Source organism: Mustelus asterias, chromosome 13 (assembly GCF_964213995.1).
Source record: "Mustelus asterias chromosome 13, sMusAst1.hap1.1, whole genome shotgun sequence".
Lineage (NCBI taxonomy): Eukaryota > Metazoa > Chordata > Chondrichthyes > Carcharhiniformes > Triakidae > Mustelus > Mustelus asterias.
In genome coordinates, this window is record NC_135813.1 from 67,690,392 (window position 1) to 67,762,480 (window position 72,089).

The following is a 72,089-nucleotide window of genomic DNA, read 5'->3' on the forward strand; positions in this document are numbered from 1 at the left end:
GGGTTAGATTATTATAGAGACACAGCGGATTACCACCATAAAAAGATAGAGCTATAAGATCATAGGACTTAAAAACTAAGGAGAGGCCATGACACCATAGGGCTAAAATGCTGTTGGAAGTTACGGCTATAACACCATTAAGGGATGAGATAAAACACTGCAGGCGAAAAGGTTCTGAATGAAACACACGAGTGAAATAGGCTTAATATTATAGGGCTTGACCACTAGAGGGAGATTGGACTGTCACACGACAGGGACCGGAGCTGTAAAACTATAACCTTGATTCTACTGGAGCGTCCTCTTGCAAGACTGCCCCTTTAAGGAATATTTTCCATCTGATCTTGTTGGAGGAACGGGAGGGGAATATGTATTGTGCGATGGGAAAATCCAGCTTCTATCTGCTCCACTTTCGTGTCAAACATAAACTGAGCTTTCAGACAGGCCTCAAGTCATCTCAACCTTACCTTTGTTTAAATATTCCAATGTATTTAAATCAAACCCAGAGTTATGTTCTACCCATTTGAGCTCATAGAATCTCTACAGCACAGAAGGAGGCCATTCAGCCCATCGAGCCTGCACTGACAACAATCCCACCCAGGCCCTATCCCCATAACCCCATGTATTTACACTGCTAATTTCCCTGACACCAAGGGGCAATTTAGCATGGCCAATCAACCTAACCTGCACTTCTTGGGACACTAAGGAGCAAATTACCATGGCCAATCCACCTAACATACACATCTTTGGAGTGTGGGAGGAAACTGGTGCACCCGGAGGAAATCCACACAGACACGGGGAGAATGTGCAAACTCCACACAATCATCCAAGGTCAGAATTGAACCTGGGTCCATGGTGCTGTGAGGCAGCAGTGCTAACCATCATGCCACCATGCCATTGTACTGAAGGCTCCCCCCACACCTCTGCAATGATGTAGCTCATAAAAGGATGAGGGGTTTTGCAGTGATCATTTTCCGTTATACTTTTAGCAATAAATTTATTTACAAATTTTTGTTGGAGATTTTCATCCAAAAAAAATTGCTTTTGCTTGTTTCCTGTTGACTGCTTTTCTTCCTCTCCTAACTAGAATTTTTAAGAAAGCTAAAACTGCCAACTTTTCTGTTGGTTTGTCAGAGAAATGCTTGTAATTGCAGTATTTACAAGATTACAGCAGAAAGGAAAAGCTGGGAAAATGCAAGACATGAGAAAAGCATCCTTATATTGCTAACGTTCACAGGAGCTCAGTGACAAGGCTTTTATGTGACATTTGGCAACCAATTCGGAATGACTGAGTTGAGCTCAGTCTTGAAGCATTGGAAATATTAATATTTTAAGCCTTTAAGTCATGCAGGATGAAAGAAGGCATGCCAAGGAAATGAACAAGAACCATAGGCAAATACTCACAGCCTCCATCAATATCTGTGGTTTTGGGCACACCTGGCAATGGATATGGGAAACTGGGCCCTCAGACTCCACACAGCACAGAACTAACCAAAGACCTATATCCCCAGGAGCAAGGATGCTTGCTGCTGTCCTACCCTGTAGGAGACAGTTCTGGGAGTAACAATCCAACCCCACCTTTGATTTTCACCTCCTGCCATCCTACGATCATCTGCAGTCAGAGGCAACATGCTGCCTGCAGATGATCGTAGGATGGCAGGAGGTGAAAATCAAAGGTGGGGTTGGATTATTACTGGATAAATGATTGCAACGTTGGTCAGCATGTGTTGGGTCCATTCATTTGTTTGAACAGATGAGGAGTCAGCACTGATATGAGTTTTAAAATGGTTTTCTTTTCTTAAACATAACTTTAAAAGATTAACATGACAGAAGCAGTAAGAAGCAAATTTGGAAACTGGCTTCTCAGCCAGACCCTGTACTGAACCTGAGCACACTGAAAACTGAAAACACACACTAAAATCCAAACTATATTTCAACCCTTATCTCGCTGTTGGAAATATTTTTCGCAGTCTGTCTCCGTCTTAGATAAACAATCCTTGCAGCTGCTGTAATGAAAAACGTGTTTGCCTGCATTGTGTTCTCTTCAGGAATTAATTTCAATTAATTTCTAGCTAACCTTTAGCCTTCTGATTCTACATGTAGTCAAGTTAGCAGTTAATTGTTAAGTTTAGCAGAATTAGTTGCATAGGCAGAAATATCTCAAAATGAAGTCTTTGCATAGATTGAAGCAAACAGGGCTAAGTATACACAGGGTCTCTCAGCATGCAAAGTACTCTGCTTTCCACGTGAAAGCTGCAGTAACACATGATTGTCCAATGTGGCTGCACTGCCACATTTTTTCCAAGTACACTTACAGTAGTTATGTAACAGATTTGTGTGGTAATAAATGGCAAGTGGGTAGGTTACAATGAGTTTATGTATGACGCATTTACAAGATGTTAATGTACCAAAAGTGCCAGTTACTTGTGCACCCCGGTGGAGTATGGCCCAGATAAAGTTACTTAAAGTTTTGCATGTGTCACAAGCCTATTTGAAGCAAAGTTGACTGACAGTAAGGTGCAGCATCTACCTGGTTAATGTGTTGTTGGGTAGCTTTACTGTGGAGGTTTTTTTGTATGGTGCACCATTCCCTCCCATATCAGTACCCTGCTGATTATTCGCAAGTGTTAACTTTGGCCACTGTCACCTGTTCAAGTTCTGTTCTTTTAGAAGAGTCTCAAACAACTCTAAAGCTACTCCCAGGAAGCTACTTATCTTTAAATGGGCACATCCCTTTAAGCTTTGACTATAGCCACTTAGGGGAAACTTATGATTCCTGTTTATTACCTTTGGACGGTGGGAGGAAACTGGGGCAATTTAGCATGGCCAATCCACCTAACCTACACATCTTGGAACACTAAGGGGCAAATTACTATGGCTAATCCATCTAACCTACACATCTTTGGAGTGTGGGAGGAGACCAGAAGAAACCCATGTAGACACGGGGAAAACGTGCAGACTCCACACAGACAGTGACCCAAGGTTGTAATTGAACCCAGGTCCCTGACACTGCGAGGCAGCAGCGCTCAACTGTGCCACCGTGCCGCCTACATGAGCCACAAGCACGCTGTGAATTAAACCAATCCAATTTGGGAAATTCCACATACCGATGTAGTACCACTTATTTTATTATCTCCCCAAAGGATTAATGAAATTCTGACTTCAAATCCATTAAAGACATACTGAGGCGTTAGCTTCATGATTTTAAACAGGTTAAAACCACTGCTATAATAGCAGAGAGAGAGTGAGGGATGTACGACAAACACATAATGCCATAGTGCAGTATTAGGGTCATACCTAGAAACATGCATGGAAAATAGAAGCAGGATTAGGCCATTCAGCCCTTCAAGCCTGTTCCGCTATTCATTTTGATCATGGCTGATCATCAAATTCAATATCCTGATCCCCCCCTTCCCCCCCCCTATCCCTTGATCCCTTTAGCCCCAAGAGTTGTATCTAATCCTGATGCTTAAAGTTAGTGGGACACAAAATAAGAAATATTCCATCTGTGTTTACTTCCCTTCTATGAGATCACCCTGTAATGTGGTCTGTGTCATGTTATTGAGAAAAACATGATTGCAGCACCCACCCAGTTGAGAGAGAGAGAAAGAGAGAGATGGGTTTAGAGTATCATTTACTTTGTATCACTGCAGATGTTATTGGGAGGGGTTTCCACCCAAGGGGTCTTGAGACAGGAAAAAATGGGAGCTGTACTTACATGCTCAATAAAGAGAGAAAACATTCTTTTTTCAATATATAAAATAAGGTTCATGGAGCACAGTTCATGAAAATTGGGCGGCACGGTGGCACAGTGGTTAACACTGCTGCCTCACAGTGCCAGGGACCCGGGTTCAATTCCCGGTTTGAGTCACTGTCTGTGTGGAGTTTGTACGTTCTCCCTGTGTCCTCTGTGTGCTCTGGTTTCCTCCCACAGTCCAACGATATGCAAGTTAGGTTGATTGGCCATGCTAAATTGTTCCTTAATGTCCCGGAATGAATAGTTTAGAGGGATTAGCAGGGTAAATATGTGGGGTTCTGGGGATAAGGCCTGGGTGGGATTGTTGTCGGTGCAGATTTGATGGGCCGAATGACCTCGTTCTGCACTGTAGAAATTCTATGATTCTAAAACATACAGTTACGCCTATGCTGTAACAAAATGTACATTTAAACTGACTAAAATATCAATAACAAAAAGAATCTTTAATGAGCCAGGGAGCTGGAGTACTTGTGCTAAGCACAAACCTTTAGGGAGATTCTATGAGTGAAAGCCCCAGTTCCAAGTGCTCTGAAGTTGGCTTCTGGTACTCGACCACGACGAAGGCTTGTTCCCATCATGCCTAATTTCACTTCTAGCAAAACATTGACCGAGGGACACTTGTCACAGGGTTAAGAAAAAGTGATCAAAGGCTTGCATTATAACGTGCAATAAAAACATCAATAATGTTTGTCTGAAGTGAAAGTTCCTTTTATCGAACTGACATTACAATGGAAGACAAATCCCAGGGAGCAAAAATAAAAATGGGATTTATGTTTTGGACCAAATCCAGAATGGATCACATTTGTACACAGAGTCACAGATTGTAAATTAATAGGTCTTTGTTAACAGTTTTTCATGTCTTGCTCTGACTTTGTTGAAGATTGGCAGGTATTCACTGAAGCGTGCAAAGGGAATTTGTTCCCTGAGGGAAAGCCTTTGTTGGAGTTTGACTGGAAACCTGTTGCCAAGCACAAACAATGGACCGAAAGGTGCTTCCCATTAATGCTGTGCACTATAATTTCAGCCACAGTGGGGAACACTCAGAGCAATAATGGAATATCATTAATGTTAAGAAAAGGTTCAAAATAAACAATAGCTTCATCTGCTGCACAATGACAGTTCTAGCCATTTTAATGAGCTTAATAACCATTTCAGATTTCATATGCTCAGATGTCTAGGATAAAGCTTTGATGGGAAAGCGGCATTCTGAATGTTTTTGCCTTATTCCCACGTTTCACAGATTGCATGGTGCACATTCTTTCATCTTCTACCATCCTCACAGTGTTGAAATAAAATTTTAACTCAGGGTACGAGTTGTGCAGCCCTCAGCTGGGGCGAGTTATCTTTACCACGCCACCATGAGGCCTGGAAGTATGAAAATCCCACACTTTTTCTGCGTAGATCCTGTCAGCCTCCTGCCAGAAACTGGCAGTAGGTAAGGGGCACTTGGCCAGCAAGTGTGTGGGACCACAATGTGGCTACCACTGAGGGTCAAAACATTACTCCCTCAGCACCCAGGTAAGCCAGTGAGCAATGATGAACCCATCAAAATTCCCCTTCTGTGGCCTGGATATGCACTCTTACCTGGCCCAAGGTTGATGATTTCTATTTGTACAATGCACTCTAAATTCAGTCATAGTACAGCAGGTTCGAGGTAAAAGTGGAAAATCATTAATGATAAAATCCTGCTTTGGCCCCACCACTCTGCTATCTTACCTTCATGCCACTACCAGTAGCTTCTTTAGTCCTCAATGTTACCATCAACACCCCCCTTTGGCTTGTGCCCATGACATCTTTGTCGAATCTATCCTGAGTTCCCACGTACCCTGGCCTTCTATTCTGTCCCACCTTCTCCAACCCCTCTCTAAGAATAGAATAGAATCCCTATCATTCAGAAGGATGCCATTCAACAAATCAAACCTGCACCGACAACAATCCCACCCAGGCCTGATCGCTGTAACCCCACATATTGTCCCTGCTAATCGCCTCATACTAAGGGGCACGTTAGCATGATCGAACACAACACACACACACGAACACACACACACGTGCACACAAGCACGTGCGCACACACACGCGCACACACGCCTGCTGCTGTGAGGCTGCCATGCTAACCACTGTGCTACCATATAATCCATCACATTTCTACCCGTCTTCAGTTCTGAAGAAGAGTTGTGTGGACTCGAGACAGTAACTCTGTTTCTCCCTGTACAGATACTGCCAGACTTGCTGAGTGTGTCCTGCACATTCTGTTTCTATGCCCAAAGGTATGCGGGTTAGGTGGATCGGCCATGCTAAATTGTCCCTTAGCGTCAGGGGGATTAGCAGGGGTTACGGGGATAGGGCCGAGGCGGGATTGTTGTTGGTACAGGCTTAATGGGCTGAATGGCTTCCTTCTGCACTGCAGGGATTCTATGATTCTATGACACTGATATATTAGTTACGTTTTGTATCAATGCCACAGGTTTTCAATTGGACATTATTAGATGGGGTCTGATGTTATCAAATCCCTGATTTTATTTTCCCCTGTATTTATTCACTTCCTGACACATTACCTCTGGCTGGTGCTGATGCAAAGCATTTTCTCAATAATAATTCCTTTGACACTGATGCCATCTTTTTGAAGTAGAACAGGGATTCTGTATCTCTACCAATGTTTGCAGTGGGTTGCCCCGTGAGTAGGTGTGAAAACTATTGCTGCATAACGAGCATGATAACTTTCCGAGTCTTAATGTGATTCACCCACAATTTCACAACCCTGTTTTCTTCCTGTCTCTTTTTATCTCGCTTTAATTACTAATGCAATGAGAATTCAAAGATTGCAGCATGGAATGCTAATTAACTGGATTTCAGACAAGGTTTGAATTAAAAGCAACCTCAACTATATAAAACTGGCAATTAAAGCAAACCAAAAGACTAAGACAATCTCAATTACTGAACCCTATGCCCAGTTTCAACTTCCACTGCAATGATACCGCCGTAAAATTCAATGCTTCACTCATCCTGAATTTTATCTTATTCTCCCCTTTCTCAGCTGAGGAGTCTTTAAGATATTACAGCCAAACAATTGAAATCTCACAGGACTGATTTACTACACAAAAACATCAAAGAGCTCACTGTATATTTTATGGGTACAGAATTTCAAATTATGTAAGTCAGGGGGATGAGAACCTGCATGGAATCTTGGCAAAGGAGCCTTATCTGCCTGTGAACCATATTTCTGCATTTGCTAAAACAGAGGGAAATTAAAAATAATTCCTTAATTTCCTACAGTGCAGAAGGAGGCCATTCAGCCTGTTGAGCCTGCACCGACAACAATCCCACCCAGGCCCTATTCCCGTAACCTCACATATTTACCCTGCTAGTCCCCCTGACACTAAGGGTCAATTTAGCATTGCCAATCCACCTAACCCACACATCTTTGGAGTTTGGGAGGAAATCTGAGCATAGAATCACTACAATGCAGAAGGAGGCCATTTGGCCTGCACCGGCAACAATCCTACTCAGGCTCTATCCCCATAACCCCATGTACTTACCCTGCTAATCCCCCTGACACGAAGGAACAATTTAACATTGCCAATCCACCTAACCAGCACATCTTTGGAGTTTGGGAGGAAATCTGAGCAGAGAATCACTACAGTGCAGAAGGAGGCCAGTTGGCCTGCACCGGCAACAATCCTACACAGGCTCTTTCCCCATAACCCCATGTACTTACCCTGCTAATCCCCCTGACACGAAGGAACAATTTAACATTGCCAATCCACCTAACCCGCACATCTTTGGACTGTGGGAGGAAACTGGAGCACCCAGAGTGGGAGAACGTGCAAACTCCACACAGACAGTGACCCGAGGCCAGAATTGAACCTGGGTCCTGGCACTGTGAAACAGCAGTGCTAACCACTGTTTCAATACTGACACGTGTAAAATGTGGACTTCCTTGAGGACGCAACATTTTCGACTTTGTACTTGAATTCAGTGTCAGGCACTTCCAGTTTAAAGTTTATTTATTAGAGTCACAAGTAGGCTTATAGTAACACTGCAATAAAGTTACTGTGAAAATCCCCTAGTTGCTACATTCCGGCGCCTGTTCGGGTACACTGAGGGAGAATTTAGCGTGGTCGATGCACCTAACCAGCACAGCTTTCCAGGCCAAATAACCCACTGGTTTCCCAGGAAGCAGCTAAGCTATTGGCAGAAAGGGGAGATTTTTCACTTGACGCTTGTTGGAAATACGTTTAGTCAAAGTGTGGCCTTGCTCGATGGTTTTTGATTCCTGAAGTTTAATGGCCAGGAAATCACATCAAAGCAGAAAATCTCCAGGGTGTTTCTCTTTCAAATCTAAATTGGAATGATGTCCTTGTTGGATTACCTGCAAACTGCTGTCTTTGCTCAGAGAAAGAACTACTCGCATTGACCTAGCACTTTTAATCAAAACAGACGCATCCCAGGGTTCTCTGGATTAAAACAGAGAGAGGAATGGACGCTGAGCTGTCGATGGAGAGATTAGGATCGCTGGTTAAACAAAATGCATTTGGAGGAGAAAGCTGAGGGAGATGGCGGAGGAGAGAAGCAAAGCATCTTAGGGTGGGAATCTGGAGAATTTGGCTGGGGCAATTAAAGGCCTTGCCATTGACGATGAGGGACAAGGAGAGCCTGACGTATAACATAGTCTTGTTTCACAAAATGTAAAAAGAAATATAAGGTTGGGGAAGGATTTTAAATCAACTATGAGGGCAAAAAAGTTTAAGTTTATTTATTAGTGTCACAAACAGACTTACATTAACATTGCAATGAAGTTACTGTGAAGATCCCCTAGTCACAACACTGCTGCCTCACAGCGCCAGGGACCGGGTTCGATTCTTGGCTTGGGTCACTGTCTGTGCAAAGTCTGCACATTCTCCTCATGTCTGCGTGGGTTTCCTCTGGTTGCTCAAGTTTCCTCCCAAAGTCCAAAAGACGTGTTGGTTAGGTGCATTGGCCATAGTAAATTCTCCCTCAGTGTATCCGAACAGACGCTGGAGTGTGGCAACGAGGGGATTTTCACAGGAACTTCATTGCAGCGTTAATGGGAAACTACTTGTGACACAAATAAATAAACATTAAACTTAAACTTTAAGCAGTGTGAATATACCTACAGCACATGAACTGCAATGGTTCAAGAAGATAGCTCACCATCACTTTCTCAAGGGCAATTAGGAATGAGCAGTAACTGCTGGCCTAGCCCACATCCCATGAATGAATAAAAAAAGTACAATGTGCTCACTGTCGTGTTTTACTAGTTTGTTGTATATTTTATATATTTTTTTTTCCCGCAAAGAAACACAGAGTTGACTCTATTTTCTAAGTGCGCAACAGCTTTTATTTAAGAGTGTTTTAAAGTATAGCTGCAATCGCAAAATACCTGCATTGTGCTTATCCCAGCTCTAGCTTCCAGCAGCTTCTGTGCTGTCTGTTTACTTTGCTCTGGGTCAGCGCCCAGGCATAACCAATCAAGCACAGTGAGCGGAAGTCAGTTACCAGGCTCACATAATCAAACACCCAACAACCGAACAATTGCATGCTACGCTGAAGATGCATCTGCAGGGAGAACAATTTTCAAAGGGAATACTTAAGACTGCATTTGTCATGGGGTCATCCAGTAAATCGCATTCACTGCGCAGATGGAGAGAAAACTCATCCACAGTGTCAGCGAGCATGACCTTAATTGTGGAGTTTATGTTTTTTGCTTTTCAAAATGTTCCCACTTATCTCTGTCTGCAGATGGTGAAGGAGACAGGCATTGGTAGTGGCATTCGCAACCTGGGTACCAGCCCAAAACAAATACCACCTTAAAGCAAAGATAATTCCATTTAGAGAACCTGCATATGACTGATCCATTTAAGTACGCCATGAAGCATTAACTTTAATTATGAAAAGCTGAATTTTAGGTATATTTAAGAATTGATTTCATTTCTCGCTCTCAAACTGCAGGGAACTTTCTGAGTTGTCAGGGTATGAATTTATCTACTAATAAATACAATATTTCTAATCTATTAATTTCACCTTGTCAAAGCACCTCATTCTTCAGGCATTGCTTGTCACCAAAAGGCAAATTCTTTCGGAGATGTAACACTGAGCTCTAAGCATACAGGCGCCATTACCATAACATGCTAATCTTCAAACATAACCCATACAGCCTGTCACAGCAAGCAAAGAATGGACATAGAAAAGAGTGGTTTAACTTTATATTGCTTCAGTAATCTGGAAAAGGAATGAGCCATTAATAACTAAGCTATACATTTTATGGCAATAGAAATATGGACATTTTTCTCAGCACACTGCTGCTGTAGTTTTACTAATAGTTCATTCTTTACAATTAACAAGTTATGTTTCAGCGTTTTACAATGTAAAATAAGTAACCTGTATTTGTAGAATGCCATTCAGATCCTCAAGACATCCCAAAAGGTTTAAAGTTTATTTATTAGTCACAGGTAGGCTTACATTAACACTTCAATGAAGTTACTGTGAAAATCCCCTAGTCGCCACACTCCAGCACCTGTTCGGGTACACTGAGGGAGAATTTAGCATGGCCAATGCACCTAACCAGCACGTCTTTCAGACTGTGGGAGGAAACCGGAGCACCCCGAGGAAACCCACGCAGACACGGGGAGAACGTTCAGACTCTGCTTAGATAGTGACCCAACCCTAGGTCCCTGGCGCTGTGAGGCAGCAGTGCTAATCACTGTGCCATGGTGATGCCCTGCTTTGGTCCAAAAGGATTTGCAGTTAACAAATAACTTTGATGCACAGTCTCAATTGTTCTGTAGTGAAGGTGAGGTAAAGTCATCATAGTCCCAGATGACCATAGGCTGCTCTCCCCTTTGAGGGGCAGAGGTGACTGGTGGTGATTTAACCTGAGGATCAGCACACCTCAGGCGAGGGGTCAGGTTGAGAAGGCAGGGCCTTCATGAAAACCTCTGCCGATACAGGAATTAAACCCACACTGTTGGCATCGCTCTGCATCACAAACCAGCTGTCCAACCAACTGAGCTAAACCAACACCCAGTGCTCAGTACGCAGCAGTACAAATTTTAACAGTTACATTGACTGCAGGTTGTGTTCACAAGTCAGGTAAAGTCAGTGAAATTTCAGATTATGTCCATATGAGAAAGTTAAAAACAGTCCGAGAGATCGTTGGGGTTCATTTAACTTTTAATATCATTGCAGGTGTGCTGTGTGAATATATCCACATCAAGTGATCTTCACAGCCAGTGCCATAAAGTTAACTTTCTATCATATTGGAGCTTGATTGGAGCTAAACCTACAATTCTGATGTGGGAAGTCTCTCTATCTATTCCTGTAGAGTATCCAGTAAAATTGATTTATATCAATGAGTATTGCAAATTAAAAAAATAAAATTCTATTCCTCGGATCTCATAGAATTACAACAGTACAGACAGAGGCCATTTGGCCCATCACGTCTGTACCAACCACAATCCCACCCAGGCCCTATTTCCGTAACCCACGCATTTGCCCTGCTAATCCCCTGGACACAATGGTCAAGTTAGCATGGACAATCAATTTAACCCACCCATCTTTGGACTGTGGGAGGAAATTGGAACACCCGGAGAAAACCCATGCAGACACGGGGAGAATGCACAGTCTCCACACAGAGAGTGACCCAAGGCCGTAACTGAAGCTGGGACCCTGGTGCTGCGAAACAGCAGTGCTAACCACTGTGCCACATGCCACCCACAGTGTCGCTGGCCAGGCCAACATCCTTCCTTGCCCTTGAGAAGGTGGTGGTGAGCCGCCTTCTTGAACCGTCGCAGTCCATGTGGTGTAGGTACACCCACAGCGCCGATAGGGAGGGAGTTCCAGGATTTTGATCCAAATATGTCGTGAGAATGTCAGTTAACCTTTGGAATGAAAGCAAAATACTGCAAGATGTTGGAAATCTGAAATAAAAACCAGGAAATGCTGGAAAAGCTCAGCAGAGAGAAACAGAGGCCGGCATTCGCCAGCTGTTCACACCGGCAGGATCCTCTGGCCTTGCCAACAGCGCACCCCCATGCAGGGTTCCCGGCAGCATGGCGTAAAGTTAGTGGGAAATCCCATTGACAGCGGCGGAACCAGAAGATCCCATCACAGGTGAACAATATGCCACCTTCTGCTGTGAGAAACATGTTGCAGGGAGGCCAGAATCCTCCCCCATAGATAATGGACTGAATATTCCAGTCGCACCCACCCCGAGACCTGCAATCCCCATCCGAGGTCAACGGACATTTAAATGGCACGTCAAATTGTCCGCCCCGCCCATGATGATGCCCTTGGCAGGCGGGACTGGAAAATTTACCCCAATGTTTCCAGTCCAATTAGACTCGTCTTTGGATTTCGGAATGGCTTTTCCAGTTGTAGCATATTTAACAATCATGCCAAATTATTTTCTGAATCTAAATGTTCCCAACGGTGGGGGAGTCCAAAACGAGAGGTCATAGTTTGAGGATAAGGGATAAAACCTTTTAGAACCGAGGTGAGGAGAAATTTCTTCACCCACTGGATGATGAATGTGTGGAATCACTACCACAGAAAGTAGTTGAGGCCAAAACGTTGTGTGATTTCAAGAAGAAATTAGATATAGCTCTTGGGGCTAAAGAGCTCAAGGGATATGGGGGGCGGGGGGAGGGGGAGGGGGAGGAGGAAGAAGAAGGGGGGGATCAGGATATTGAATTTGATGATCAGCCATGATCAAAATGAATGGTGGAGGAGGCTCGAAGGGCCGAATGGCCTATCCTGCTTCTAGTTTCTATATATTTTTAGAGAAAATCCCTAAGTGATTCTATTTTATTTTGCTTTGTATTTCAATTGTTTTAATAAATTGTACATGAAAGCCCAGTCTAGGCTCTCCTCAGATCTTTGTTATATTATAATTGCAATTCCACTAGAGCCATTTAAAAATGGGAGAAACCAGCTGGTAATGAGAGGGTGCTTTGCAAATTGCTTCCTTTGCCAAATCTCTTCTCAGTTCTGTTCATCTCTCAAAAGAGCATTCATTTTGTTCCTGCTGCATCTGAGAATGGCAGCTGTCACAAGGAAACCTCTGTTAATCAGGCTGCATTTGATTTTCCCCAACACTGCAGTAGAACACAAATGAGAGAGTTAGAAAAGAAAGGCCCAGCTGTTCCTTCAAGACTGACACAGCTGGAAATTGGCAGTCATGAATTTGCCAGTTGACAAAGGTCAAAAACTATATTTCAATGCACCAGTTACAAGTACAACTGTATTGGCTACGTATGTACAGCATTTATGTAAATAAATGTTTTACTAACTCTTCCATATGGTTGTAAATTTTAATTTTTAGGCAGTGTAATTACAACATGTATTATAAATTATAGTTTTAACAGGGATTGCATTAAAATTCTACCTGCAAACTCACTGGGTTGGATTTTATTGCTGCAAATTATGAAGGCTCCAGTTTTGTTTGAGCTTTACTCAGTCTTCAGTAAAAAAAATAAAAACAAACTTAGGAAGTGGGGGGCCTTTAAATTTGTAGACGTGACAACTTCCTGTTCACAGCATAAGGCCCCTCTTGATTGGGCACAGAGCCCTCCTTTGCTCCTCTAATTGGTTGCCTTCCTTATCAGATGGCCACTAATTGACCAATCAATGCTTTATTCGATGAGCTGAAATTGAGGGAGCGAATGGCCCACTCAGTTTCCATCCTACCTCCCTTGCCTCACTGAAACATGTAAAATCCGTCCGTCCGTCTGGCGTCTGTCCGTCCCATCCCATCCTGGTCCATTCCATCCTGTCCCATCCCACCCTGGTCCATTCCATCCTGTCCCATCCCATCCTGGTCCATTCCATCCTGTCCCATCCCATCCTGGTCCATTCCATCCCATCCCATCCCATCCTGGTCCATTCCATCCTGTCCCATCCCATCCCGTTCCGTCCCTTTCCATGCCATTCCATTCCATTCAATTCATGTTAAACCATCTGTTCCAAACTTTGATTGTTGTCGGTCTCTGGGCTGGCTTACAGTCATCACACAATAAGACTCAAGAAAAACAAACCTCTCTGAAAGATGTTGAATCTATCTCAGAGTATTTATCATTTCATTGAGGTATTAAACTAACTCCCCCAAAAGAGAAATGGGGAACTCAGTTCTAAGTACAGTAATTCTGCATTTCTTTTAATGCAATCTGTAATTTATTCTGCTCTGCTTATTCTCACCAGGAACAAAATCCGAGCCTATGCGATGAAATGAAGCCCTAACATTTCAATGTGTGCACGCCTTCAGTTTCATTGTTTGGGGGTGGGGAGGGGGTCAGGGAGGGTGAGCTTGTTCGAATGAATGACTTTCGAACACTCCATGAATGCAATCCGTAAGATGGGCTGGCTGTGACAGGTGCATTATTCCTTATGATCCATGTGATAGGATTTTGTAATACTTTGAGATGATCATACAATCCCAGCACTCCATGTCACGTTATTAAAAACCAAATCTGCGAAATGCATGCTGAACATTACTTGCAGCACTTTATTGTGTAGCTGATGTGAGCAAAGGATCTTTGTTTCCGATGGGAAAGTCACTTGGGCGGGATTCTCCGTGCGTCCCCGCGACATCTTTCACGGCGATGGAAGTGGTCCGCCGTTGACCAGCGGTGGAATCTTCTGATTCCACCACTGTTGACGGGGTTTCCCGTTCTGAGCATCTCCCGCCACCGGGAAACCCATGGCGGGGGTTCGCCACCAGCAGGACAGGAGAATCTAGCTAGCGAGGGCGACTGGAAAATTCTGGCCACTATATTTCATAAGAGTTTATTTATTAGTGCCACACGTAGACTGACATTAACACTACACTGAAGTTACTGTGAAAATTCCCGAGTTGCCACACTCCGATGCCTGTTCGGGTACACGGAGGGGGAATTTAGCATGGTCGATGCACCTAACCAGCACGTCTTTTGGACTGTGGGAGGAAACTGGAGCCCCCGGAGGAAACCCACGCGGACACAGACAGTGACCCAAGCTGGGAATTGAACCCAGGTCCCTGGCACTGTAAGGCAACAGTGCTAACCACTGTGCCACCGTGCCATTATCCAATCAAAGCGGTATAACTTAATTTGATGAAGCATTTGGAAGAAAAAATCCTCAGGGTGCAACTTCTTATATTTGAAAATCCTGCAGTGGAGAAAGAGGTGGAAAATACTTGAATTGATAAAGCACCTTCCATGACCTCAAGATGTCACCAAGCACTTTACAATGAAGTACTTCTGAATGGATTTTAGTAAAGCATTTGACAAGGTCCCTCATGGCAGGCTGGTGCAAAAGGTTAAATCTCACAGGATGAAAGGTGAACTAGCTAGATGGGTACAGAACTGGCTTGGCCATAGAAGACAGAGGGTAGCAGTGGAGGGGTCTTTTTCTGATTGGAGGTCTGTGACTGGTGGTGTTCCGCAGGGCTCTGTACTGGGACCTCTGCTGTTTGTGATATATATAAATGATTTGGAAGAAGATGTAGCTGGTCTGATTAGTAAGTTTGCAGACGACACAAAGATTGCTGGAGTTGCGGATAGTGATGAACATTGTCAGAGAATACAGCAGGATATAGATAGGCTGGAAAATTGGGTGGAGAAATGGCAGATGGAATTTAATCCAGATAAATGTGAAGTGATGCATTTTGGTAGAACTAATGCAGGGGGGAGCTATACAATAAATGGCAGAACCATCAGGAGTGTAGACACACAGAGGGATCTGGGTGTGCAAGTCCACAGATCCTTAAAGGTGGCAGCACAGGTGGAAAAGGTGGTGAAGAAGGCATATGGCATGCTTGCCTTTACTGGACAGGGCATAGAGTATAAAAGTTGGCATATGATGTTGCAGTTATATAGAACGTTGGTTAGGCCACATTTGGAGTACTGCGTCCAGTTCTGGTCGCCACACTACTAGAAGGACGTGGAGGCTTTGGAGAGAGTACAGAAAAGGTTTACCAGGATGTTGCCTGGTATGGAGGGTATTAGCTATGAGGTGAGATTGAGTAAACTAGGGTTGTTCTCCCTGGAAAGACGGAGATTGAGGGGCGACCTAATAGAAGTTTATAAAATTATGAAGGGCATAGATAGGGTGAACAGTTGGAAGCTTTTTCCCAGGTCAGAAATGACAAACACAAGGGGTCACAAGTTCAAGGTAAGGGGGGCAAGGTTCAATACAGATATGCGGGGGACGTATTTTACACAGAGGGTGGTGGGGGCCTGGAATGCACTGCCAAGCAAGGTGGTTGAGGCAGACACGCTCGGATCATTTAAGACTTATCTAGATAGCCACATGAACAGACTGGGAATAGAGGGATACAAACGGATGGTCGAGTTAGAAACACATTATCGGTGCAGGCTTGGAGGGCCGAAGGGCCTGTTCCTGTGCTGTATTGTTCTTTGCTCTTTGTTCTTTGAAGTGCAGTCACTGTTGTAGTATAAGGATCACAGCAACCAATTTGTGCACAGCAAGTTCCCACAGTAGTAAGGAGCTAATGATTAAGCAACCTATTTTAAGCCATTGGCAAGGATTGGTATTTGTGTGTATGAGAGATAAGGATCAACCAACAGAGACAGATTTGAGAAGCTGGAGACCAACAGAGATCTTTCAAAAAACCAACCCACAAAGTTATGGAGGTGTAGGTGCGAGTTTTAACAGTGGAAGAGGTGAGGACGAGATGCGGGCGCATTTTACACTTGGAAATAGAGAGTACTCCCCACTCCACGCTTCTGTCAAATCCGGCGTGATAATGTCAGGTCATCAACCCAGTGTCATCACATCAGTCTTTGATAATATAAAACTTGGCCTCTCGCTCGCCATTTTTACAGAACTAATTAAAAAGCTAGTTATTAAGCTCGTTAACAACCCAATAATTCACTATTTTATATCGTCTGCTGGATTTCTTTTTTTGGTTGCTGGATCTCAAAAGGTCTGGGAGTTTTCTATGCGAGTTAAAACAAGGTAGCCCAGGAGCAGCAGGCAGGGCCTGGCACCTGGGCCAGAGTCCTGCTGGAGAAGGTGTCAGTGTCTGCGTGAACTTTACTGCCATTTTCAAAAAATCAGTTCTAAGTCTTCAAAATAATTAAGAAAGACTGATTCTGAGAGCAGGAGGACTTTAGAATTCTCTGTGACCACGTCATTACCCCTCTGCTGCATGGTGTACTGGTCTGTGATACTGACACTCAGAACCCTCAAATTAAGTTGTTATTGTTATGATTCAGGTCAGAAATTCCAAAGTGTTTTATGGAGTCCACCTGGATCATAAGTTTTGCATCTTGAATTTGGCTAGGATAAGCATGATATGTTTCACTTCAGGTATTGAAGTGACCCACTAGGGAACTTTTATCAAACAAAGTTTATTGAAGAATATAGTTAACATGTATAGTAAGAAAATTAGCAAGAACTTTTATCAATTACAAATAAGAAACAAAACAACCACTATAATGTATAGCACTTCACAAAGATATCTAAAATGTTCCAATCAAACCAATCCCATAGACAAAAGGCCCTTTTCACAGGTCTAGCACAGCAAAGACTAATGCTCACGTGATACTGGATTGAGTCCTTTGGTTGAATGTTGTGGGTCTCTTGACACTCAGAGCAGTTTGAAGTCAGAACAGCAGGGAGAGACTCAGGTCAAACCACCAACAGCAGATTCTCCCCTTAAGAAAGGCAAGGCCTTGCTTTCAGCGAACCACCAGGGAGAGAGACAGAGTGACACTACTTTCCAGCTTGATGTCCCTTCTAAAACTAAAACCTGCAGCTCCAAACCGAAAATGAAAGAACTCCGGTCACCTGACCTGCCAACTGGTATTTCTCCTAACAATGCAGCTCCATAAAATAATCCCAAAGTAAAAATGAACAAACCCCTATTCAAGTAGCAATAAAAGGATCTCTCGACAAGCCAGTGCCATAATGAAAAAGCAACTGAAGAAAACATGATTTCAAAAAACAATCTCTGAAAGGCACAGTAATGTCACATTATTCATATCGCAATGTGGAAAAATCAGCACAATAATCCAAGTCATTAGCAAATGTTGTTGGCTTGCCGCTCCGTTCGAACTTTTCCATGCCCCAATGCTGCCCCGCAATTCTTCCCAGAATTGTGCAGCACTGTGTCTATCGAAAAGCTCCACTGGAGGAGAGACAGGACGGGCCTCTTTTTATGGTATGAGCTGCAGTTTTATGTTTAAGGATCAAGTATGAACCTTCGTGAATGGATGATTGAGTGAATGGGTATGGTGAATCAATGGGTGAGTTAAGGTGGTAGTTGGATGGGGTGGCTGGTGGGTAGGGGTAGGCAGGCACTTGGGTGAGGTGAGAGGTGGGGAGGGTGGCAAAATGGTCAGCTGGTAGGAGGATAGGGTGGTCTCCAGCTAGGGTGGTAGGGTGTCGGTGGTAGGTGGGAGAATTGCTGAGTGGGTAGGAAGGCTGTTGGTAGAGTGGCAGGTGTGTAACTGGGTGAATGGGTGTGTGGGTCGGGGGAGTCAGGTGATGGGGGTCGTAAGATCTGGTCGGGGGTCGATAGGTCAGAGCGTTAGTCAGAGGGTTTGGGGGTATTTAAGACAGATCAGGGGGTATTGGGTGGGGTCAAGGATGAAGTTGGGGGAGGTGGTTCAGTGTGAGTGATTGGGGGTGGTCAGTTGGGTAGCTACCCAACATTTAGACTAGAGCTTTCTTGTCAACATATCCTGGGTAATCAGGTGAATTGCCCATCAGAATTTCACATTTCCCAGTCAATTCTCACAAAAGCCAACATTTCGGACATCTGTTCCCAACACACGTGTCCCAACATAGATCTTGGCTTATACATCCAGTCTCTGACAACCAGGGGACCTGGGCCTATACTATTTATTATATTAACTCAAGTCACAGGGTGGCACAGTGGTTTGCACTGCTGCTTCACAGCGCCAGGGGCCTGGGTTCGATTCCCAGCTTGGGTCTCTGTCTATGTGGAGTTTGCACGTTCTCCCTGTGTCTGCGTGAGTTTCCTCCGGGTGCTCCGGTTTCCTCCCACAGTCCGAAAGACATGCTAGTTTGGTGCATTGATGACACTAAATTCTCCTTCAGTATAGCCGAACAGGCATTGGAATGTGGCGACTAGGGGATTTTCACAGTAACTTCATTGCAGTGTTAATGTTAACCTACTTGTGGCACTAATAAATAAACTTTAAACTTTAAAACACAAGATATTACTGTGGGATGGTATTTAAAAGGAGGCATGAGATTCTGGCCACAATACTTATGGCAAGATTGGTGGGTCGAAAGGGACAAGGTTTGTGGTCAGGAAGCCAGCTTCCTTTGCAGCTTCCCAGGCACTAATTGGCATGTATAAAGGACAGGGGTGGGAGCTGGTGGAGTGCATACTTCTGGGTTAGCCTCCCGCAACCCACCAACAAATGTAAAATTCATCCAGTGATGTTACTTTGATTTGATTTGATTTATTATTGTCACATGTATTAACATACAATGAAAAGTATTGTTTCTTGCGTGCTTTACAGACAAAGCATACCGTTCATAGAGAAGGAAATGAAAGAGTGCAGAAGGTAGTGTTACAGTCATAGCTAGGGTGTAGAGAAAGATCAACTTAATGCGAGGTAGGTCCATTCAAAAATCAGATGGCAGCAGGGAAGAAGCTTTTCTTGAGTCGGTTGGTATGTGACCTCAGACTTTTGTATCTTTTTCCCGATGGAAGAAGGTGGAAGAGGGAATGTCCAGGGTGCCTGGGGTCCTTAATTATGCTGGTTGCTTTGCTGAGGCTGCGGGAAGTGTAGACAGAGTCAATGGATGGGAGGCTGATGGATTGGGCTACATTCACGAGCTTTTGTAGTTCTTTGCCATTTTGGGCAGAGCAGGAGCCATACCAAGCTGTGATACAACCAGAAAGAATGCTTTCTATGGTGCATCTGTAAAAGTTGGTGAGAGTCATAGCTGACATGCCAAATTTCCTACGGATGTGGATGAATAACCCTTCTGGAACGTGCAGATGGATAGATACGAACAGAATCAGCTGCCATGACTGCTGCAGTCGAACGGCATATCAAGATTGATTAATAATCGCACTTAAGAGAGTGGGTCACTTCACAAGAGAGGATTGGGCAACAATTAGAGAAAAATGTAAATCAGTCCTTATTTGTTACTCAGCCCATGATCCAATTTCCTTCTCAATTTCTTGCAGACAGGACGCTAATGTACGGCATTGTGCAGTCTTTGTTCAGTTATACAAGCAAGCCTCATGCAATCAGTTTTGACATTTGTACATATTTCAGAAGGGTAGAAATAAATTGTACCATAGAACATAAACTAATTTATTTGGAAACTGCTGCATTATGCATTTGTGCAATAAGATTGGTTTTGAAGCACTTGCACAGAGTCGTAATGACACATTGGTTGGATTCTAATAGTTAGGCAGTAATTATCACATTACCTATTGTATTGGGAAGATAGGACAGCTATAGCTGTCAACTGTATCTCAATAGAAAATGACCCTCATTATAAGTGTATGATAGAAGCAATCTTTCCCGGAAAGAATAGGATAAAATCCTGCATTTAAATATTATTTATTTTGCAAGGCTTTTTTAAAAATTCATTCGTGAATCATGGGCATCGCTGGCTGGCCAGCATTTATTGCCCATCCCTAGTTCCCCGAGGGCAGTTGAGAGTCAACCACATTGCTGTGGCTCTGAAGTCACATGTCGGCCAGATTTCCTTCCCTAAAGGACATTAGTGAACAAGATGGCTTTTTCCAACAATTGGCAATGGTTTCCTGGTCATCATTAGATTCTTAATTCCAGATATTTTTTATTGAATTCAAATTCTACCATCTGCCGTGACGGGATTCGAACCCGGGTCCCCACAACATTAGTTGAGTTTCTGGATTAATAGTCTGACGATAATACCATTGGCCCGCCTACTCGAATCTTAGCTGGGCTAGCTTAGAAACTAGATACATGAGCGCAAACAAAAAAATAAAACTACCACTTGCTTGGACAAGCCAAGAAAATCGCCATGTGTTAACTTGACATTAATAACTTTTTTCTTTTTTATTTAATTTTGTACATTGTGTAAGCAAGTCAAAGTTTCACTAATTTATGACTGCTCATCTCTGGCCCGTCTGAACATCATCCCATCGTCACAGCTTGAAGGCTAAATAATTGATTCATTAGAATATAAAAACAAAAGAAGATTGGTACAGCATGCATCATCATCCAAGGCTCGCTGTGCTCAGTTTTAGTCTTTCCCTGATCTAATCTCACAATACTCTACACCTTGATGTACCAGGATTTGATCTGAATCAGGTCTTAATGTATGGAAATGTGCTAGATTTTTGTCCACTTCATAACGCAACCCTTACAAGGATGCTTTACTGCCTCTGAGCATCTAAAGCATCTTAACAATCCAGCAACCCAGCTCTACTAATGACACAATGAGTAATTACATTGCTTGTTGCGAAACAGCACCATAAACTCTCGGCACATACCCAGTTCAGGTGCTGTTTTCTGCTGAGTGTTCACCTCTGGTGTATTGATGTTGCAGTGCAGTTGGCCTCAATGCCTTTGAGTTAGCGAGAGAAGAAATCAATCATGATTTCTACTCCTGATTATACTTGCTGTTCTGTGCACATGGGTATTAGCTGAGGGCAACAACAACTTGCATATATATAGCACCTTTAACACAAGAAACATTTCAAAGCACCTTCCCTGCATTATCAATTAAAAATAGTCACTGGGCCACATAAGATATTAGCCTATTCCCCAAATCTCTAGATTCCCCTAGAGTCCAAACATCCATTGATTTTGTCCATTGTCTCTTGAATTATTCAAAGGGTGGGATTTTCCAGCACCTCCCAACAATTGGATCTTCTGGTCCTGTTGCATCCCAGTGGGTTTCCCCGGCAGTAGGGCAGGCAAGCTACGCAAAAGCTCAAAGCCTTTGGTGGGTTTGAAGAATCCTGTCACCAGCCAATGGCCCTCTGTGCGCCCTCGGCCTACCTGTCCCTGCTCCTTCTACAGCCCTCCTTCCACATTGCACCCCTTGTCTCCATCAGGCCACCATCCCTCATTGCGCACTTCAGTCCCCTGTCAAATGTTGGACCTTTGTTGTGGTTGCATCAGTCTAACAGCCATGATCTACAGGCATTCAGAGACGCAAGTACTGATTAGGGACAGTCAGCTTTGTGAGTGGAAAATCATGTCTCACAAATTTGATTGAGTTTTTTGAAGGGGTAACCAAGAAGGTAGATGAGGGCAGTGCAGTTGATGTTGTGGACTTTAGCAAGGCCTTTGACAAGGTACCGCATGATAGGTTGCTGCATAAGGTTAAATCTCACGGGATCCAGGGTGAGGTATCTAAATGGATACAAAATTAGCTTCTTGACAGAAGCCAGAGGGTGGTTGTAGAGAATTGTTTTTCAAACTGGAGGCCTGTGACCAGCGGGGTGCCTCAGGGATCAGTGTTAGGTCCACTGTTATTTGTCACTTATATTAATGATTTGGATGAGAATATAGGAGGCATGGTTAGTAAGTTTGCAGATGACACTAAGATTGGTGGTATAGTGGACAGTGAAGAAACTTATCTCCAATTGCAACGGAATCTTGATCAATTTGGCCAGTGGGCTGACGAATGGCAGATAGAGTTTAATTTAGACAAAAGTGAGGTGATGCATTTTGGTAGATTGAACCAGGGCAGGACTTACTCAGTTAATGGTAGGGCATTGGGGAGAGTTACAGAACAAAGAGATCTAGGGGTACATGTTCATAGCTCCTTGAAAGTGGAGTCACAGGTGGACAGAGTGGTAAAGAAGGCATTCGGCATGCTTGGTTTCATCGGTCAGAACATTGAATACAGAAGTTAGAATGTCTTGTTGAAGTTGTACAAGACATTGGTAAGGCCACACTTGGAATACTGTGTGCAATTCTGGTCACCCTATTAAAGAAAGGATATTATTAAATTAGAAAGAGTGCAGAAAAAATTTATTAGGATGCTACCGGGACTTGATGGATTGAGTTATAAGGAGAGGTTGAATAGACTGGGACTTTTTTCTCTGGAGCGTAGGAGGTTGAGGGGTGATCTTATAGAGGTCTATAAAATAATGAGGGCACAGATCAGCTAGATAGTCAATATCTTTTCCCAAAGGTAGGGGAGTCTAAAACTAGAGGGCATAGGTTTAAGGTGAGAGGGGAGAGATACAAAAGTGTCCAGAGGGGCAATTTTTTCACACAGAGGGTGGTGAGTGTCTGGAACGAGCTGCCAGAGGTAGTAGTAGAGGCGGGTACAATTTTCTCTTTTAAAAAGCATTTAGATAGTTCCATGGGTATAATGGGTATAGAGGGGTATGGGCCAAATGCGGGCAATTGGGATTAGCTTAGGGGTTTTAAAAAAAAGGGCGGCATGGACAAGTTGGGCTGAAGGGCCTGTTTCCATGCCGTAAACGTCTATGACTCTATGTGGAGATGCCGGCGTTGGACTGGGGTAAGCACAGTAAGAAGGACTTCTTACTCAGTCTAACAGCACAGTGCTATCCAGAAAGACACTAGTGTGTGGCACCAGGGGGAAGGAGATCCCTGTACTCCCCAAACACAGGCACAGTACAGAACCGACTCACTGACACTAGAGGGTCCATGGGTCCAGCAGCATGGCGCTGTCCATATAGAACAGCTCAGATGGAGATGGAGGGCAGGAACTGGTCTGCTCTGGCACAGTGGCACAGTGGTTAGCACTGCTGCCTCACAGCAACAGGGGCATGGGTTCGATTCCCGGCTTGGGTCACTGTCTGTGCAGAGTCTGCACGTTCTCCCCGTGTCTGCTTGGGTTTCCTCCGGTTGCTCCAATTGCCTCTCACAGTCTGAAAGGCGATGAAGGAGCAGCGCTCTGAAAGCTCATGATTCCAAAAAACCTGTTGGACTTTAACCTGGTGTTGTGAGACTTCTTACTGTGCCCACCCCAGTCCAACGCTGGCATCTCCACATCATGCTTTCATTTGGCACTGAAATAGGCCACACGGCCCAAGTAGTCCAACCCAGCATTTGTGCTCCGCTTAACCTCCCCGTGTCCTCTCCCAGCTCATTCGATCAGCATCACTCTCTCTCTCATTTCTCCTCTCTCACGTGTCTTATCTAACCTTCCTCTCTGTTCCATTCGGCTCAGCTACTCCGAGTAGCCAGTTCTGTTAATTAGATTTGATCTATGCTGATCACAACAGAGAGAATCCCTCGAAAAGATGGGAGTCCATTTTACTTGAGAATCAATTGCATGTTGTAGCTGCAAACAGACACGGGCGCATTTACTGAGCTGCGCTCTGTGAAATGGGCAACAATTGATTTTATTTCAGATGCTGATTCGACACAAGTTCCCAGAGCAGTGATTGTATCTGCTGGTTTAAAGGGCAATCACTGCACTAAAATTCCAGGGCTATGTTTTTGTTCGAGTAAATAACTTTTGTTCTCCCGAAATAATGATTTTTTTTTTCCGCTCAGCCCAAGGCGGACTTCATTTTTCTACTTAAAGGCACGCAAGCAGCACCTGACATTTAACTTAATTGGAGATCACCCTAAACGTGTTTTCCCAAGACCAGCGAAAGTTAGAGGGAGACTTAATCAAGCTGTACAGAAAAGGAGCAGGAGGAAGAAGTGTTTTGACTCAGCGAGTCGTTATGATTAGAAAGCATTGCCTCAAGTGTTAGTGGACGCAACTTCAATAGTAACTTTCAGAAATGAATTGGTTATACGCTTGGAAAGGAAAAACAAAATGTTTTTGAGTTTATTGATTAGTGTCACAAGTAGGCTTACATTAACACTGCAATGAAGTTACTGTGAAAATTGCCGAGTCGCCACACTCCGGCGCCTGTTTGGGTACACTGAGGGAGAATTTAGCATGGCCAATCCACCTAACCACCACGTCTTTTGGACTGTGGGAGGAAACCATAGCACCCAGAGGAAACCCACGCAGACATGGGGAAAACGTGCAGACTCCACACAGACAGTGATCCAAGCCAAGAATCAGACCCAGATCCCTGGCGCTTTGTGGCAGCAGGGCTAACCATTGTGCCATCATGCTGCCCTGTTTCAAGACTGAATAAACTATCAGATCATGGTGGTAGGGACTCGCACCCAGAAGTGGGTGGCATTCCGACTCTCTCTCCCACCATTGAAGAACACCGTATAAAATAGCAATTCGCCCGCCAAGTCGATGGTCTTTCCCATATCCACCCAATTGGATGGCGGGACGTCCGGCATCCACGGTAGTTGGCTGTGATCCAGAAGGAGGTCATGGCCACTCATTTCTCAAAGAGAAAAGAACAAAGAAAAGTACAGCACAAGACAGGCCTTCGGCCCTCCAAGCCTGCGCCAATCATGATGCCTGCCTAAACTAAAACCGTATGCACTTACGGATCCGTATCCTTCCATTCCCATCCTATTCATGTATTTGTCTGGTTGCCCCTTAAATACTGCTATCGTACCTGCTCCTACCCCCTCCTCAGGCAGTTCAAGGGCCAACCTGGCACCTGGCTATGTCAGGCCACCCAGCAACTGTGTGAGACTTCAACCCAAAATCAGTGTTTAATTGTCAGAGATAGCATCAGGCATTGAGCTGTGCAGTTCCAGCATGTTTTCCTCTTTAGGTGGCTGAGTCAAGGGAGCAAAGGGAGAGGCAGGGAAGAAGGACAGGGCAAGGACAGCCTGGTGTTTTGATGATAAATCCCTCCGCACCCTCCTCCAGGCTGTGCCCATCAGACGTGAGGTCCTGATGCCAGCAGATGGGAAGTAGAGGCCTTCTTCCATGGCACGTTCAGCCTAGGAGGAGATGGCCATGGAGGTCAGCAACATGGCCGCCCATACCTTGCACTTGATCTGATTGATTGGCAGAGCAGGCTCGAAGGGCTGAATGTGCCTACTTCTGCTCCTAATTCCTATATTCCTATGTTTGTTTCAAGCTAAGGACTCAGCCAGAGATTTTAAACCCACCCTTACAGTTAAAAACAAACAAGACCCTTGCCTGGCATGAATCACAACATCCACATGTTTAATGCTTTCAACACTTATTCTTTGTGTCAAGTGACGCATTAACAAAACTAACAAGCAATTGAATTGCATTTGAATAAGGCACTCCCAATTTCTTTGCCTGCCCACTCGCCGTATTACCCTGATTGGGAGTGGTGTCATCCGGAATGTGACCCAATGCCATCGCGCACGATAATATGTCGGCACGGGCGCACGAGTGACCCGTTTTCATTCCGTTTTATTCTGCCCTATGAAGGGCAGATCGACTGCGAGCAATTGGGTTAGCTCCTTCAAAGAGCTGGCATAGGTATGATGGGCTGAATGGCCTCCTTCTGTGCTGTAAGACTCTATGATACCCTATCCAGTACATCAGCACATTGATTATTGATCTGCACTCCCACTGTGAGTTTCAGTTTCTTTGCTTCTGACCCCAGTGTGGAATATGGATCTGTTGGGCTCAGGCGAGACACCGAGCCACAGGCAGCTTTATCAAGCAGTTTAGTAACAATTTACTAGCTGATTCACTGGCTTATTTTTCCACCCCCAAACTTCTCAGTTGACTGTTACCCTGCTGCAAGGAATGGATAAAACTCAACACCTTTCCACATTGTAAAGATGAGTCCAGGCAATTAAATCAGGGTAAAAACATTGCCTTAAATATGAAGTCAGTGTGCTTTCAGATAGAATTTACAGCCAGACTCACCACTTTTTATTAAGCAAATCCAGATCATCATTCTGGAGGCACGTACAAGACCTGAACTCTAATTCCACAGACCTCTAATTCCACAAACAAAGCCAGTGAAGTAACGTCATACTGTACTGGGTCTTGATGGAAGGTTATTGACCTGAAACACTGGGCAGAATGATGTAGTGGGGATGGATGGAGGCCGGGGGCTGGGAGTTTGGGGGGGGGGGGGGGGGGGGGGAGTGGTGAGTGGGGGTAGGGGAGGAGGAGGGATGGGGGATGGGGAGGGTAGAAGGATGCACTTTGTCATGCCTTCCCTAGAATTCATGTCAACGTGGAATTGACAATCTCCACGCCAACCAGCTTCACAGCAATAAAGCACCACGGGGCTCATTAACAAGGGCCGAATGGAAGTTCCGCCCCCCATTGGGGTAGATTCCCGCCCTCTGCATCTGCTAGCCCATCCACCTGGTAGGCACCAGTGGCCGTGAACGCAGGTGAAAAGTGGAGTCCAAGGCCCGAGACCCCTGGAGCTGGTAAGACTGGGGTCTCAGCTCGGGAGGGTAAGCGGAGGTTAGGGAGAGGGAGCAGTGTGGGGAAGGGTGTGGGAATAAGGAAGGGAACATTCATTTTCAGGGCAGTCACCCTACAATTGGTAACCTGTTTCCTTCCTGTCCTTTAACCATTTAGGTTAAAAGTCAGGCTTCCAGCTCCTGCCCTGCTGCCCATACCAAGCATTTTGTGACATGGGCAGTTATTATCAAGGTGGCACAGTGGTTAGCACTGCTGCCTCACAACACTAGGGACCTGGGTTCAATTGTGGCCTCGGGTCACTGTCTGTGAGGAGTTTGCACGTCCTCCCCGTGTCTGCGTGGGTTTCCTCCGGGTGCTCCAGTTTCCTCCCACACTCCAAAGATGTGCAGTTTAGCTTGATGGGCCATGCTAAATGCCCTTTAGTGTCCCAAGATATGTAGGTTAGGGGGATTAGCCATGATAAGTGCATGGGGTTACGGGAATAGGGCTGGTGGTTGGGATGCTCTTTCGGAGAGTCGGTGCATACTCGCTGGGCCGAATGGCCTCCTTCTGTTTTGTAGGGGTTGTATGGTTAATTGACCTTAAATCAATGATTTAAATATGGTGAGTGGGCTGCCATTTCGGCACCTGGGGTGAGCTTGTGATGGGCAGAAGGGTCGTGCGATGGGTGTCCACTCCATTTACATGCATCTCCCACCCTTACGGGAAACATGTCTGGTGGTGGGGCACCTAAAATTCAGCCCATTAACTCTGCTGTCTCCACATGGATGCCGCCTGACAGTTTTTCCAACCTTTTAAATTTTTATTGTGTATTTCCAGCATCCACGGTATTATTCAAGAATACTAACCCATCCAAAGATATGCTCAGATCAGGTTAAAGTTGCTTCTGTATGTCAAGGCTTTCCTCCCTTCCATGTCTCAGGTACTATCAGCATAAGGCTCTCATCCAAGATGTGTACAACAAATATTACACAAGAATGTAGAATTATAGAATCCCTACAGTGCAGAAGAGGCCATTCGGCCCAATGAGTCTGTACCAACTCTCTGACAGAGTATTTATCAGAGTACCAAGGCCCTCTCCCCTATCCCATAACCCCACACATTTGCCATGCCTAATTCATCTGATCGAGACATTTTGGGACAGTAAGGGGCAATTTAGCATGGCCAACCCACCTAACCTGCACATCTTTGGACTGTGGGAGGAAGCCCATGCAGACACGAGGAGAATGTGCAAACTCCACACAAGCACCCAAAGCCGGAATTGAACCTGTGTCCCTGCCTCTGTGAGGCAGCAGTGCTAACCACTGTGCCACCGTGCTGCCCATGAATATTCACAGATGATTGCAATATTAGATGCTGCTGTATATTCAATAGTGTCAGAAAGTGCACATATAATCCATTGTACAGTTATGGAAAGAATGAAGGCAGAAAATAATTAGTTTGAAGTCATTAAGGTTTTTCTTTCAGTCTGACACACTGAAGCATGTATTCATGCTCATTACTGTCAGCTTGCCATCAAATTAATCAAACTTCACATATGATTAGCATTCTGTGAATAAACACCCATCAAACAAGTCAAATTCAATTGAATGTTCCAGAATTCTAATGCTGGGGGTACAGTAAAAGACAAAAGCAGTCTTCAGTTGAACAGCAATATGTGTGACCAGTGCAGTTTTAAACTGCAGCCTCAATTTATTCTGGCACAAAGCAAGTCAACATTGAGATCCCCTCATACCTTTTTGGCTAATTCTGTCATTTCGGAATATTACAATAATGGTTAATTAGCCCGTAATAATCTGACGGCACATGTATTGGAATCTACTGACCACGTTGGAATTGGCTTCAACTTCACAATGATACCATCATGAACCTGTATGGGTCTCTGACTGATTCTGATGACAAACCTGATGCTTTTTGTCAGGGAAACCATTACTAGATGAGGCCAGGGAGTTAAAATGGCTCAGGCCTCACACTGAGATTGCAGTGATGTGGTTCCTTCCAGCCCACAGTCCCTCCTGTACCCACCTTGAGAATGCATCAGCAAAGGCGAGATCTTTATTGCTGGAGTGTCTGGTGCAGACTGGAGTTAGGCCAGCCAACTCAGTAAAGAGGAACATAGGAATTAGGAGGCTGAAGGAAGCCGCATTGATCCAAGATACACTGTGTAGAACCAATAAAGTGTCCACAGAATCCATAGAATCCCTACAGTGCAGAAGAAGATCATTCGGCCCATCAATTCTGCATCAACTTTCTGAAAGAGCATCGTACTCAGGCCCACCCACCGCCCCATCACCCAATCTCACCCCACCCACTCCAGGTACTTGAACCTCTTAACTTTGTGTAAGTAAACATTGTGCAATTGATAGCAGAATGTGTAGCAACAGAGCAGTCAATCAAGCAAAGTTTTCAGAGCAATGGATACACTGATACTTTAAAAGATGTTGATGATTAACACTTAGCCCAGGGGCATGAAGTTCCATGAAAATGTATGGGGGTATAGCTTGGCACAGGGGGCATGAAGGACCATGGGGATTGGTTGGGGGTACTTTGGCATGGGTACATGACGGGTGATAGTGGGATGGGCAGGGGGCATAACTTGCACAAGGGTTATGAGAAGGACCTTTTGGACTGATATTTTAAAAGGTTCCCTCATACAGACTAGGGTTTGCGAAGCCTCTGAGATGATGTGAACCATGACTCTTTAACATCTGAAGCCTACTCCATGAAAATTGCAGAGGAGTAAGATATGCCAATTCCCACCGTTGAGCCAGCGAGGTCGGGTGTGTCCAGTTCATGCTGGCCAACCCGAACCAGCCCCAAAGCCCTAACAGGCACTCCTGAAAATTGCACAGCCCAGGAATGAGGTTGGGAATCGTGGAATTGGGAACCGCCTGCTATTTCCGTAGGATTCCAAAGCTATCCCAACTCAGCAAAAATGCAAGACCGCCTGGAACCCATTGCATTGGATAGGAACGAATATATTCAAAGTTAGCTAGGCTTTTACTTGCCTTTTCATGACCTTAAGTGGTTCCCCTCCAGACCCAAGTGTTAAATTCCTTAGTACCAAGAGATCCCCTCAAGAACTCCTCCACAGCCAGGCATCAACTGCCCTCTCATGGCAATTCCCAGCCTGCTCACCCTACACCCCAACATGCATACATGACACCAAGGGTGTTCCCTGCCAACCTCACAGCCCACCGCAAGGAACGCTGGAAGAGGACGGGATGATGTCGGGATCCTGATACAGCATAAATTTCAGAGAATTTAACTCCCCACATGCACCAAAACCTACCCCCACTTAACCATGGAAATTCCTCCCAATGTCTAACATCTACTGTAGCAGAAAGGAGAGCTCAATTCAGAGGACACAGTTCCAGAAGTAGAAGAAACGATTTATGAGAACTTGTCACCTGATATGGGGGTTGGTTAGTTCAGTTGGCTGGATGAATCATAGAATCATAGAATCTCTACAGTGCAGAAGAAGGCCATTCAGCCCATTGATTCTGCACCGAACACCATCCCACCTGGGCCCTATCGTCATAACTCCACGTATTTACCCTTGCTAATCCCCCTGACACTAAGGGGCAATTTAACACAGCCGATCCACCAAACCATCACATCTTTGGACTGTGGGAGGAAACCGGAGCACCCGGAGGAAATCCACACAGACACAGGGAGAATGTGCAAACTCCACACAGACAGTCACCCGAGGCTAGAACTGAACCCGGGTCTCTGGTGCTGTGAAGCAGCAGTGCTAACCACTGTGCCACCGTGCCACCCCATACTAACATATGGGGAGAATGATGTCAATGCTACAGGTTCAATCCCAACGCTACCTGCAGTAATACTTTCCCCATCCTTGTCGAGTGGAGTCCCTCAAGCTATGTGTAACTAATTTGTCTTTTGAATGGAGGTAGCTGCCTATCCTTCTGGGACTATAGCTGTCTGAATGAAGTACCCTGACACTGATGGTTCTTGAAATAAATTTAAAATTCAGTCTCGCAAATTGAAAGATTTAATCAGAATCCAGTCCGTTGGCAGTTTGATTTGGAATTTTGAAAAATGAGAAAAAAAAATTGTTTTAATATTATAATCATGCTGCCACAGATTACAGATAATCCACTTTAACAATCAGAGGAAGTGTTCCCATCAATAATATTGTATGTAATTGTGCAGTTTTTAATAATGGTTCTGGAACGCAGTGAGTCTGAAGCATGTTGGCCTGAGCACTTGTCAAGTTGAACTTGAGGTGTTCAGTTGAGCTGAACTCTGGCCGTGCAGCTCACTTCCTTTCCCCACGCCACTCCCCACACTCCCTCACAAAGGTACTTGTTGCTGGGTTCGATAGAAGTTTGCTGTCCCTTTCATGTTCCCTCAAGCAGTACCGTTTTTGCGTGTGTGAGTGGTGTTGCTGATGGTTGTTCTATCACAGGGGCATGTTTGAGCAACTTTGAAAAGTTGAAAGTTTATTTATTAGTCACAAGTAGGCTTACATTAACACTGCAATGAAGTTACTGTGAAAATCCCCTAGTTGCCACACTCCAGTGCCTGTTCGGGTACACTGAGGGAAACTTTAGCACGGCTAATCCAGCTAACCTGAACATCTTTTGGATTGTGGAAGGAAACTGGAGTACCCGGAGGAAACCCACGCAGACAGGAGGAGAACATGCAAACTCCACATGGACAGTGATCCAAGCCGGGAATCGAACCTGGGTCCCTGGTGTTGTGAGGCAGCAGTGCTAACCATTGTGCTCCATGCCGCCCATAGTGATGGGTGAAGTGGGAGGAGCAGAGGGATTCAGGAGAGGGTTCATTGAGTCAAAGCGTATAAGGGGCCCTTCTAGGGAGTAAACATTAACCAGTTTCACCAAGTGTAGCCTTTATCCCGAAGGCACATTGGGTTTAGATGTGCGATGCTACACAGTGGCCTCGACATTTAACATGAGCTGATCTGTTGAATATGCCGGGCCATTCACAGGTACTGAGCAGCTTTCCACAAAAGTGCTGCTGTAGGGACTGATAGCAGTAAAGAAAACCAGTCACTTATCATTCCGGATGGGTGATGTCTTTATCAGGGGTCAGCACTGTCTCCAGGTGATAACAGCTGCATCCTGATCCTTTCCTATCAGGAGTGTGAAAGGGTGTTAGAGAGAACCCTACTTTATGTTTTCAATCTCGCTTATCTTTTTTTTTTACCCTGGCAATTCATTCCATGGTAACCTTGCCTTTGCTGTGGTTTGATCACTGAGGTAACTTACTCTGGCAGATGGTCGCAGTTTTAAAATGCTTTTCCTTATCTGCACCACTTGGAAATCTTCACTGCTTTGTGGACAATGCTGCCTACTTAAGAGACCAGTCCTTCATCCATCCTCATTGAAGTCTCAGAAATTGAACCGTCTCTTATTTTAAATTTCTGCACCCTAATCATTTTTTCTTTGGACAGGATATTGACATAATCTATACACTGATAATCTATCCTGGGAATGGAGAAATCAGTGGTCGGGTAGTTCCGAGTTTATGAAGCTGACTATCCAATAATTGGAAGAATGTGGTCCTGATATTCCAACATCGTTCTTGGATCTGAGAAAAGTGTTCGTTTGAAGAAAGTAAAGAAAAAATCAAGAGAGAAAGGACTTGCATTCATTTAGCACCTTCATGGCCTTAGGATTCCCAAAGAGCTTCACAAAGAAATAGTGTAGCCAGTATCGTAATGGAAGGAGACGTAAAAGCCAATGCTCCCCCAAAAGGAAATGAAACCAAGAAATGTTCTTCTAGCGAGGTTGGTTGAAACCATCAAAGTGTTTTTGAAGAGTAATCACTGTTGTAATGGAGGAAACATGACAGCTAATTTGCTCATTTAGCAAATGTTTAATTATGTTAGTCTAATACAGAAGGAAATCCTGAAAGTGGCCACACAAGTAGATAGGGTGGTAAAGAAGACATATGGCATGCTTGCCTTTGTTGGTCAGGGCATTGAGTACGAGAGTCAGGATGTCATGTTGCAGCTTTCTAAAACTTTGGTTGGGCCGCATTACGTTCAATTCTGGTCACCATGTTACGGGAAGGATGTGGAGGCTTTGCAGAGGGTGCAGAAGTGGTTTACCAGGATGCTGCCTTAGATACATAGAATAGATACATAGAAACCCTACAGTGCAGAAGGAGGCCATTCGGCCCATCGAGTCTGCACCGACCACAATCCCACCCAGGCCCTCCCCCCACATATTTTACCCGCTAATCCCTCTAACCTACGCATCCCAGGACTCTAAGGGGCAATTTTTAACCTGGCCAATCAACCTAACCCGCACATCTTTGGACTGTGGGAGGAAACCGGAGCACCCGGAGGAAACCCACGCAGACACGAGGAGAATGTGCAAACTCCACACAGACAGTGACCCGAGCCGGGAATCGAACCCGGGACCCTGGAGCTGTGAAGCAGCAGTGCTAACCACTGTGCTACCGTGCCTTCATTGGAGGGCATGAGCTATAAGGAGAGGCTGGACAAACTTAGGTTGGTTTCTCTGGAGTGGCGGAGGCTGAGGGGAGACCTGATCGAAGTCTATAAAATAATGAGAAGCATAGATGAGGTTGACAATCAAAATCTTTTTCCCCCGAGTTGAAGCGTTTAATACTGGAGGATATGCACTTAAGGTGAAAGGGGGAAAGTTCAAAGGAGATGTAAGAGACAGATTTTTTATACAGAGAGTGTTAAGTATCTGGAACGCGCTGCCAGGGGTGGAGGCAGATATGATAAGGGCATTTAAGGGGCTTTTAGATAAGCACATTAATATGCATGGAATAGAGGGATGTGGACCAAGGGAAAGCAGAAGGGATTAGTTTAATTTGGCGTCTGGGGAAGCTGAAAGGTCTAAAGGTGGATAAATCACCTGGACCAGATGGATTACACCCCAGGGTTCTAAAAGAGGTAACTGAGGAAATTGTGGAGGCATTGGTGGTGATCTTTCAGGAATCACTGGAGGCAAGGAGGGTACCAGAGGACTGGAAAGTAACTAATGTAACACTGCTGTTTAAGAAAGGAGGGAGGCAGCAGACGGGAAATTATAGGCCGGTTAGCCTGACTTCGGTCATTGGCAAGGTTTTAGAGTCCATTATTAAAGATGAGATTGCAGAGTAGTTGGGAGTGCATGATAAAATAGGACTGAGTCAGCACGGCTTTGTCAAGGGAAGGTCATGTCTGACAATTCTGTTAGAGTTCTTTGAGGAGGTAACAAGGAAGTTAGATAAAGGAGAACCAGTGGACATGATTTATTTAGATTTCCAAAAGGCCTTTGACAAGGTGCCGCATAGGAGACTGTTAAATAAGTTAAGATCCCATGGTGTTAATGGTAAGATCCTGGCATAGATAGAGGATTGGCTGACTGGCAGAAGGCAGAGAGTGGGGATAAAGGGGTCTTTTTCAGGATGGCAGTCGGTGACTAGTGGTGTACCTCGGGTCGGTGTTGGGACCACAACTTTTCACAATATACATTAACGCTTTGGAAGAAGGAACTGAAGACACTGTTGCTAAGTTTGCAGATGATACAAAGATATGTAGAGGGAAAGGTAGTATTGAGGAAGCAGGGGGGCTGCAGAAAGACTTGGACAGGTTAGGAGAGTGGGCAAAGAAATGGCAGATGGAATACAATGTGGAAAAGTATGAGATTATGCACTTTGGAAGGAGAAATGGAGACATGGATTATTTTCTAAATGGGAAAATGCTTAGGAAATCAGCAACACAAAGGGACTTGGAGTCATTGTTCAAGATTCTCTTAAGGTTAACTTGCAGGTTCAGTCGGCAGTTAGGAAGGCCAATGCAATGTTAGTGTTCATGTCGAGAGGGCTAGAATACAAGAGCAGTGATGTACTTCTGAGGCTGCATAAGGCTCTGGTCAGACCTCATTTGGAGTACTGTGAGCAGTTTTGGGCCCCATATCTAAGAAGGATGTGCTGGCCTTGGACAGGGTCCAGAGGAGGTTCACAAGAATGATCCCTGGAATGAAGAGCTTGTCGTATGAGGAACGGTTGAGGACTCTTTACTTGTTGGAGTTTAGAAGGATGAGGGGAGATCTTATTGAAACTTACAGGATACTGCGAGGCCTGGATAGAGTGGACATGGAGAGGATGTTTCCACTAGTAGGAAAAACTAGGTTGGGCCAGAGGGCACAACCTCAGGCTAAAGGGATGATCCTTTAAAACAGAGATGAGGAGGAATTTGTTCAGCCAGAGAGTGGTGAATCTGTGGAACTCTTTGCCGCAGAAAGCTGTGGAGGCCAGGTCATTGAGTGTCTTTAAGACAGAGATAAATAGGTTCTTGATTAATAAGGGGATCAGGGGTTATGGGGAAAAGACAGGAGAATGGGGATGAGAAAAATATCAGCCATGATTGAATGGCGGAGCAGACTCGATGGGCCGAGTGGCCTAATTCTGCTCCTATGTCTTATGGTCTTATGGTCTTATGATTATGTTCGGCACAACATCATGAGCTGAAGAGCTTGTTCCTGTGCTGTACTGTTCTATGTTCTAGATGTGCGAGGTGTTGAAATACAGTGTAATTTCAAGGTTAGAATGTTAAAACTGCATTGAACTACATATTCTTCTTTGACTCTCCAGTCTGTATGGACCACGTACAGATATAAGCACATCTGGAAATCCTCACAACTCTTTTTAGTTTGAAACAGTAACAGTCAGCAAAAACTGCGAGGTCACCCCTCACCTCACATGTTATATTAACTTCAGGAAAAGGCAATTTCACCCCGTTCCTTCCATCATGCCATTTTAGAAAATTGATTCTGGCTTGTTATTTACATATTTCTATTCTCTCTTTGCATGTGGATTTTGTTGATTTAATTCAGGTTTTTTTTCAGTTCAACTAATGTTTAGCAAGCAACTACAATTCTTCCCTCGGCAAGCCATCACAAACTTAGCATCCTGATTGGAAAAGACAAATTAATCTTACTGCTACACAAAATTACTGCTCATGCGATGTGTAAACTGTGCCACAAGCTTTTAGCTGGTAATGCAAGAACACACATTTTAGCGCAATTATATTTGATTTAATACTTTGGTCTAACTTTGGTCCATCATGAATGCAGAAGGAGTATCATAGAATCCCTACAGTGGAGAAGAGACCATCTGGCCCATTGAGCCTGCACTGACAACAATCCCACCCACGCCCTAACCCCTTAGCCCCTAATTGCCAAAGCCTATCCACCATCTACAAGGCACAAGTCAGGAGTGTGATAGAATACTCCCCACCTGCCTGGATGGGTGCAGCTCCAACATCACCCAAGAAACTTGATAGCATCCAGGATAAAGCAGCCCACTTGATTGGCACCACATCTACAAACATTCAATTCCTCCACCACCGACGCTCAGTAGCAGCAGTGTGTATTATCGATAAGATGCACTGCAGCAATTCACCAAAGATCCTGAGACAGCACCTTCCAAACCCACAGCCACTTCCATCTAGAAAGACAAGGGCAACAGATACATGGGAACACCACCACCTGCAAATTCCCCTCCAAGCCACTCACTATCCTGACTTGGAAATACATTGCCGTTCCTTCGCAGTCACTGGTTCAAAATCCTAGAATTCCCTCCCTAACGGCATTGTGGGTCAACCCACAGAACTGCAGCAATTCAAGAAGGCAGCTCACCACCACCTTCTCAAGGGCAACCAAGGGCAAATAAATGCTGGCCAGCCAGTGACACCCATGTCCCATGAATGAATGAGAAAAAATCTGGCAATTATCATATCGCTGTTTGTGGAGTTTGCTGTGAGTCGATTGGTCATCACAATTCCTACATCACGAGAGTAATGACACTTCAAAAGTACTTAATTGGATGCAAAACACTTTGGGATTTAAAAAAAAAGTTTATTTATTAGTCACTAGTAGTCTTACATTAACACTATAATGAAGTTACTGTGAAAATCCCCTAGTCGCCACACTCCGGTGCCTGTTCGGGTACACTGAGGGCAAATTTAGCATGGCCAATGTACCTAACCAGCACATCTTTCGGACTGTGAGAGGAAACCAGAGCACCCGAAGGAAACCCACGCAAACACAGGGAGAACGTGCAGACCAGACAGTGACCCAAGTTGGGAATCAGTCCCTGGCGCAGTGAGGCAACAGTGCTAACCACTGTGCCACCATGCCACTTGACCTGAGGTAGAATCATACAGTATAAAAAGAGGCCATTCGGCCCCACAAGTCTGCACTGACCACAATACCACCCAGACTCTAACCCCGTAACCCCATGCATTTACCCTAGCTAGTCCCCATTTCGCGAAGGGGCAATTTAGCATGGCTAATGTATCTAACCTGCGCATCTTTGGACGGTGGGAGGAAACCAGAGCACCCGGAGGAAATCCACACAGACACGAGGAGAACATGCAAACTCCACACAGACAGTGACCCAAGCCAGAAATCGAATCCGGGTCTCTGGCACTGTGAGGCAGCAGTGCTAACTACTGTGCCACCACGCTGCATAAATCAAAATCAATCTTTTTCTTCCTTATTTTAAAATAAGCTTTGGAAGAGTGGAGTTCTGTGCATGCATTGAGGCGACCTATATTCGAGCTTGCAATGGTTGCACTGATGTGGTTGTTAGATTGCCGTCTAGTGACTGCACATCACAAGCAGCAGTGTCCGTTCTTGTTTTATATTGTTACATGGCTTCAGCCAGTCCTATTCAGCCCAACATCGTACAGTTGAATTAGATATTTAGAACAAAGCAGATTAAAGGATGATTTGATCAAAACAATAAAGGGATGAGATAGAGTAGCTGTAGATATTTACAGTGATTAGAGTCCAGAACAAGGCGACATAGATAAAAGATTAAGCGGAATTTGAGTGGCGTATAATTGAAAACCAGTAAGCTGTGTTAAATTTATATAGGATATAGCATAGGCACATACTTCAAATGCAGTGCACATAGCACGTTGGAGAAGTCAAAGTTTAATAGGCGTCTTTCAAACTGCTTTTAAATAGTCAACTGTTGTTACAATCAATGTGGAAAACACAGTGATGTAAGAAAGTGAACCTAAAATGAACCGAGATGTCAGTTATAGGTTTTACCATTTGCTCCAGTGCAATGCAAGATACCAAAGCAAAGCTGTTGAAAGGCCATACATTCTGGAGAGTAAGCCTGAGCCCCTCTGAAGCACGTCGACTTTGTTTCATTATCTCCTGGCTGTGTCCTGAACTAGTGATGCAAAGTAAGTTTTGGGTGGATTTTGCAGGTCTTAGAAATCTCAATCTACTGACTGAAAATGAGGATCCTCTGAGGGGTGGGGGTCTATTTTGACCACAGTTTTGAATCGGGAAGCGCAGTGCACTGGAACACTTTCCAATCTCGGACTGAAAGGAAGCTTCATATTACTTTAGGCTTTCTCCTGCATCCAAAATTTTCTCCTCAAGGGTGAAATATCTGCAAATGCTGTTCTTTTATTTAACTCTTAAACTTTGTTTTTTTTGGTGCTTCGTTTTGTGTTTGGTTTTATTTTTAAATTTTCATAAAATCCCTATAGTGCAGAAGGAGACCATTCGGTTCATCGAGTCTGCACCGACCACAATCCCACCCAGGCCCTATTCTCCTAACCCCACATATTTACCCTGCTAATCCCCTGACACTCGGGTCAATTTAGCATGGCCAATCAACCTAAACCGCACATCTTTGCAATGTGGGAGGAAACCGGAGCAACAGGAGGAAACCCACGCAGACACGGGGAGAATGTGCAAACTCCCAAGGTCAGAATTGAACCTGAGTCCCTGGTGCTGTGAGGCAGCAGTGCTAACCACCATGTCACCATGCTGCCAAGTTTAAACTTTAATTTAAAGTTTATTTATTAGTGTCACAAGTAGGCTTACATTAACACTTCAATGAAGTTACTGTGGAAATCACCTAGTTGCCACACTCCGGAGCCTGTTCGGGTACACTGAGGGAGAATTTAGCACGGCCAATGCACCTAACCAGCACGTCTTTCAGTAAGGAAATGAAGCAATCGGCAGCCAGGGTCACCATTCAGAACTTCTCTGTTGGGCATAACAAATGTTTTCCATGATGCTGGCTTTGTTGACACAAGTTCGAATGCAGTTTCGCATTCTCAGTGGGCACAAAGACCCTTTGAACACAGCACAACTCCAGTTTTCCTCAAGCAACCAGCCTAAAGGTTAAAACTGGAACTTTGCTGTCCTTAAAGAGTCTTTAAAATTTGTGTCCAACTGGATGTTAAGCTTCCCTGGTGACTCCTTTTGCAAAAGAACTACCAAGTAGAGGTATGGAGCTATAAAGATTAGGAAGATCCTGGGTTGAGTCAGGATTAGCTGAACTGATCCAAGGCAGCACTAGGGACACAACGATTGTTCTCAGCATGCCTGAGTCAGGAAGAAGAAAATAAATTGTTAGCTTGCTAGAATGTGATTGATAAAGGATTGGAGTGTTCAAAAATTACAGGGTGATTTTGATCTCCGTCATAACAGCAACACATGCATTTGGGATATTGTTTTAATTTCAGTTCTGTATGCAACTGAGACAAGACTACACCATACAAATATCTCTTGGGTGACATCTCAAATAGTGTAAGACTCTATGGGTGGGATTTTCTGGCCACACTTGCCCCAAGACTGGAAAATCCCGCCAGAGATCAATGGACCTTTCCATGGTTCGCCTGCTACAATTCCCATGGTGGGCGGGATGGGAAAATTCCTCCCTAGTGCTCTACATTCCAATTTTCGCAGTGAGTTCATGCTGTAAAAGACATCGATCGGAATTTTACCACCCCGCCCGCCACAGGAATCGGAATGGGCGAGGAGTGGTCAATGGGAAGGCCTGTTGACCTCGGGCAAGACTTTACAGTTTCGGGATGAGTCAGGCCGAAAAATCCCACCCATTATCTTAACACAAAAATAACATTAAAAAGGCATCAAATGTACAGTAAAACTTTCAATTATAGTAAAATCTGCTGTGTTCCATTCTAAGAAGATACCCTACCTCCAGTATTAGACAATGTGCAACCAACAGGGCGGCACGGTGGCACAGTGGGGAGGGGGAGGCGGCACAGTGGCACAGTGATTAGCACTGCTGCCTCACAGCGCCAGAGACCTGCGTTCAATTCCGGCTTCGGGTGACTCTCTATGTGGAATTTGCATGTTCTCCCATGTCTGCGTGGATTTCCTCCAGGTGCTCCGGTTTCCTCCCACAGTCCAAAGATGTGCAGGTTAGATGTATTGACCATGCTAAATTGCCCCTTAGTGTCAGGGGATTAGCAGGATAGATACGTGGGGTTACAGGGATAGGACCTAGGTGGGATTGATGTCAGTGCAGACTCAATGGGCCAAATGGCCTCTTTCTGCACTGTAGGGACTCTATGATTCCATGAACTGTAGTGATATGTGACATTCCATTCCTTACCTATCCTTTTGGCCATTTGTATGAAATTGTTAATTAGCACCAAGTCCCATGGAGTTTTATGCTCGGAACTCACATCGACTTGGAACTGGATGGAGGCTGAACAAATTATTTTCAATTAGAACCATTACAGCCAGCCGTGAGAGGACATTGATCTGGTCCAATCTGTCAAGGTGGGATCTAAACATATGGTGAAAGACAGCTGCATCCTGCCCAGGGTGTACATTCAAAATTGTATGCCAGTAATTAACAAACATGTTGTGTTTCAAAAGAGCAAGTCCATCCTGGGATACAAGTGAATTTGTGAATCGCTTACTAACTGTTTCTAACGCCAGGCAGTTACTCAGCTGATTTGATTTGATTTGATTTATTATTGTCACATATATTAGTATACAGTGAAAAGTATTGTTTCTTCTGTGGTATGGAGAAAAAGCATACTGTACATAGAGAAGGAAAGGAGAGAATGCAGAATGTAGTGTTACAGTCATAGCTAGGTTGTAGAGAAAGATCAACTTAATGCGAAGTAGGTCCATTCAAAAGTCTGATGGCAGCAGAGAAGAAGCTGTTCTTGAGTCGGTTGGTACGTGATCTCAGACTTTTGTATCTTTTTCCAGATGGAAGAAGGTGGAAGAGAGCATGTCCACGGTACGTGGAGTCCTTGATTATGCTGACTGCTTTCCCGGGGCAGCGGGAAGTGAAAACAAAATCAATGGATGGGAGGTTGAGTATGGATTCCTGTAATCAAATGTTGTATTCCTCCCACATCTTCCACCCTCTACTGATGGCAATACAACAACTCACAACGGGGTACAGTACCATGAGTGCTGCCTGGCCTGTGGTATCTTATTCATTTCTCGTGATGGTGAGTTTGGCAGGTTGTTTTAAAGTTGAGACACTACAGTTGGGCCCGATCATGAGTCCAACTGTTGTCCATTCATGTTACAATAACTCCAGGAGCTGGCTGTAAAGGGACAGTACTTCATTGCACAAAATAAAGTAAAGCAAAAACCACAAGCCTGTGGTGAACACAACAGGTTACAACCGGGGCAAAGGAATAATGGACCCACTCAGCGGCCTGCTTTATACAGGGTTCGGTACACGAGCTCCACCTGGTTAGTTAATTACCAATCCCCAGGGAGCTCGTGTTCAAGGACTCCTACCGGGAGGTCAATCAGTGATTCCCCCATGCAAGTCATGGAAACTGGGAAAGGGTCCCCAACACCATTCCCCCTCCCACCCCCATCCCACATCCTAACTCAGGAATTCTGAAACCAGTGTCTCTGGTGTTGTCCTAGCTGCGATCAGTTAATTCTGATTGAACCTTCCACACAAGAATGGCTCAATATCTGCACTGAGTTAATCATCATTGCCGAACATTCAAATGCATATTTTGAACTAACCAAAATATTTGGGGGGGGTGGGGGGTGGGGAGGTGGTGCATTAGAGGTTGGTACGACTCACACCAACTTTTACAGATGCACTATAGAAAGCATTCCTTCTGGTTGTATCACAGCTTGGTATGTCTCCTGCTCTGCCCAAGACCGCAAAAAATTACAGAAGGTCATGAATGTAGCCCAATCCATCACCCAAACCAGCCTCCCATCCATTGACACTGTCTACACTTCCCGCTGCCTCAGCAAAGCACCCCGGACATTCTCTCTTCCACCTATTTCCATCGGGAAAAAGATACAAAAGCCTGAGGTCACATATCAACCGATTCAAGAACAGCTTCTTCCCTGCTGCTGTCAGACTTTTGAATGGACCTACCTTGCATTAAGTTGATCTTTCACTGCACCCTAGCTCTGACTGTAACACTACATTCTGTACTCTCTCCTTTCCTTCTCTATGAACTGTATGCTTTGGCTGTATAGTGTGCAAGAAACAATACTTTTCACTGTATGTTAATACATGTGACAATAATAAATCAAATCAAATCAAATCAAATCTCACTGCTGTATACACAAAGCTGATTCTTTCCCCCTTTCCTATTCTAAGTACACTATTTAGCCATAGTGCTAACCTTGTCGCCTGACCTTATTATTCTGCTGACTCTGCTAATCAAAGCTTGATTCCTTGAACATATTCCGCTCCCACCTCTTGTCGTTCCAATGCCTCGAGGTCAAAGCCCAAAACGTCAACTAAAATGTTCCACTGAAATATTAATAAGCAGACTCTCCGAACCGGATGATGCTGATGGCACTTGGCAGCTGCAGCAGACACTGCTCTTAGTGCGCACAGTGGCATAGGATGAGGGGACGTGGGCTGATGGAACAAGACAGCAGCGATCAGCCTATGGTCTGCCTCCCTCGCACTACACGAAAGTCGAGGCTTCTCCATCCCCATACTTTGCCGTTTGATTTTCCTCTTTGCTGAGCCCCAAGGGCAGGTTTCAGAAAAAAAATGGAGATAGCCATTCAATTGAGCAGGTTAAATTGGAAAGATGGATCTGGGACAGTGCGGTCTACATTTTGCATTAGATGAATTCTAGTTGGGGAACATTGTATTTTTTTTTGGTCTGCGCATATAGCTCCCAAATTAGAAACCTTAACATGCTTTATAAAAGAGCATTCGATACCTGAAAAAATAGCATAAAAATTCACAGTCTGGTTTAGTCATGCGAGTTGCCATATAGAATACAAATCCATTAGCAAAAGCACTGCTCTTGGTCCTAAATGTCTCAACATTGCGAGCTGATCTCAGATGAGTGCCTGCAATATAAATATAGTTTGTAATGTAATAAATCTAAGTAGGTTTTTGATGTTCTGGTTGACCTTTTTGATGCCATTTGAATGTATATCTGTTTTTACGATCAGTTGCAGCGCATATTATTCTCTCTAAGAAAGTCTGGACTCCTGTGCCTTGTTCAGGGCTGCCGTGTAAAGAGTTGCAGCAGTAGAGACCAACAAGGCAGGGAAAGGTATTTGTAAAAAGGGTTTGAGACTCTGCAATTGAACCGTTATGTATGTCAAATACTAAACAAAATGTGTTGCAGATCAGTCGAAAAATGCACACACTGGTTTGAGATTTAATTGGCAGAGGGAGAAAGTAATCTAGGAGTGATGGTTTAAGGCTAGGCAGGGAATAAAAATGGGCAACCAGCTTTCCCTCAATTCTCCAACAGTAGATCCAAGCTGATAAAGGCAGTGGTAAAAAGAATGCTCTTTCCTATGCATAGCCATCCTGTGTTCTGCTAAGAGATAATTGTCCTCTTTACTCTACCGGTTGAGTTCCGAGCTCTCAACTGGACGGACCTAGGCCATGTGATGTTCAGTTGCACCTGTCTCTGTCGGGCGGCCTTCGGTAAGGCTCCATGATGGAGCAAGGCCACGTGGGGTTAGGTGACAAAGAAACTCAATTTACCTTATATTGGGCGGCACAGTGGCACAGTGGTTACACTGCAGGGACCCGGATTCCATTCCCGACTTGGGTGGCTGCCTGTGTGGAGTTTGCACATTCTCCCCGTGCCTGCGTGGGTTTCCTCCAGGTGCTCCGGTTTCCTCTCATAGTCCAAAGATGTGCGGGTTGAGTGGATTGGCCATGCTAAATTACCCCTTCGTGTCAGGGGACTTGCTAGTGTAAATGTATGGGGTTACAGGGATAGGGCCTGACTGGGATTGTGGTCGGTGCAGACTCGATAGGCCGAATGGCCTCCTTCTGCATTGTAGAATCCTATGATTAACTGCTCACTGTCCAGAGGAACAGTGCCCATCACACAAGAAAAGACCCCAGTTTCAATCCCACGTCTGTTCTGGGTTTGTTGATTGAATCCGAGGTGATGTTCAGGAAGTTAAAATGGCGTCAATAGTGGGGTCATAGGAAGTGGGGAGAGGATGGGGGCGGGGGGGTGTGGTTTGTGATGAGGAGACTTTTTATAAAGCTCATGCAGGGCAGCAGGAATGGCACCTCAGCAGATTGAGGAGCGCCAAATAACAAAATCAATTTCCTCAAAGCAATTTAAAAAGTCACTTTTTAAACTTGACAGCACACCCTACTTTCACCGATCGTATCACCTCATCAACTGGGCTGGTGCGTGGCTGGTTTGGGAGAAGCAAACAGATACCTTGCTGCTAAAGTCTGAACAGAGGTAAACAACCTCAAATTTAAGCAAACCACCACGAGAAGTCTCACCATTCAGCCTGACAATAGGGAGGATAGCCGAGGCTGGATCCCTGACCATTCTGTTCAGTAGTTCATGCTGGACTGCCCGGGAGAAGGTCGGCCAGTTAAATTAAATTACTGCTGTTTCATGAGAGAATGCCATTGTATAATGGTTTGATTTATCTCCTTATTATGTAATCCCCAAACTGTAATTACAACAAAGTACATGGATCCTAAGTAGCCCATCAATCAAATTACAGCAAACTGCACAATGAAATCAATCCGCGGCAAACAAAATAAATTGTATGTTTCACGGGCATCGTGCGATCACAGCATGTGGAGGACCTGTGGTGATGGAAAAACAAAATGTACCTTTGGCTATGTGATACTGAGTGCATTCTAAACTCCAGAGTGCCTTAGCCTAAAGACTGATTTGGAGATGGGGGAGGGGGAAGAAATGGAGGTATCTCTGCTCTTGGCTGGGAATTGAGTCAGCCTGTGCATAAATTGACTTGTTCTCTCTCATTTACACACAGATCCTGCATCAAAAGCAAGTCAATTGTCACCTCTTGAAATTATACTCAACGATACATTATCTTATAATAGTCTGCTGGCTCTCCGAGCTAATTATGTACTTTGAAAGATTCTCTCCAAGGTATGGAACCGCAAAACATCAATACCGTTGAATATTATAAATGTCCTCATAAATCACCCCCTGGAATATGATGAACCATTGCTCTTAGTTACAGACTATATTCTAGGCACCTCTCCATTCATTGAAAAGGCTATCAACTGGCTCAAAGGTATTGATTAGAAGAACCACTGTGTGTATTATAACACATCAGCACAGTTCATTTCAATCTTGCACATCCAAGGCCCCAGTCATTTTTCAGCTTGGAACAATGTCACCATTCTTTCACTGTTGCTGGGTCAAAATCCTGGGATTTTTTTCAGGAGAAAGCGCTGAACTATCCACAGGGAAAGCAGCAGGACTGCAGTTACAAGCTTCCAGATGTGGCCTCTTTTGTGGCTGCTGCTGGGAGCCAAAGATGGTGGACAGGTTAGCACTCATAGAATCATAGAATCCCTACAGTGCAGAAGGAGGCCATTCGGACCATTGAATCTGCACCGACCACAATCCACCTAGCTCTATCCCCGTAGCCCCATGTATTTACCCTGCTAGTCCCCCTGACACTAAGGGGCAATTTAGCATGGCCAATCCACCTAACCCGCACATCTTTGGACTGTGGGAGGAAACCGGAGCACCCGGAGGAAACCCACGCAGACATGGGGAGAAAGTGCAAATTCCACACAGACAGCGAACCAAGCCGGGAATCAAACCCGGGTCCCTGGCTCTGTGAGGCAGCAATGCTAACCACTGTGTCATCATGCCGCCCCATGCAGCTCGACCCTGCTGACTCAATCGAAGGACAGAATCTTATGCCGTTCCCCCACGTGGCGAGTTTGGCAGTGGGGGTGGGTGGGGACATTTATCAGACGGGAGGGCAGCAGGTGGAGACCACCCCACTTTCTTGTCTCCACCCCGATTAAGTCTGTGGAACGAAGATGATTAATGCTCACTTACGGGTCTCATCCCACCGTTGCCACCATTAACCCAATGGTGGGCTGGGGGCTCAGCATACAGGGTGCAAGAGCAATCTGGTGACCCCCCTCCAGCCGTCACCTCACCTCTTCAATCCTAGGCCTCAGGTGGGTTTTGTACCGCCTCTCCAGTGACGCTGATGCACAGAAGAGATGCTGGCCTCTGATTGGCTGGCAGTCCAGAGTGGATGGAACTTGTACTCTCAGGGTGGAATTTTCCCATCTTGCCCGCCACGGGCATCGTAGCAGGTGACTCAGGACCATGCAAAGGTCCGTTGCCCTGGGTGGGATTTTCCGGTCTTGGGTCAAGTGCGGCTGGAAAATCCCACCCCCAGCTTCCTCAATCCTCAGGGAAGACCTGCTACTGGTCTGCTAAGTGCCTTGGTAGCACAATGCACGGTGGGCCTTCCCAAAAGAGGTAACTACAGGCCTCACCAGCTCTAGAGCTGGCAACCAAGCCCACATTGCCTCCACAATATGCCGTCCAAATGGCCGGCAGCTCAGAAGCCTCAGCATTGCCACCCAGGGAGAGGAGTGTTATTCAATGGTAGCAAGAGGATGCCTCAGAAGAGGAAGATGCTTCATTTTGCATTTACTTTCAAGTAGGCAAGCCCAAGTGATTGAATGGTGAATCTCTTCAGCAATGAAGGTCTTGAATGCAGCCCAGTCCATCACGCAAACCAGCCTCCCATCCATTGACTCTGTCGACACTTCCCGCTGCCTCGGAAAAGCAACCAGTATAATTAAGGACCCCACGCACCTCGGACATTCTCTCCTCCACCTTCTTCCGTCAGGAAAAAGATACAAAAGCCTGAGGTCACGTACCAACCGACTCAATAACAGCTTTTTCTTTGCTGCCATCAGACTTATGAATGGACCTACCTCACACTAAGTTGATTTTTCTTTACACCCTAGCTATGACTGTAACACTACATTCTGCACTCTCTCATTCCTTCTCCATGAACGGTATGCTTTGTCTGTATAGCCGCAAGAAACAATACTTTTCACTGGATACTAATATATGTGACAATAATAAATCAAATCAAAATCAATGGCATCAGGACCATGGGGCTGGCCATTGATGTTGATTGCCCCAGCCTGGGCTTTGGAGCCTCTGGTTGTGATATTTAATTCCTCCAGAGGTCACCTCAGCAGAAAGGGTGGGGGGGAGGGGGGGGGGAGGGGGTGGCGGGGGGTGGGGTGGGGGGGGGGAGCTGGTGGTGGCAGTCCACCACCACTGGCAATTTGCCAGTGGCCTGGGTAGATGACCACCAATTGAGCTTTTAATTGGCAGAATTGACTGTCTGCCTCCAGTCAATGGGCAGCAAAGTTGCTGCCATTCCCACTCCTGGTGAAGAGGACCTGACGTGCCTTCCAGGAATTTTACCAGCTTCCCACCTCACAGTCTGCCATCCAGGGACTCGTGAAATCTTGCAACCTGCAACCCCCTTTCTCCAGCATTGTGGGTGTACCTACACCAGGTGGACTTCAACATTTCAAGAAGGCGGCTCAGCACCACCTTCTCAAGGGCAATCAGGAATGGGCAACAATTGTTTGTCTTGCCAGTGATGCCAGCATCGCTTGAACACATAATAAAAAGCTCTGTTGGCTCTCGTTGAGTAGATTTCACCATATTTCTACATCCATGCACAGCCTCAGTAACAATTCTGTAAGAATTGTCATTTTCAGAAAGGTCCATGAGAAAATGGGCAGCACGGTGGCAAGCCTTCCCGGCTTGGGTCACTGTCTGTGTGGAGTTTGCACGTTTTCCCGTGCCTGCGTGGGTTTCCTCCGGGTGCTCCGGTTTCTTTCCACAATCCAAAGATGTGCGGGTTAGGTGGATTGGCCATGCTAAATTGCCCCTTAGTGTTAGGAGGACTAGCTAAGGTTAATGCATGGGATTACAGGGATAGGGCCTAGGTGGGATGTGGTCGGTGTAGGGTCAATGGGCTGAATGGTCTCCTTCTGCACTGTAGGATTCTATGATTGTATGAAAAGTGATCTGTAAAACTGGTGAAATAATGGAAAGCGGCTTTGTACCTGAACAGTCCAATCCTGAGTATCCAGTTTTGTTTGTGCTAACTTGAAATTAAACAATATAAAGAACAAAGCAAAGTGAGAATTTCATTTTAAAAGAACTGAAATGTGGGATTGTTTGAATGAAAGTAAATCAGATTGTGGAGGCCTTGTGGTGCAGTGGGTAGCAACCGTGCCTCTGAACCAGAAGCTCTGGGTTCAAGGCCGACTCCAGGACTTGACAGCCAAGGAAGGTGCATTCACAATGCGACAAACACGCCAATGGTGGATGGTAAAAGCAGGAGAGATTTCTGGTCACTTATGTAACGGAAAGAGAATTGGACTCTCTACCAACACTATTCATAGCTCCATCAATGGTGATGAATTGGGAATAGTCGAGAGATTCAAGTTTCTAGATGTCCAGATCACCAACAACCTATCCTATAGGTAAGAAAGCCCACCAATGCCTCTACTTTCCCAGGAGGCTAAGGAAATTCGGCATGTCCGATATGACTTACCAATTTTTACAGATGCACCATAGAAAGCATCCTTTCCAGATGTATCGCAGCTTGGTATGGCTCCTGCTCTGTCCAAGACGACAATAAAATACCAAGGGTTGTGAACATAGCCTAGTCCAGCATGCAAACCAGCCTCCCATCCCTTGACTCCATCTGCCTCAGAACAGCAGCCAGCATTATCAAGGACTCCCATAGAGGATTTTCACAGTAACTTCATTGAAGTGTTAATGTAAGCCTACTTGTGACACGAATAAAAAAATTTTAAACTTTAAAAGCATCCCGGGCATATTCTTCCACCTTCTTCCGTCGGGAAAGAGTTTGAGTTTGAGTTTGAGATCATGTACCAACGGACCCAAGAACAGTTCTTCCCTGCTGCCATCAGACTTTTGAATGGACCTACCACATATTGAATTGATCTTTTCCAACACCCTAGCTATGACTGTAACACTACATTCTCCTTTCCTTCTTTCCAATGTACGCTACGAACGATATGTTTTGTCTGTATAGCGCACAAGAAAAAATACTTTTCACTGTATCCTAATACATGTGACAATAATAAATCAAATCAAATCAAGGATGCCAGTGTTCATGGAAAAGTGTATCAGCAACCTGGACTCCTTGGAAGGCCAAGTGGCTCAGAATTGAAGAAGTGAGACTGTGCTTAACTGTAGTGAGTGCGTCACTGACATTTAAGTGTTTAAAGTGTATTTTCCATTTCTCATTACTACTGTCCCTCATCTGATGAGTCAAAAATTCACCCAATTTTTTATAAGCATCCAATTGCTATACATTCTGCCTTTTAACAAATACAGCAAGATGGAATCATGACTCTATAATAAAAGCTGTCAATATAGATATAGCACTGCATTATCTGCCTCCGCAGAATACCAAGTCACCACAGAGAGGGTTAACCAGCCCGATTATATATCCTGACACGAGTGATAAATCTTCACTTTTACTGCACACTTAACAAAATAAGCACAGATTTATTTTACTCTTAAAATACTTCACGAGAATTCAGGAAGCAGCACAGGTCTGAGCCAGAACCCACAATGATTCAAGTGTAACTGGTGTAACTTCATCCCTGCCAGCATCAGGCTTAACATCCTTTTTAAGGTAAAATCCTGAAATTTAGGTTCTCTTGACCAAACGAATTGAGGTTGATTTTTTTTTGTTTTGTCACAGATGACGGTTTCGTTGCTGAACTCCGGGTAGCACGGTGGCACGGTGGTTAGCGCTGCTGCCTCACAGTGCCAGGGACCGGGGTTCGATTCCAGCCTCGGGTGACTGTCTGTGTGGAGTCTGCACATTCTCCTCGTGTCTGCGTGGGTTTCCTCCGGGTGCTCCGGTTTCCTTCCACACTCCAAAGATGCGCAAGTTGGATTGATTGGCCATGCTAAATTGACCCTTGTTGTCAGGAGGAATTAGCAGGTTAAATACGTGGGGTTACGGGGTTAGGGCTTGGGTGGGATTGTTGTCGGTGCAGACTCGATGGACCAAATGGCCTCCTTTTGCACTGTGGGGATTCTATAATTCAATGAGTTTCACTGGACGGCACTTTGAGACTCTCGGAGGATGTGACATTATTACACCGGGATGGAACCACGCAATTAGAAAGGCAGCGTTAAGATTTGAAATGATAGTTATATGTATTGCAGAATGCTATCCATGAGTAGAAACAAGGCACATGGCAGGGTAACCCACGGAGACAGGATGGCAACATTAAGTTGGATGATACTGTAAAGAAGTCTGTAGATAGCAATTCTTCACTGGCAGACAACTCAAGGACAGTTTCTCAACAACGAGATGAGTGAAATGGTATTCCATCAGTCAGACAGTGTTGCTTTGGTCAGAAGCTGAGGGGAATTGCATTAGTAGATTGCTGACTCCCATTCTTCACATTTGATTGCCAAGAACTGGACATGAATCTGCAATTGCTAACGTAACTGCTACAATGGACTAATATGAGATGTTATTTTCTTCCCTTCTTTCATTGCTACCTTTGGAAAAAGCCAGAACTGTTCCAGTCATGACACTAATATCACAACAGGTGTAAAATATTGGCAGGGTTCAAAAGCTGCAGGTGCTCCTAAAGGTGCAGGTTGGCTGATATTTCAATGTTTTACATGCTTATTAACACAGAAAAAGGTAAGAGGCCTTAGAATGATCTCTACTTGCATCATGTTTTAGCGATGTGGCGCGCCCATTACAATATAATAATTTGTACTGGATAGAACAAGGAATACTAAAATTAAAGAATATTCACAGCATTTTAAATCTAATGTTAACAGCAGCTGTATATATAACAGACAGGAATGCCTTCATTGCTCAGTCAACCAAGAAATGAGAAGCCTATTAGGTATCTGGCAATCCACAGTCACAGTGAAGAGTTGCCTTTCTTGTGTCTCTCAGTTCTGCAGGCTTTCAGTGCAGTTCCCAATGTTTCTTTCCGTATATTCTTAAAAATAACACACCAAAGGTCATAGAATCATAGAATCCCTACAGTGCAAAAAGAGACCATTCAGCTCATTGAGTCTGCACTGACACTCTGACAGAGCACCTTTACCCAAGTCCATCCCCTGCCCTATTCCCATAACCCCATGTATTTACCCTGCCAATCCCCCTAACCTACACACCATGGTTTCTCTTACGTCAACCCAAGCACACAGTGGTCTCGGCTTAACATCTCATTCAAAAGACAGCACCTCTGACTCCATATGGGGTTAGAATAGAAAGATGCTTGATGGTCAGCACAAACAATGGGCTGAAGGGCTTCTTTCTGTGATGTAAAGCTCTGTGACTGTAGAACTCTATGAGAGTGCACCACTCCCTTAGTATGGCACTGGAATGTCAGCACTCACCCAGGCCTAGCCCCAGCCCTCTCCCCTAACCCTATGTATTTACCCTACTAATTCCCCTAACCTGCGCATCTTGGGACACTAAGGGCAATTTAGCATAGCCAATCCACCTAACCTGCACATCTTTGGACTATGGGAGGAAACCGGAGCACCCGGAGAAAACAATTGCACATTCCCATGCAGACACAGGGGAATGTGCAAACTCTACACAGACAGAAAATAAAGCACAAAACAATGTTAAATAATAACAAAATACATTTCAGTCAGAATATCATAAACAGTAAGTAAAGTTTATTACTCACAAGTAGGCTTACATTCACACTGCAATGAAGTTACTGTGAAAATCCCCGCGTCACCACATTCTGGCACCTGTTCAGGTACACTGAGGGAGAATTTAACATGGACAATTCACCTAACCTGCACATCTTTTGGACTGGGAGGAAATCGGAGCACCTGGAGGAAACCCATGCAGACACCGGGGGAATGTGCAAACTCCACACCAACCCAAGCCGAAACTTGAACTCAGGGGCCGTGAGGAGGTAGTGCTAACCATTGTGCCACCATGCCGCCCTCTAACATGCCAACCAACTCATGATTTAACTGGAAACCATTTTGATTTCAGGCACAGGACAAACGCCTGATGGTGATTTCGGGAAATTTTGCTCTCTATCGCAGTTCCAACCTGTTTTCTTTGTACATAGAAATGTTTTGCATTGGATTGCATTGGACTGATGGCTACCAATTAAATTGTATCCTGGGACTTGAATCCATTGCCACTCAAGCTGTAGTCATGCAATTAGAAGTGCCATCATGTGCAGGGGTAAAGTTATACGTGATAGTTATATGCGTAGAAGAAAAATTACAACGTTTGGAAACACACACACAAGCAGCGAAGCAGTATTAAGTCACATGATGCAGAGAAGAATATTATGGCTGCCAATTTTACACTGCAAGACATCTCAAGGGCAATTTCTCAATGACGAGATGAGTTACATGGTTTTCCGTCAATCAGTTGGTGCTGTTTTGGCCAAAAGCTGACAAGAATTGCATTAGTAAATTGCTGGTTACCATTATTCATATCTGTTTGTCAAGAATTGGGAGTTTGCAGTTGCTAACATGATTATTACAATGGACTAATTCTCATAAAGAATCGTTCTGAAAATGATGATTTGAACCCTGCTGCATCTGTCTTGTATTTGTTTTCATACTTATTGTGGGTAGATAATCAAATCTGAACTAGTGTTCCATGTTAAAGTACCTGAATGAAATGTATTGTTCCTGCTCACCGTTACTTAAAAGGCTATCAATGGGGAACTGCGTGTCTCCAACTTCACAAATTAAGTAATACTCATGTTACAACTAACACTTACAAAAGTAACACTTACAAACATCTTCATATAGGGGATAACCTGGATCTCAGGTGAGAAGATAAGCCTGGAAATGCAGCAGCACATTGTCATTGTTATTGGGTCAGAGTTATATCAAATTCAGTTGCCTGCCATTTTAGGGGAATGATGTGGAGATGCCGGCGTTGGACTGGGGTAAACACAGTAAGAAGTTTAACAACACCAGGTTAAAGTCCAACAGGTTTATTTGGTAGCAAAAGCCACACAAGCTTTCGAGGCTCTGAGCCCCTTCTTCAGGTGAGTGGGAATTCTGTTCACAAACAGAACTTATAAGACACAGACTCAATTTACATGAATAATGGTTGGAATGCGAATACTTACAACTAATCCAGTCTTTAAGAAACAAAACAATGGGAGTGGAGAGAGCATCAAGACAGGCTAAAAAGATGTGTATTGTCTCCAGACAAGACAGCCAGTGAAACTCTGCAGGTCCACGCAACTGTGGGAGTTACAAATAGTGTGACATAAATTCTGATTCTAGGATCGCATGATAAAGACTCAGGAGGAAAAAAGCAGAAATATTTATGTGAAATAGTGTGACATAAACCCAATATCCCGGTTGAGGCCGTCCTTGTGTCCTCAACCGGGATATTGGGTTTATGTCACACTATTTCACATAAATATTTCTGCTTTTTTCCTCCTGAGTCTTTATCATGCGATCCTAGAATCAGAATTTATGTCACACTATTTGTAACTCCCACAGTTGCGTGGACCTGCAGAGTTTCACTGGCTGTCTTGTCTGGAGACAATACACATCTTTTTAGCCTGTCTTGATGCTCTCTCCACTCCCATTGTTTTGTTTCTTAAAGACTGGATTAGTTGTAAGTATTCGCATTCCAACCATTATTCATGTAAATTGAGTCTGTGTCTTATAAGTTCTGTTTGTGAACAGAATTCCCACTCACCTGAAGAAGGGGCTCAGAGCCTCGAAAGCTTGTGTGGCTTTTGCTACCAAATAAACCTGTTGGACTTTAACCTGGTGTTGTTAAACTTCTTACTATTTTAGGGGAAGTCATAGAATCATAGAATTCCTACAGTGTAGAGAGAGGCCATTCGGCCCATTTAGCTTGCACCGAGCACAATCCCACCCAGGCCCTATCCCCATAATCCCACGTGTTTACCCTGCTAATTCCCCTGACCCTAAGGGACAACTTAGCATGGCCAATCAACCTAACCCACACATCTTTGGACTGTGGGAGGAAACCAGTGCACCCGAAGGAATACTCATTATGAAGGATATGATTATGATATCATTATGATATGAATATGATATGAATATGATATGATTATGATATCATTATGATATGAAGGAATACCCGAAGGAACACACACAAACACAGGAGGATGTGCAGACTCCTCGCAGTCACCCAAGGTTGGAATTGAACCCTTGTCCCTTGCGCTGTGAGGCAGCAGTGCTAACTACTGTGCCACAATGCCGCCCTAATGTTGGCCTGTTTCATTGAAGTGTCAAAGAAAAGAGTGAACAAGAACCTCAAATACTTGTAAATTGCTTAAAAATTTGAAGGTGTGTTTGTGCAATGACATCCTTGAGAACAGTAGGCTTCTTGATAGTAAAGAGGCATATGAGATATCAGAGCAATTGATAGGAAATTAAAAATGTAACACACATATGTACACCATCATTCCTCAAGTGGTGTTTGATGGACAATGGAATGCCAAACAGCCGTAGCAGGTTGCTGCTGTTTATACACCAATGGATCGATTGTAATAGTTCCATGAGTGCCATATCTTTAAATTCTAAAGGACCATGACGAATCTCAGAGAATGAGGTGATCAGTTTTAATGTTTTATATAACCACCAGTACTGCTCTTTCCTGCTACTGCTACTCACACTTAGTTCCACAAGGAGATGAAGAAACTTGCAATTAATGCACTGGAGGGAATGATAATGGACTTCACAGCAAAATATTTATTTTAAGAGTGCAGAACAGTTCCAAGTAATTTCATCTACTGGTGAGAGAGTCTTCATTGTAAAGGCTGTCTGATTTTTTTTTAATTGGCAGTCTCAAGGCCATCAAATGTTTTAATTCCCAATCTCTTCAGACTGAGCTTTTTCCATGGACAGAATTTCACGTGTGGTGGGTGCACTTGGAACCAAAGATGTTTACCATTGCCAGTCCCATCCAAAATCAATTCAGAATCGTGCTAATACACTGGCTGGCCACTTCAAGTAAAAAAGTAAAGTTTATTTATTAGCACACTGTAATGAAGTTACTGTGAAATTCCCCTCATTGTCATACTCCAGTTTGGGTCAATGCACCTAACCAGCATGTCTTTCAGACTGCGGGAGGAAACTGGAGCACCCGGAGGAAACCCACACAGGCACGGGGTGACTCCAGATAGCGACCCAAGCCAGGAGTTCTGGGTCCTTGGTGTTGTGGGGCAGCAGTGCTAACCACTGTGCCACCGTGCTGCCCATTGGGGTCAGCCAGTGTGAGCACACGGTGGGCGCCATGTCCAATGGCAGCTCGCCATTAAGTTTAAAGGTGGCATGGAGAGGTGACAGAAGTGTCACTGCCTGCAGAAAGGCCAGCACTGGGAGACACAGCAGGCGGGAGGAAAGTTCCAGTGGCCCTCAAGACGACAGCACGCCCTGAGATCTCCACACTGCGCTGAGCCCAACACAGAAAACACTCTCTCAAAGCCCCAAAACCCCACCTCCACTCACTCCCTGAAACTCCCAACTCCTCATCCAGCACTTGCTCCATTCCCCTTTCATCCTGCGCTCGGATCCAAAAAGTTAAGAAGCGGTTGTTGCGTCTGCCCATATCTACTGTGCGCTGTCTTGGAATGGCAGCCGGCATATAAAATGTTGGTCAATTGGGATTTAATCCCCTCAACAAGCAGCATAATTGTCAGCGGACACACTGCTGATCCCCGCCTGCGCCCTCCAACCGAAATATCATGTGAGTGCGCAATGACGTCAGGATGCGGTCCCGATATCATCACGCGCTATTTAATCCGCTTCCAGGTTAGGTGCATTCCCACCCAGCAGACATAAAATGGCCAGAATTTTATCACCTCACTCGCCCCAGAATCAGGGCAGGCAAGGATCGCAGAACACCATTCTCCGTTGGCCTCGGACGGGATCTTACGAGCCTCGAGCGGGCGAGGCAGTTAAATTCCGGCCCAAATATATTTCCAAAATGAACATTGGGAACAAACTCGCATAGCCTCTATCCATCTCTCCAAAGCCCTCTTCCATCTCGCTTCCACGTGATATATTTTAGGATATTTCAACATGGCGACATAGTGGAAACATCATTGGACTGGTAATCCAGGCTAATGCTCTGGGGAAACGGGTTCAAATCCCAACATGGCAGCTGGTGAAATTTAAATGCAATGAATAAAGATGGAATATAAAGCTAGTCTCAGTAATCATGACAACAAACATGGATTGTTGTAACAACCCAACTGATTCACTCATGTCCTATCGGGAAGGAAATCCACTGTCCTTACCCAGTTCAACCAACATGTGACTCCAGGCCCACAGCAACGTGGTTGATTCTTAACTGCCCTCTGAAGTGGCCCAGCAAGCCACTCAGCCTAAGGGCAGTTAGGGCAATGAATGCTATCCTTGTCAGTCATGATCATTTCCCATGAAAGGCTCAGGAAAAAAGAAGCCATATAAATTATTACTGTCCTTGAATAACACGATCAGACAAAGAGTGATATTGAGGCTTACTTTACTGACTGACAACAGGCCTGTATGTTCATTTATCATATAACGTCAATGGCATCTCTAGCCAATCAACTGGAAATTATTTTTTGATCATAATACCATTAGAAATACACCTTCATTCTCCAATTGAAGATCTTCTCAGGAAAGCTACCATTAGCATAATAGTTTGGAGCCTTATCTGACATTTACCACTACCGTACAGTTCCATCAGACTTCACTCAAGCCTGTTTTTTTCCAGTGACCTGCATCGCTGGTGAGTTTTGTGCAACGCCTTTCCAAAGCAGGCGATGAGGGAGGAAATGTGGTGGTTACTTTTCACGCAGTGCTTTGTTGTGATCTGGAACACACTCCCTGGAAAGGCAGCGGAGCAGATTTGAAGGGAATTTAAATATGTACAAGGAGAAATTTGCAGGGCTATGGACAAAGAGCAGGGGGAGTAGAACTAATTAAACAGATCCTTCAAAGAACCAGCACAAAGGCGTGTGCTGGATGTCCTTCTGTTCTCTAAAATTCGATGGTGATCAAAGCACCTCAAAGCCGGTCTTATTAAATTATTAAGCCTTCTGACAGTTGACAGGCCAATTTTATTCTATGTTTAACCGGTAGTCACACTGCATTGCAATACATGATGGACTACAAATCTCTTGTGTTATCCGCAGTAATTCTGACCATTGCCTCTGTCAGCTGCAATTCCATTGAAAGCTATCTCCTCCTACTTAAAGCAAATTCTCAAAGCACAAGACAGGCTAGGTATAATTCTGGCCAGAGGAATCTAATTTCTTCCTCGCAAAACTCTCGCTGGTCGAGATTGAAACAGAGTAAAGGAAATGAGAATGACTAAATCACATTAGGGACTGGGAGTGGGTAGTATTATTGTCTGCGCAACAATAAGAAACAATTTTACTGCTTTTTCCAATATGATTAGGCTGGAGAAACAAGATGCTCAGCCATCGCCGAGGTGATTTCATTTTTTTTTAAAGCAATCTTTACATCACTGCTGATTGAGACATCCTAGAATAATGGTAGGAATCACAAAGGCAACAATAAACTCCCTGATATGAATGCAGGCTGTATCAACAGTAGGAGAGACCTTGCTGGAAAAACCTGAGAGATTGCTCTAAAACTTTGCCTCTTTACAGCGTGAACTGAATGGTATTAACAATACATTTTAGCTGAAAATTTCTTCTCTGCTAATCATCCATCATTTTTTTACACTTTATCGAGAAGCTACTGGTGGGGAAGTCTCTAATAATCATAGAATCCCTCCTGTGCAGAAGGATGCCATTTGGCCCATCAAGCCTGTACTGACCACAATCCCATCCAGGCCCTATTCCCGTAACCCCACATACTTACCCTGCTAATCTCCCTGACACGAGAGTCAATTTATCATGGCCAATCAATCTAACCTGCACATCTTTGGACTGTGGGAGGAAACCGGAGCACTGGGAAGAAACCCACGCAGACATGGGGAGAACATGCAAACTCCTCATAGACAGTGACCCAAGCCGGGAATCGAACACGGGTCCCTGGCGCTGTGAGGCAGCAGTGCTAACCACTGTGCCACCATGCCGCCCAGAAAAATGTTAGTGAAGGTCGAGATATGTGTGGGATATAGGGGGCAGATGGTTTCATAACAGTCCTGTCACTCAAATGGTTATTCTTTATGTATGGCTAGATAGTTGGCTACCTGACTGTGACAAGTGGTGGCGAAAGTGAATGATAGCACGCACACATTTGAACTTCTCAAAGTAAGACCCAGTCCTCTATTTGCCCTCCATAGCCAGGCAGGCTAAGGTCAACCATTGCACCTCTCAGCTTTGCATTGTCTTCCCAGCATAAACTATTCAGCAAAGTCTACGGGGTGATCTTACCATTGCGCCCTGCTGACCAATGGGCAGGGCGAGGTGGTAAGATGGCAAGAATGCCGGGAAATGCACCAAAAATGTGGCGCTATCAGCCTCACACTGAGGATGAATATATCATTTCAATATATTTAAATATTTATTTAAATAGAATTATCGAGCCTGGGACAGATTCGTCCGGGCTCACTTGCCTCTGTGGCCTCGTTGGGAAAGGTTCTCTCCAGTTCTCTCCCATCAATGGGGACTAGACATGATGGCCTTGCCGGTAGAACCGGAAGCCATTGAGGCCCCTTGAGAGGCCGGGGATGGTGGTTACCCCTTGGGCACCTTGTCAGTGCCAGCCTGCCACAATGGCAGTGCCTACCAGGCACCGGACAGTGCCAAGGGTCACGGACTGAAGGGAATGGAGCGTGAGGGGGCTGGGCCAGAATTGGGGCAGGCCGTTCATGGGGGCGCGGACACTCCAAAATGCTGATCATTGGGGGGAGGAGGGTAGTGATCATTCTGGGGCAGGGCATAGGTGCTGGCAGTTTCGGCCGTGATCGGTTCCAGCAAGGGGTGGGGGGGTGTTCGCAATCGTTCCAGGTGGGGGTTTCACGATCAGCTGCGGGGCACCATGGTGGCAGTGAGGATGGGTGGGAATGCTGCGCCACAGAAGTTGGCTGATAGCAGCAGAAGCGCTGACAAGTGCTCTCAGAGCACTGAAACCTGCACATGCGCAATGGCACCCTCTGCTGCCATCAACCAGCTTTTGGATGAATTAGGTCATGCCCAATCCACCTGGTGGCGAATTTCAAGTTTGCCAAGATTTATTTGCCAGAGTGTGGCAATATTCGACTTTTAATTTGCCCCCAAAAAAGTGCATTCTTCCCGTTTTCAGGCTCGTTTTGCACTTAGCATTTATTTTGGTAAAATCGCCCCCTAGGGGTTGCGTTTGGGACTTCTCCAACCTCAAGGCTTAGCAATATAACTTCTCTGTCCAGTCAGCCATTGGTGGAGCTAGCAGGCTAATAATTTGCACCAGATAATGGCAAGTTTCAACTGAGGAATGATGATGGATTTCATTAAACCTCCTACAGAATGTACTAATGAAAAACCTGATAGAACGGTAAATGATGAACCAGAGATGCACTGGTAATTGCATTGGATAAAACTAGACCAGATGAAATGTCAAATGATTTTTCTTTCTATATGCTGTATTTCTATTCATTTTTCTTCTCGTGGAATACTACCGCATTAATATTAATTCATTACTCAATGGGTCTTTATGGGCCAGTGTTGAAACTCTACCAGAATATTATGGCACATGAACTCCCCTCTGCACATTCACACTGCAAAAGTTCTATTCCAAGAGTTTATTCCTCTCTTCCTTTTTGTTTTTCACTACATTTCCAAAAACTTGCTAATGAAAACAGCGCAACCATTAATAAGAAAGTGAATTCGAATTGACATCAGCATACTTGACATTAGAGAATCCTACAGTGCAGAAGGAGGCCATTCGGCCCATTGAGTCTGCACCAACCACAATCTCACCCAGTCCCTATCCCCATAACCCCATGCATTTACCCTAGCTAGTCCTCCTGACATTAAGGGGCAATTTAGCATGGCCAATCCACCTAACCCACACATCTTTGGAGTGTGGGAGGAAACCGGAGCACATGGAAGAAACCCACACAGACAAGAGGAGAACATGGATGGCACAGTGGTTAGCACTGCTGCCTCACAGCGCCAGGGACCCAGGTTCAATTCCCGGCTCGGGTCACTATCTGTGTGGAGATTGCATTCTCCCCTCCCTACCTTGTAACCTCCTTCAGTGCTACAGTTCCCCCAAGCTCTCTATTTATTTGACAGCTTGAGTGTTCCCCTGCCTCCAGGCCTTTCCGCGCCTTTGACTTCAGTGGTAAAAATATTCCAAATTCGTGCAAAGAAATTAATATTCCTTTGAAGGTAATTTGGAAGGTATTTTGAGAGACAGGATCTACAGGCATTCAGAGACGCAAGTACTGATTAGGGACAGTCAGCTTTGTGAGTGGAAAATCATGTCTCACAAATTTGCTTGAGTTTTTTGAAGGGGTAACCAAGAAGGTAGATGAGGGCAGTGCAGTTGATGTTGTCTACATGGACCTTAGCAAGGCCTTTGACAAGGTACCGCATGGTAGGTTGTTGCATAAGGTTAAATCTCACGGGATCCAGGGTGAGGTATCTCAATGGATACAAAATTGGCTTCTTGGCTTATAATTGGCTTATAATAAACCTGTTGGAATTTAACCTGGTGTTGTTAGACTTCTTACTGTGTTTACCCCAGTCCAACGCCGGCATCTCCACTTCTTGACAGAAGCCAGAGGGTGGTTGCAGAGAGTAGTTTTTCAAACTGGAGGCCTGTGACCAGCGGTGTGCCTCCGGGATCAGTGCTGGGTCCACTGTTATTTGTCATTTATATTAATGATTTGGATGAGAATATAGGAGGCATGGTTAGTAAGTTTGCAGATGACACTAAAATTGGTGGCATCGTGGACAGTGAAGAAAGTTATCTCCAATTGCAACGGGATCTTGATCAATTGGGCCAGAGGGCTGACAAATGGCAGATGGAGTTTAATTTAGACAAATGCGAGGTGATGCATTTTGGTAGATTGAACCAGGGCAGGACTTACTCAGTTAATGGTAGGGCGTTGGGGAGAGTTACAGAACAAAGAGATCTGGGGGTACATGTTCATAGCTCCTTGAAAGTGGAGTCACAGGTGGACAGAGTGGTGAAGAAGGCATTCGGCATGCTTGGTTTCATAGGTCAGAACATTGAACACAGGAGTTGGAATGTTTGTTGAAGTTGTACAAGACATTGGTAAGGCCACACTTGGAATACTGTGTGCAATTTTGGTCACCCTATTATAGAAAGGATATTATTAAACTAGAAAGAGTGCAGAAAAGATTTACTAGGATGCTACCGGGACTTGATGGATTGAGTTATAAGGAGAGGTTGGATAGACTGGGACTTTTTTCTCTGGAGCGCAGGAGGCTGAGGGGTGATCTTATAGAGGTCTATAAAATAATGAGGGGCACAGATCAGCTAGATAGTCAATATCTTTTCCCAAAGGTAGGGGAGTCTAAAACTAGAGGGCATAGGTTTAAGGTGAGAGGGGAGAGATACAAAAGTGTCCAGAGGGACAATTTTTTCACACAGAGGGTGGTGAGTGTCTGGAACGAGCTGCCAGAGGTAGTAGTAGAAACGGGTACAATTTTGTCTTTTAAAAAGCATTTAGATAGTTACATGGGTACGATGGGTATAGAGGGATATGGGCCAAATGCGGGCAATTGGGATTAGTTTAGGGGTTTTAAAAAAGAGGGCGGCATGGACAAGTTGGGCTGAAGGGCCTGTTTCCATGCTGTAAACCTCTATGACTCTATAACAGCTGCAAAAACATGAGAACTGGACTCCAATTGAGTACACAGAGATGAGATAACTCATACAATTATGCAATTTTCCACAACGCTGCAGAGAAATATAAAGCAGCTGTTTGATTTATCATCTTAAATTATGCCAATTTTCTTGGAAGTCAAACAAGAACAGCAGGGTGGCATTGTGGCACAGTGGTTAGCACTGCTGCTTCACAGCACCAGGGTCCCGGTTTCAATTCCAGCCTTGGGTCACTTTCTTTGTTGAGTTTACAGATTCTCCCCGTGCCTGCGTGGGTTTCCTCCGGGTGCTCCGGTTTCCTCCCACAGTCCAAAGATGTGTGGGTTAGGTTGACTGGCTATGCTCAATTGAGTCTTAGTGTTAGGGAATTAGCAGGGTGGATACGTGGGGATGATGCCTGGGTGGGGTTGTTGTTGGTGCATATCCAATGGAGCGAATGGCCTCCTTCTGCACTGTAGGGATTCTATGAATTGATGTTATTTTGTTAGTTTGTAAACAGCATAATTCCAAATGATCCCTTTGGAATATGTGATGGGCAACTCATGACAGTGAATGAGCTCACCACCTCCCTGACTTAATAAAAGCAAATTGCTACGGATGCTTGAATCTCAAACCAAAAGAGAAAATGCTGGAAAATCTCAGCAGGTCTGGCAGCATCTGTAAGAAGAGAAAAGAGCTGATGTTTCGAGTCCAGATGACCCTTTGTCGAAATGGTAAAGGGGGCAGCACAGTGACACAGTGGTTAGCACTGCTGCCTCACAGCGCCATGGTCCCGGGTTTGATTCCGGCCTCGGGTCACTGTCTGTGTGGAGTTTGCACATACTCCCCGGGTCTGCGTGGGTTTCCTCCGGGTGATCTGGTTTCCTCCCACAGTCAAAAGATGTGGGGGTTATGTAGATTGGCCATGATAAATGGCCCCTTAATGTGAGGGGGATCAGCAGGGTAAATACATGGGGTTACGGGGATAGGACCTGGGTGGGATTATTGTCGGTGCAGGCTCGATGGGCCAAATTGGCCTCCTTCTGCACTATAGATTCCATGGACTCGAAATGTCACCTCCCTGACTTCTTTGGTTTTGCTGTGTGCTTCATTTATTGTATAAATTACATCGGTCACTCACCTTGACTCACACAATATTCTTCAGTTTGGTTGCTTCACAGAGTGCCCAGTGTGTGTGCGGTCTCAAGCTACATGTACTGAACTGCCGAATGAACATATACTGTTCCAGCAAAGAGGCTATTCCATGGAAGAGTGTTCAGCCTACATTTAGACATGACAGATAAAAACTAATGGAACACTTAGCTTATTGATATTTCAGTAAATATGAAAGGTCACATGGTACAGCAAGCGATATATGTGAAATGATCAGGATAATAACCTTAGCAACAAGCCAATAATTCCTTTAACTGCATCACGGAAATTGTAAACTTAATGTGATGCTTTCTACTCCATGTCCAATTTAATACATGGCAGGGGGCTTGCATGGGGGAGTGGACAATTTCAGGGTTATTGATCATGATACTGTCTCCAAGCTATGTTTATCATCATTCATTTAAAAGAGCTATTCCATCACTTAAAGGAAAATTTTGCATGTGCATTTCATAGCTTGAAATGTTGATACAACCGTTCTTTTTGTTGTATTTTTTATCTGAAGAGAGGGTTGAATATCCAAGTGTCATAGAATGGAAATCTTTGTTACTTTGGACACAAACTCTGCTTATTTTGGCTGGGAAAGCAGTTAGAATGTTGCAGTGGTCTTCACCATACGTGCGTTATGGGGTTCTAGCTAGGATTCTCTCATTTTGATTTGATTTATTATTGCCATATGTAATGGGATACGGTGAAAAGTATTGTTTCTTGCGTGCTATACAGACAAACCATACTGTGGTTAGCACTGCTGCTTCACAGCTCCAGGGACCTGGGTTCGATTCCCGGCTTAGGTCACTGTCTGTGTGGAGTTTGCACATTCTCCTCATGTTTGCGTGGGTTTCCTCCGGGTGCTCCGGTTTCCTCCCACATTCCAAAGATGTGCGGGTTAGGTTGATTGGCCATGATTAAATTGCCCTTAGTGTCCTGAGATGCATAGGTTAGAGGGATTAGCGGGTAAATATGTAGGGATATGGGGGTAGGACCTGGGTGGGATTGTGGTCGGTGCAGACTCGATGGGCCGAATGGCCTCTTTCTGTACTGTAGGGTTTCTATGATTTCTATGATTTCATAGAGTACATAGGGAAGAAGGAAAGGAGGGGTTGCAGAATGTAGTGTTACAGTCATAGCTAGGACTCAGGGAAAGATCAACTTAATATGAAGTAGGTCCATTCAAAAATCTGATGGCAGCAGGGAAGAAGCTGTTCTTGGTCGGTTGGTACGTGATCTCAGACTTTTGTACCTTTTTTCCCAATGGAAGAAGGTAGGAGAGAGTGTGGTGGTGGCGCATGGGGTCCTTGATTGTGGTGGCTGTTTTTCCGAGGCAGCAGGACGTGTAGACGGACTCAATGGATGGGAGGCTGGTTTGCGTGATGCATTACATTTATTACAACCCAAATGGTACTGTCTTTTAAATATTATTCAGCAAAATTTCAAGCAATTTTACATAAGACAAAAGTTTCCTTCGATGAATGCATTAGATGTTGATATTCATATCAATTGCATTCAACGTGATGTACAAATGGCAGTTTTGACCCACACCCCATTTAAAACGCATTGGGATGTGAAGAGACTACGATTCTGTACGATCCTTTGGGAATACTGCACTCACACAATTAAATTAATTTTGAACAGCAAGATGGCTTAATTAGCCACGAACCTATGCATTCAGATGAAGCATATTTGTACATGCAGAACTAACTGTGACACAAGTGGACAGCGCTGTCTACTATTTGCTGGCTGAAGAATATTTACATGACAGTCGGGTTATTTCAGGAACCCTATTAGAGCACAAATTGTTCTGCGCTTCTCGAATGATCCAAAACTGTGACATACAAGTGCAAGCCCACCGAAACCGGATATTACTGTTTATGGTTGACAGCAATGTACCAATATGAAATGTCATTTCTCATTGTAACTGGGTAGATGCAGCCCTGTTTGTCACTGCTGTGTGATGGTAGATAAATACCAGGCTTGGTCTGTGTGCACATTCACACAAAGCCTTCAGGAACCAGCTAATTAGCTGCCTATGCCTGGCTGCCTGTGTATCACGATATTTTTAATAGTTCCACATGGCATGTCTTGACCAAAAAGTTGGTGTAAAACTTACCTCAGTGTAAGCAGCCCAGAATTAAATTGTGCAATTGATTTTTATGACTCACTGTCATCGTTAAAATAAGAGATGATTTCAAAACCTTGCCGGTGTCATATACCTCTGGAAACCTGCACTTGATCATTTTAAAAATAAATCATCTTTCATTGCCGTGGACATCTTGAACACCTTTGATAGGATCTAGCAGCCTTAAATAAGGGACTATTACATAACCTCCTGCCAAAGCTATGTTCTTGTCTTTCTGTTTTCCTCTCAAATCATTCTGTCTACGCCATTGTTGATGGTTCACCTTTTGACCCTTTTCAAGTAATCAAAAGATTTCTCCAGGCTCACTTCTCTCTCTGATTCTGTTTTCCTGTCAAGACAATTATTTTCTCTCCTCATCATCCAACTCCACTCGATGCTGGTTTATTTTTTAACAGTTTCACACATACTCAGTGTTCTTCGAATGAGGTGACACTCACAGCACACACAACTCCAGTGTCAGTGCAGCGGTGTAATGTAAATCACTGCACTGTGATGTTCTCCTTGCTCTGCAGTAAGGGTCAATCAAAATGCCAATCCTTACAATGCTACATTGACCTTAGTGTCAGGGGGATTAGCGGGGTAAATGTGTGGGGTTATGGGAATAGGGCCTGAGTGGGATTGTAGTCGGTGCAGACTCGATGGGCTGAATGGCCTCCTTCTGCGCTGTCGGGATTCTATGATTTTATGATTGACAGGTTGGCTGTCTGTTGGGAGGAATGCCTTTAGAAGATGGGCGCAGTGGAGGAGTGGGTAAGTCTAGAGGTTGGGTGGGGTGGGAAGAATTCAAAGGGGATAGAGTGTGGCCAGCATGGTGATTGGAAGAAATGGTGAAATGGAGTCTATGGGAATAAGGGGTCCAATTTGATTTGGGGAATGAGATTGGGGTGTGCATTGTTCATGGATGATGGGAGTGGGAGCATCAAGTGGGGACAGGATAATAGTGGTGGTAGGGTGCCAATAGTTCATGGGGTGGGGCTTACAGTATAGCTTGCTGGGCATGTGAGAAACATTCCAGGGGCGGCACGGTGGCACAGTGGTTAGCACTGCTGCTTCACAGCTCCAGGGACCTGGGTTCGATTCCCGGCTCGGGTCACTGTCTGTGTGGAGTTTGCACATTCTCCTCGTGTCTGCGTGGGTTTCCTCCGGGTGCTCCGGTTTCCTCCCACAGTCCAAAGATGTGCGGGTTAGGTTGATTGGCCACGCTAAAATTGCCCCTTAGTGTCCTGAGATGTGTAGGTTAGAGGGATTAGCGGGTAAAATGTGTAGGGATATGGGGGTAGGGCCTGGGTGGGAATGTGGTCGGTGCAGACTTGATGGGCCGAATGGCCTCTTCCTGCACTATAGGGTTTCTATGGTTTCTATGATTCCTATTCTTTCTGACCCACAAGCAGTGCTGAAAAGGCACTTCCCTTCTGCATTGAATACTTCTCATGTTAGTTTACCAGCAAGATTACTCAGCTGATATGGGTTAAAAATAGAAAGCACATTAAAGTGGACACAAGCAACCTCTTTAAAGCTTTTCATTGACCTCTTGAGAGTTGATTGGCAACGTGTCCCTCTGATCATGTCCTGCCTTTGTTAAAAAAACACGGAAATGGATGGTTCAAGGAAGGTTTAGTTTGAATTTGAAATTTTTAAAATTTTAACTTCCCAACCAGTGCAAACTCTAATAGTGGCATAAAATGGGCAGTATTGGATCAACCATTAGTTTTGCACATCCTTCTTCACAACCATTGCAATGATAGCATTGCCTGAGATGGACTCCTACACCAGAATCTAGTGAAGACAAATGTTGCTTCCTTATTTGGTGAGGTTGTTCTCACACCTCTGAACTACCCCCAGAAAAGTCACAAGGAAAGCCTTGATGGACAATTGATTTATCTCCGTCTATCCCAATCCTTCTTGTATCTCTCAGATTTCCATAATCTCTCGGCACTGAAATTGTATCTCATTGCAGTCTCTTTATTCATTCCTCTCAAGAGCCAGAAACTGTGGGACTCCTTTCCTCTTTCACAATCTCCTTGTCGCCTCCACTATTCTCCATACTTTTAAACCCCAAGAATGCACCACCCAATCACAACGTCGTAATTTAATTAATCTCTTTTGCCCCTCTTAAATTTCTTGGTGATGTGAAGTTTGCAACTTGGCCTTTCTCACAGCGCCAGAGACCAGGATTTCGATTCTCGGCTTGGGTCACTGTCTGTGCGAAGTCTGCACGTTCTCCCCGTGTCTGCGTGGGTTTCCTCTGGGTGCTCCCGTTTCCTCCCGCAGTCCAAAAGACGTGCTGGTTAGGTGCATTGGCCATGCTAAATTCGCCCTCAGTGTACCTGAACTGGCGCCGGAGTGTGGCGACTAGGGGAAGTTCACAGCAACTTCATTGCAGTGTTAATGTAAGCCTACCAGTGGCACTAATAAAATAAACTTTAAACTTCTTAATCTCGATAACCTGAGATGTTGAAATGTTTCTCCCTCCACAGATGCTGTCAGCCCAGCTGAGAATTTCCAGCATCATCTGTTTTTATTTTGTACCCAGGGAATTATTATATTGCTGATTCCATTTGAAATAATGCCAGAGTAACAGCTATTGCTGGCTTGTTTTTTATTCATTCATGGGACATGGACATCACTGGCTGGCCAGCATTTATTGCCCATCCCTAATTGTTGAGAGACATTGCTGTGGCTCTGGAGTCACATGTAGGCCAGACCAGGTAAGGACGGCAGATTTCCTTCCCTAAAGGACATTAGTGAACCAGACGAGTTTCTCCACCAATTGACAATGGTTTCACGGTCATCAGAAGATTCTTAATTTCAGATTTTTTTTATTGAATTCAAATTCCACCATCTGCCATGGCAGGATTCGAACCCGGGTCCCCAGAACATTTGCTGAGTTTCTGGATTAATAATCTAGCGAGAATACCGCAAGGCCATTGCCTCCCTTGTACATCATTCTCTGTCAAGTAGAACAAAACCTTACATGCAGAGTTCAGATCAGCAGTACCCAAAAACTGATTAATGCAGCTGCATTAGCAGAGTTCAATCCTAAAATGTTACATGTTCAATTTATCAATTGGACATCCAATGCCACAAGGAAATTGCCAAAGTATCACTGGGTGAAATCACACTCACATTATGCTATCATACAGTTTGCATCAATGTCTAGCCAGAAGCATCTTACGTCAAGGCAAACTCCCTAGTATGGCTAGCCTATTAAATAGGATTATATCAGTGTATGCACAACAGTCACAGCTGTTACGTACGAACATACAAGAGACAAAAATGGCCACCTATTCCATTCAGCCATGTGACAACTGATCCCCAGTTCGCCACCCCCCCAACACCATTTGCTGCACCCACCCCCACCCCCTCCCTGCACTGCCATCCACAGCTATAAGCAAAATACTGCAGATGCTGGAATCTGAAACAAAAACAGAAAATGCTGGAAAATCTCAGCAGGTCCAACAGCATCTGTGGAGAGAGAATAGAGCCAATGTTTCGAGTCTGGATGACCCTTCATCAGAGCTTCGTCCGCTCTGATGAATGGTCATCCTGACACAAAACGTTGGCTTTATTCTCTCTCCACAGATGCTGTCAGACGTGCTGAGATTTTCCAGCATTTTCTGTTTTTGTTGCCACCCACAACTACTCTGCTGCCATGACATTTCCTAGAAAAAGCGAAAAGCTACGCCAGGCAAGCTCGGAGAAGAGAAAATCTGGGAAATTCAACTCCCCCCAAAACGCATGCAAACCAAGTTCCTGGAGGTAACAATGAGCACAAGATGAATCGCCCAACATCTCCATTACCTCAATTCAAAGAGGACAGCACCGTGGCACAGTGGTTAGCACTGCTGCCTCACAGCGCCAGGTACCCAGGTTCAATTCCGACCTCAGGTGACTCTCTGTGTGGAGTTTGCACGTTCTCCCCATGTCTGCGTGGGTTTCCTCCCACACTCCAAAGATGTGCAGGTTAGGTTAATTGGGCATGCTAAATTGCCCCTCAGTGTTAGGGGGGGCTAGCAGGATAAATATGTGGTGTTACAGGGGTGAGATTGCTTTCGGTGCAGGCTTGATGGGCCAATGGCCTCTTTTTGCACTGTCGGGATTCTATGTTTTGATGAACATCTTGAAAATTGCTTGTGATTGAAGACATGAGAATCTGCGGCCCACTGAGAGAATACATTGATGAGCATATTCTTATTTAATAATAGTTTTTTTTCTATGTTTGTTCATTATTACCATTAAAATGGAGATGGAAATAATCTAACTAATGCATACAATAACTGACACAAAGTCAAGTGGCTTCCATTAGGCTACTATTCTATCCAATGTGCTGCAAGTTTGTTGATTATTAGTCATTGGCATTTCAAGCATAAAAGAGTTAATGATATCCTCTTAATAACAAATGTCAATAGATTTGGGTGGCATGGTGGCACAGTGGTCAGCACTGCAGCCTCACAGCACCAGGGACCCGGGTTCGATTCCCGGCTTTGGGTGTCTGTCTCCAATGAGTTTGCACGTTCTCCCTGTGTCTGCGTGAGCTTCATCCAAATGCTCCGGTTAGCTCCCGCAGTCCAAAGGTGTGTCGGTTAGGTGGATTGGCCATGCTAAATTGCCCCTTAGTGTCCAAGATGTGTAGGTTAGGTGGATTAGCCATGCTAAATTGTCCCTTAATGTCCAGGAATGTGAGGGCTGGGTGGATTGGCCATGGTAGGTGCATGGGGTAAGGGAATTGGAGGCACAAGGAGAAGTGGGCTTAGGTAAGATGCTCTTTGGAGAGTCAGCGCAGGCTTGATGGGCCGAATGGCTTCCTTCTGCACTGTAGGGATTCTATGGTTCTATGATTTCATTCCGTATTGCAGAATCTGAGCGAAACTCAGTTTCATGTACAGAGCTCGAGTTCACAAAGTCACAAAGCGTATTCTCCAAATGTGTGCAAGCTTGTTTATTGAAAGGAGATAGAAACTAGTCTAATTGAAGGATGGGGAAGGGAATCCAATGAGCAATCATCAGGGAATGCCCCACAATTTTACAATATTATTGCATGGTTTCGATGTACAAGCCTCTGCTGCATTCTTTCCAATCTAAGGCCGTACAGGAACCAATTAGGAGAACATTCTTAAATAGATTGTTCTTTCCTTCAAGAAGCATTCCCATCTCAATCCACGTTGTATCAAAATACGAATTTCTAAAAATAATTTGGCATCTTAAAAGTGAGACATAAAACTCCGTTCTCCTATTGCTGTGTCAAGGGGACATTGAAATAAATGTCAAACAACGAAGATGTCCCTTAGCTTTCCCCATTGACTGGAAACCCAAAGTGATAGCACAGACACAGCTCAGTCCTACATTGTACCCTATAGTGATCCATGTTGTCGAATGGTATCCCAGCATGTTCAGGAGAGAAGGGGAAAATCATTGGAAAGAAGGGCAATTCTGTCTCCTTTCAGCTCTGTTAACCTAGCCGATTTCCACTACACCTCTTGCCCTGGTACATGGCACAACACTTTCCAGGATGAATTTGAATTTCTGTGGAGAAACAAAGCAGGATGACCCTCCTTTACTGCGCTTGCTGAGGAAGCATCTCCGATGCAGCATCACAGAACAAATTCTCTGCATCCTTGAACTGTCAAACCCTGGTTGTCTGGCAAGCCTCAGCCTGCATATGTACTGAGGGCCTGCTCGCAAAACCCAGCAAGGTTAGCCCTACACCACTTTAGCAAGTGCAAAACTCCTCTGTCCCAAACCACGACTGGAATGTCATCTACAGTTCCTAGAGTTTGTGTGGTCACAGAAATTGTCAGTAGCAAAATCTTCTCCTAAAAAAAATAGCATATGTGTGTTTATATAACAGAGAATGCAAGTGTCTGATGGAAAAGGGTCACAATTTACTGGACTTTCAAGCAGGCCTTGCACTTCTGACTGTGTGGTGCGGTATGTAATCTTCTAAATAGATAGTTGCAGTCAGAATTAGCACTTGTCTTAATTGTGCTGAATCTATCTGCATGTAGGAGAAAAGGTCTCTAATTATACAGAAATGGTCATTGAAATGTGGATGCATGGCTCTTACCTTGACATCCATTGCAATCAGCCTCTCTGCCAGAGGTTTAAAGTCTCCGACAGAGCCAATTATAAATGGTCAACCAGTTTTTCATTAAGCAGCGTGCTCTATAAACATGAGTCATGTAACACAAGAAAGCAACAGATCTTGGCATTAACACTGTCTATAATTAATTGCTGCTGCTCACTGATTACCACTCAAGACAACAAGCAGTCTTTAAAGCAGCCTTATAAATTGCAATCTTTACTCTGCGACTCACTAACTAGAAGGAAGATCGCAAATATTAGCCACTGAAGAATGTCAGGGGAATACTAAGATTCAATCAGTTTCTGTTGGGGCTGTAATAAACAGGAGCCATTGCAGTGACGTGAATTCGGAGTTTGGAGTGAATTTTCGATAAAATATTTTTTCATGGGATTTATTTCGGCCAATATTCATTGCCCATCCCTAATTGCCTTGAGAAGGTGGCGGTGAACCGCCTTCTTGAACCACAGCAGTCCCTGTGGTGTAGGTACACCCACAGGACTTTTAGGAAGGGTGTTCCAGAATTTTGACAGCACGGATCCACAAGGGTTACAGCCTCACAGCGCCAGGGACCCGGGTTCAATTCCGGTGACTGTCTGTGTCACCCCGTGTCTCCCCGTGTCTGCCTAGGTTTCCTTCGGGTGCTCCAGTATCCTCCCACAGTCCAAAGATGTAAAGGTGGATTGGCCATGTTATTTTTTTAAAAAATTCATTTGTGGGACATGGGTATCGCTGGCTGGCCAGCATTTATTGCCCATCCCTAGATGCCCTTGTTCAGAGGGCAGTTGAGAGTCAACCACATTGCTGTGGCTCTGGAATCACATGCAGGCCAGACCAGCTAGGGACCGTAGATTTCCTT